This window comes from Prionailurus bengalensis, chromosome B4 (genome assembly GCF_016509475.1).
Source record: "Prionailurus bengalensis isolate Pbe53 chromosome B4, Fcat_Pben_1.1_paternal_pri, whole genome shotgun sequence".
In the NCBI taxonomy this organism is placed as follows: Eukaryota; Metazoa; Chordata; class Mammalia; order Carnivora; family Felidae; genus Prionailurus; species Prionailurus bengalensis.
In genome coordinates this window covers 34,895,560-34,967,026 of record NC_057358.1, presented here as the reverse complement: position 1 = coordinate 34,967,026, position 71,467 = coordinate 34,895,560, and the positions used below count along the sequence as shown (strand labels likewise).

The 71,467-nt window shown below is 44.8% G+C and overlaps 2 protein-coding genes across 3 annotated transcripts in view; both read right to left on the bottom strand.

Annotated features, from left to right (window-relative positions):
* The window catches only part of HDHD5 (haloacid dehalogenase like hydrolase domain containing 5), a 17,910-nt gene extending 195 nt beyond the window's left edge, over positions 1-17,715 (bottom strand). Inside the window, exons 1-8 of the mRNA XM_043564760.1 lie at positions 17,452-17,715; positions 11,353-11,556; positions 10,181-10,293; positions 8,289-8,382; positions 6,923-6,956; positions 4,553-4,727; positions 886-1,074; positions 1-697 (exon numbers count right to left, since the gene is read on the bottom strand). The exon at positions 1-697 is cut by the window's left edge and continues 195 nt beyond it. Of these exons, the coding sequence (XP_043420695.1) occupies positions 364-697; positions 886-1,074; positions 4,553-4,727; positions 6,923-6,956; positions 8,289-8,382; positions 10,181-10,293; positions 11,353-11,556; positions 17,452-17,700 (1,392 nt within the window). The 5' untranslated portion in view covers positions 17,701-17,715 and the 3' untranslated portion in view covers positions 1-363. The remainder of the gene's footprint in view (positions 698-885; positions 1,075-4,552; positions 4,728-6,922; positions 6,957-8,288; positions 8,383-10,180; positions 10,294-11,352; positions 11,557-17,451) is intronic.
* A 15,087-nt stretch (positions 17,716-32,802) lies between these two features.
* ADA2 (adenosine deaminase 2) lies at positions 32,803-68,247 on the bottom strand. 2 transcript variants are annotated; one of them, XR_006294381.1, is made up of 12 exons: positions 68,179-68,247; positions 64,555-64,922; positions 61,759-61,984; positions 60,201-60,411; positions 50,176-50,303; positions 48,376-48,466; positions 46,525-46,633; positions 43,295-43,452; positions 42,549-42,751; positions 42,213-42,308; positions 39,628-39,866; positions 32,803-33,735 (listed from the first exon to the last, which is right to left on the bottom strand). XR_006294381.1 is itself a non-coding variant. In XM_043561490.1 (11 exons), exons 2-11 carry the CDS (start codon positions 64,874-64,876, stop codon positions 39,863-39,865), a joined length of 1,548 nt encoding a protein of 515 aa, XP_043417425.1. In that variant the 5' UTR covers positions 64,877-64,922; positions 68,179-68,247; the 3' UTR covers positions 39,336-39,862. The 2 variants fall into 2 exon arrangements, 1 of the variants encoding a protein (XP_043417425.1); XM_043561490.1 differs by lacking the exon at positions 32,803-33,735 and having other exon boundaries at positions 39,336-39,866.
* Between the last annotated feature and the right edge of the window lie 3,220 nt (positions 68,248-71,467).

Genomic DNA, 71,467 nt, shown 5'->3' with positions numbered 1-71,467 from the left:
ACCACTTCCCCTTTTTTCAGAAGTCCCTACTGAAATGAGAGATGAAACTGAGGCACAGAGGTAAAGGAACTAGCCTGAGGTCAGACTGCCAGGAGAATCAGACAGGAACTGAGCCCAGAAAATCCTGACTGTTCCACCCAAAATGCTACCCAGATACAATTCTGTGGCTATTGCCCAGCAGGAGAAGAAAAACAGTGTCTTCTTCTAAGTGACCAGTTAATAACACCCCGTGGGGCGGCAGAAAGTGTCACAGGAAGCAGCCCTGACTTGATGCCCAGCGATCTGGGCCAGAAGCTAGTCAACAGGACTCCCGTAATGTTCCAGGGCCCCTCCTGCCCCCTTGCCTCCAATGCACAGCCCTCACTATAAAATCCAACCCTCCTTGTGGAAAACCAGCTGCACCGCCTCGTTCACATCATTCACGATGTGGGATGCCTCCATGAGCCCCGGGCTGAAGCTGAAGTCCCGGTGCCCATGGAATGGAGCCTCCTCTGCACCCTGGACAGGCTGGGTAGGCTCTGAACCCTTGGGATTGTACACACCAGTGCACACCAGGATAGAGGCGCAGCTCTGCGTTGCTGAGGGTCGTTGCCTCCACAAGCCACCAGCCCCCTGCTTCTCTGCCCCATCATGCTTCACCATCTGCAGGTACTTGTGGAACAGGTTGGCACCGTAGACATCAGACATAGGATTATCACTGGCAGGGGTAGCCATACCAGAAAAGGAAAGAGAAAAAAAAAACCAGTTCAGTGTTACAAGGTAAAGAGAGCGAAGGACAGCTGTGGAACTGGCGTGCATTTGACACAAGGAAACAAGGGAGTGATCAGGTATGGAGGAAGAGCAGGGGGAGTCTTGAAAGGGATGAGAAGCTGGAGCAGCACTTACCCAATAGCATAGAGTTTCCGAATGGGGGCCACCCAGCCCCGCCTCTCCGCCTGCTGCCTGATCAGGTCCTCTGCATACTGGTAAGTGAGGACGCTGGGTTTGCCCATCAGGCCTTCGTATCGCAGCTCTTTGCCCGTCATTTTTCGGTAAATGGTTTCCAGGCACAGCAAAAAGGTGCCATGGCCAAACCTGTCAGAGAAGAGAGCTCAGCAGTTCAGGCCTCCCCTCACAGGCCCTAAGCAGGACCCTATACCTTTCACTCCAGCACCCTGTTGGTGACAGGTAAGTGAACTTATTTCTAGTAAGAATGACATTACCTATTTTTGTGACCTGCTGTTATCTACTAACATTTGTTGAGCACTAGAGATGGCATATCACACTTACCTCTCAGAATAACCCCATGAGAGAGCAGTCATTCTCCTCATTTACAGTGAGAAGACTGAGGCATAAAGATAAAGTAACTTGCCCAACATGGCAGAGCTAGGATTACAACCCAAGCAGTCAAGACTCCACAAACTGAAGTTTAAATTCAGCTTTAAATTTGTGGAGACTACTGGTTGCCATTCTCCCCTTCTTTCTCAGTGTCAATTTGTAGCTTACCATATTGTGACCCGATGTAAAAAGTACTCCCTTGCCTCCACTGCAGCGAGGTGAGCAGCCATGTGAATAAGCTACAGGCAAAGAGTCAATGAAATCAGAAGTGCTGGGCTAAACGATTAGCAAGTGTAAAATTGGGGAGTATAAAATTGTTCCATCCTTCCCCACTCCTTCCTGCTGCCTGGAATGCTGATATGGCAGCTGGAGTTCAGGCAGCCATTTTGGATTATGCTGTGAAGAGCCAAGGATTGCACAGCAGGAAGACAGAGGGAGCCTGTCCCAGATAGGTGGGACTTCCACACAAGCCCTGGACTGCTTACCGCATACTTCTTTAACATGAGAAAGAAAGAAACTTCTATCTTGTTTAAGACACTTTTGTTTTGGGTTTTCATCCCTGGCTGCTAAACCAAATCTTAACAGATACTGTCTAACATATTAAAGTTGTATTTCACAAATCAAAACCACATTGAGATACCACCTCACACCAGTCAGAGTGACTAAAATAACTCAGGAAACAAGAGATGCTGGCAAGGATGTGGAGAAACAAGAACCCTCTTGCACTGTTGATGGGAATGCAAACTGGTGCAGCCACTAGGGAAAAGTGTAAAGGTTCCTCAAAAAATTAAAAATAGAATTCCCTACGACCTAACAATAGCACTACTAGGAATTTATCCAAAGGATACAGGAGTGCTGGTGCATAGGGGCACATGTTACCCCAATGTTTACAACAACACTTTCAACAATACCCAAAGTATGGAAACAGCCCAAAAGTCCATCAACGGATGAATAAAGAAGATGTGGTATATCCATACAATGGAATACTACTTGGCAATGAGAAAGAATGAAATTTTGCCATTTGCAACCACGTGGATGGAACTAGAGGGTATTATGCTAAGTGAAAGAAGTCAGTCAGAGAAAGACAGATATCATATATTTTCACTCATATGTGGAACTTGAGAAAGTTAACAGAACACCATGGGGGAAGGGAAAGGGAAAAAAAAGTTACAGAGGGAGGCAAACCATAAGAGACTCTTAAATACAGAGAACAAACTGAGCGTTGATGGGGGCTGGGAAAATGGGTGATGGGCATTGAGGAAGGCACTTGTTGGGATGAGCACTGGGTGTTGTATGTAAGCAATGAACCATGGGAATCTACCCCCAAAGCCAAGAGCACACTGTACACTCTGTATGTTAGCTAACTTGACAATAAATTATATATTAAAAAAAAAAAAAGAAAATTTAAAAATAATAATTAAAAAACAAACTTGTATTTCAGTGTCATTTATGTGACAAATTTTATTTTCAATTTTTAAATTACTGAATGAAAATTAATCTTGGGGTGCCTGGGTGGTTTAGTCGGTTAAGTGTCCGACTCTTGGTTTCAGCTCAGGTCATTATCTCACAGTTTACAAGTTCAAGCCCTGCGTCGGGCTCTGTACTGACAGTGCAGAACCTGCTTGGGATTCTCTCTCTCCCTCCCTCTCTGCCCCTCCCTTGCACACGCTCTCTTTCAATAAATAAATAAAAACACTTAACAAAAAAAAAGAAAGAAAATCAATCTCAAATTTAGTTTATAAACTGAAATTTGCCCCTGGCTATTCAGTTCCAGCCTACATAACCAAACCCCTCTCACCTAGTGTCAGCACACACTAACTATAGGAAGAATACTTCAGAAAAAATATCTAACCTCAGCATGCAGAAATATACGTTTTATAAAATATTTATTTTGAGAGAGAAAGAGAAAGCACAAGTGGGGGCAGACAGAGAGAGACAGAAAGAGAATCCTAAGCAGGCTCCATGCTCAGCTCAGAGCCCCGATGCAGGGCTTGATCTCATATTGTGAGATCATGAACTAAGACAAAATCAAGAGTTGGATGCTTAACCGACTGAGCCACACAAGTGCCCCTGCAGAAATATATCTTTTAAAGTAACAAGGGAACACTTGTAACACTCATCTCTTTGGAGTTAATGAGTGACATGACTTCAGTCGCATCAAGTGTTGGGCCTGCTCTCCTCTGTTGATGGATCACTCACAGAGTGCACTGGGAATCAGTAAGTAGCAGAGAAAGAAAACTCTAGACTTTGGGCCTGCAGATTAAGAGCAGCCATAGAGTACACAATAGCCATAGCTGCCCTTCCAGGAAGGCCCTCAAGGGCTAGGAAAAGCGCTGCCTAGACCGTTTTTAGCCTCCAAAAAGGACACGCCAGATGAGGTTTAAACAGCTGAGGAGAGAACATGGGCCTGCTCAATATCAATGTGCCTTTGAGAAAGTCACTTACCCACTGGGTCTCAAGCTCTCTGGCCTACACAATCATCAGAATAATTATTGCATACCCTGCCCTACATCTTAAGGGCAGAAAGAAACAACAAAGAACTCGTGCTACAGGGACAATGCAAGGAGCAGCTGTACTGCTGGCCTCAGAAGTCATCCATCATTTGGGCTCCATAGGCAAACACAGCATGTTCTGGAGGAGCCCAGCTGGCTCAGTCGGTGGAGTGCACAACTCTTGGTCTAGGGGTCATGAGCTCAAGCCTCACGTTGGGGATAGCGATTACTTAAAAAAATAAAAAATCTTAAAAAAGGGGTACTTGGGTTGCTCAGTCGGTTAAGTATACGACTTGATTTTGGCTCAGGTCATGATTTCACAGTTCGTGAGTTCAAGCCCCATATCAGGCTCTGGGCTCACAGTGCAGAGCCTGCTAGGGATTCTCTCTCCCTCTCTTTCTCTCCCTCTGAAAATAAAATATATAAACTTAAAAAAAATAAAAATCTTAAAAAAAATAACATGTTCTGTTAAGATTCTGGAGGGCAAAGATCATGCGTTAAAGATCATCTCAACATATCTTCAATGTTCTGTAAGCTATACTTTTCATTTAATAATTAGAAGTGACCCGTTGAAAATCCTCCCAGAAGATTAAGTTTCTGTGACAAATATGGGTTCTGCTCAGGCAGGGGTCTGACCGCCCAGAGTACTGACCACCCAGATGGTAGGAAACTGTCAGAAGGACCACCCAGGCAACAGATGGCAGTGGCCACCACAGTCAAACCCAGAGACTCTGTGTCCTCACCTGGGCATCCTGGCTTCAGCCATCCAAAGGAGATCCATGTTGCTGGCCAGGACAGGAAGATGGGGATAGGGGGCTGTTGCCAGACCAGTCCCAGGGTTCCCATTGCTGAGAAGGACATCCATGATCAGCTGCAGGCTGGTCTCCCAGCGGATTGGCTCCCCAAGGAGGAGTACCCCTTTAAAGAGTAAAGGCATGGAGGTGAGGGTTGCAGGGCACTCTGCCTGCCCTCTGTGGCTGGCAGGAGGAAGGCCCTTAGAAGGCCAGCTGATGCCAGCTGGCACCACCCAACCACAAGCTCTTCCTCCACAGTATACACCCCTGCAAGGCCACAGTTCCCAGAACCAGCCTTCAAAGAGCCACTCACCCATTCACAAAGGTGAACAAAGCCCAGGACCCAGGAAGGCACTTCCTAAGGGCTCCCACTTTCACTTGTATTCGCCAGTACTTCACAGAAGAGGTGAAAACAAAGAAAACCAGCAGCCAAGTCTCAAGCCTGCTTCCTCCGATGGACTAATGCTCTCCTGACCACCTCACTCACAAGTACCTGGCAAAGGGCTCATCTTCCTCAGCCACTTCTCTCTGAGCCCCAGAAGCCTGTAAACCTAACAGCTAGGACAGGGGGATCCAGAGTGACACAGACCTGCATTCCAAGTCCCTGTTAATTTTCCTTTGTGAATGTGGGCAAGTTATTTACCTTCTCTAAGCCTCGGCCTTCCCAAGTATGTAATAACAATACCTACTATTGTTTAGGATAAAAATGATGTAATAAAGCACTTAACCCATGCTGGACACACAGCACTTAGCAAATGGTAGCTGCCAATATAAGCTACAAGGCCAGTGACTGAACAAAACCGGTGGTCTCAAGGGGGAAGTACTGCCCCCTAGGGAGGTGTTCTAGAAACTGGAGGGTGTATTTTATTTTTTATGTTTATTTATTATTTTTGAGAGAGAGAGAGAGAGAGAGAGAGAGAGAGAGCAAGCGAGTGGGGGAAGAGCAGAGAGAGAGGGAGACGCAGAACCCAAAGCAGGCTCCAGGCTCTGAGCTGTCAGCACAGAGCCCAACACGGGGCTCAAACCCACGAACTGTGAGATCATGACCTGAGCAGAAGTTGGTTTCTTAACTGACTAGGTCACCCAGACACCCCTGGAGGATGTATTTTAATTGTAATGATCATGGCAAGGGATCATGGGAGGGGGCCAAGAATGCTAGATGCTCAGGACACTCCTACTAAACAATCAAAAACTTGCCCCTATTAACATTTGAGTGTTCCATCTGACATTCACAAAGGTGAAAAACCTATTTATAATTAATTGAGCTTAAGCCCTAATTTAATTCTACATGTAAACATAAAGTATTTTTTGGTAGAGTTTTCATACACACTCATTTTCCAAAAATGCAACTATCATGTAAGTCAAGAAAAGACTGCACTTTATCTTTCCAAAACTTTACCAATAGCTGTTCCCTATTTTGGAAAATCACTTCACCAATGACAATGCTGCCCCTAATTTCTGAGTCACAAATAAAACACACCTATATCACACCTATCACACTTATATCAGGCTGCATTTGTAGCTGTAACATTCATGGTGATTCCATGTTTTGTATTATTATTTCACTACTTTATTATGTCTTCTTGAATAATCATTTACATGTTGAAGTACATATTACCTTACTAAAAAATGTTTGTTTTATCTCTCCCTCTTACAATTAGGGCTTTAGGGGCAGCTAGGTGGTTCAGTGAGTTAAGTGTCTGACTTTGGTTCAGGTCATGATCTCATGGTTCGTGGTCTCAAGCCACGCATTGGGCTCTGCACTGATGGTGCGGAGCCTGCTTGGGATTCTCTCTCTCTTCCTCTCTCTGCCCCTCCCCAACTCACGCACTCTCTCTCAAAATACATACATACATACATACATACATACATAAATAGGGCTTATGTTGAACTAGTTAATTTTTAATATACAGTATTATTCAGTACGTATTCAATTAATATACAGTATCAGTGAACTTCACTGCAGAGTAGTAAAGAGGACATTATGGTATTTTTGTTATACAAGGGAGAACTGGGTTTAATGGAGCTGTGAAACGCTGGTTTAGATAACCTCTGGGGGCCTTTCCATGCTAAGATTTTCTACACTTACAATTTTTCTGGAATACTAAGGCAAGTGACACGGGGAAGGAAAGATTAAAAACAAATGTCTCAGAGGTAGTAAGTGGCAGATCTGAGACTAGAACCCAGATGACCTGACATCCAATGCCCCTAGCAACCCTACCAGTCTGTAGGCACAGAGCGGCACTAGGACAGCCTGGAGGGCCAAAAGGAGAAGCACCCAGAGCCACGCCTATCCATCCCAGCAGAGGACCTCATTACCTTCAATGGCAGGGAAGTCGTTCCTTAGAAGGGGCTGCCAAGAGACAAAGAATAGGCCCATTAATGCCACAGTCGCAGTCCACTACCAGACAGCCACACAACCAGTTTCAAGGGGTAGCAGGAGGAAAGACACACTTTAGACAGATCAAAGACCACCCCCAGGCCTAGTCCAAGCCAAGGAGAAGCCAGATAGGACTGAGGAAGAAAATTTACAAAGAAAAGTAAAGAGAGAAAGAGCAGGGCTACCACAGAACAGTCTGAGGGAACCCACATATGAAAGTCTCCCAGGAGGAAGGGCTAGTCAGCTGTCCTTCTTCAGGACAGGAGGTAAGTTATAAGCCAAGCAAGAGTCTAGAATCAGGTAGCTCAAATGAAGGTAAGCCTATGGAGAAAAGGGAGGCCATCAGGGCATGATGGACCATTTCTCTCAACATGAGATGAGGAGGCAGGAGTCTTCAGTTTACCAATCTCCTGGAGTCCGTTCCTTTTCTAGACTATTAGTCCTGGCACTACTACTAACCAGCTATGTGACCTGTGGCAGGTCCCTTCCTCTGCAAGGGGCTCAGTCTCTGAGCTGCTCTAAGATCTGTTCCAACTCTGACATTCGAGTTCTCCACATAATTTGCATGGTCCTAGAAGAAAGCCTTCAAAGGCAATGAAGTGCTCTATTCAATCAGAAAGTTCCAGAGAAAGGACTAAGGCTACATAAACAAAAGTTAAGCTTGTTTGTTTATAACTACATTTTTCCATATTTTGACAGTGGTTTGACTTAAACTGTAGGCCATATGACATAGAGTTCACATGAGGAAGGGGGGCCAAAGGCCATCAAGGGCGGGCAATTATACTCTAAAAGATCAACGAGAGGCTCCGTAACTAGTGATCAGAAGAGATAACAAGTCAAACCAGTGGTTCAAATAAGAGCCAAACCCACAAGGAATATGGACATACTCAGAGTTGCTGGTTACTTTTAAAAGCAAGCTGTTTCTCATAAGGACAACTTTCCACAGCAAGCTTCAGTATAAAGTAGCAGCAATGATTAATTTCACAAAGGTTAATGATTCTCCCAAGCAACACTCAAAAAGCCAGTTGGTAAAATATAAAACTCCTCACTGGAAATGCTAAGGCTTTGAAAGGGATTCTCAGCTAATTACAAACGATGTAGAAAGGAAAGCCCTTAGGAGCCAGTTGCTCTTCTGGGCCATCCTTGTGTATCTGGGGAACAAAATCCTTGGCCAGATATGCCTCTCCAAGATGGATAAGATGAAGTTCTTAGTGGGAGGGGTTGCAAGGCTGGTAAGAAGAACCCATGTGGGGAATAAGAGGACAAAACTAAACACAAGACACCCAGGAGCATGCTCATTATTACCGTGGTCTTTGGCCGCCGCTGGAGATCCACCATGTCAAGCACAGGAAAGGCCATTCGCAGCTCATCCACAGTAACCACATTCTCAAAGCCCAGTCTACAGCAAGATTAGGAAAGCAAAGCTGGACACTTCTGGGAGATGCCTCTAAGGTGAGGGGAACCAACACAGTCCCAACCAAACTAGTCCACCCAATCCCCAGACAGGAGTAAACCAGTGAGAGCCCAGACACAGCCCCGCAAGGCCCATGGCAATCCTGGAGGACAAGCCATGACTGCACAGGCAGAGCATGTATGCACACCATCACTGAATGCATCGGTGGTCACTGGGCACACTCCGGTGCCAGGTCCTATGCTGGGCACTACCAGGGCACAGAAGCACACAAGAATCTCTGGCCTCAAGCTCACTACATGCCCAGGGCCCATTTAAACCAGCACTCGGTGAACAGTGCTGCCACATGTGTTGAGTTCAAAAGAGGAGACTCCTCAACAGGCTGGTAGCTGAACAGAGTCTAGAGAAGTCAGACGTGAGCTAACTCTTGAGGAGAAGCCAGATTCAGATAGTTTGGGGAGGCCACGAAGAGTGGAATGCCAGTGCCAACCAACCTCACCTCTCCAAGACCTGCCTCCATTTTCTTGCCCTCAATTCCCACTTAAAATCTTAACTGGGCATGGTTTCAGATTACTTTCAAAATGAATCTCTCAAAAATGCTTCCATTAGATCACCCTAACAGCAACAACACCTGCAATGACTCTCCTGCCCACATAAGTAAGTTTGCTGGCCTCTTGCCCAAGACACCACTCTTCCTCTTCTCATTCCCCACCCTGTCCCAATCCAATCTCCTGCTTTGGGGATCCATGTCTTCCCTGCTCTCTTCAGCATCCTTACCTCCTTCCCCGCATGGAAAACCATAACCATCTCCCGTGGCACAGCCACATCCCTCCATAAAGCCACCAGTCATTCCCACTCCCAGATCCTCCCTTCCCAACACCTGTGACTCTCAGAACCTGTACTGCACTCCTTGGTCTTCAATCATGTATCATCTTAAACACTCCTGCATCCTTTCTGGGTGTGCTACTCCTACCTCCTCAAGCATGAACCTTTTGAGGAAGACACAGCCCCATGTGCTTCTCTTGGTCTCCCTGCCCCTGCAGAGCACACAGCACAGGGCTGGTACAGAGGAAGTGCTCAACACAGGTTCACAAAATGAGCAAATGAATAAGCTGCTTGAGTACAGGGACCAAGTCTTCTGCCTCTTGAGTGTACACACACCCAAAAGGTTCACTGTAGATATTAGTTGATAAGTTGATTGAGCACCCCAAAGAACAACGCTAGAGCAGTCGTTCCCAAACCTAATTAGTTTTCTCTTTTAACATACAGATTGCTGATTTTTAATCTCAGACCTAGTAAACCAAGAATCTATATATATTTTTTTTAAGTTTATTTATTTTTGAGAGAAAGAAAGCATGAGCAGGGGAGGGGCAGAGAGAGAGAGGGAAGGGAGACGCAGAATCGGAGAAGCAGGCTCCAGGCTCTGAGCTGTCAGCATACAGCCTGATGCGGGGCTTGAACCCATAAACTGTGAGATCATGACCTGAGCCAAAATCAGGCACTTAACCAAGTGAGCCACCCAAGTGCCCCCAAGAACCTGTATTTTAAGCTAGATTCCAATTCAGGAAGATTCCAATTCAGTGGGCTGGCTTTTGGAAACTATCAGGAATCAGGACCGGCCATACCTGGGAGCCATCTTCCCTCCTTCCAGAGCCTACCACATATCCCATAAGCTCTGGCACCATGCAGTCAGAACACCTCACTATGGTCCCCCCTCAGCCATGGAAGGAAAACTCCAGTCCTGTCCTCTCCTCTTCAGCCAGAGCAAGAATCACCAAAAGGATACACTCGGGCATTTTCCACCAGGGGCCCCTGCCCAGACACCAGCATCCGCTTGTTGTGATATTGGGAGAAGAGCTTCATGGGGCTGTGAGAGAGAATGACTTGGTCTGGCTCCACCTGTACAGACAGCCAAAGACAGAGGACAGCAGAGGTGACACAACAGTTGAAAATAATGGGGAGATAGGTGGCTTCTTTCACTTAGAAAGGAAAAAAATCTGTGCAGAAAAAAGGTGGGGGCAGCCTTTTCTGGCACCCGGACACTTCTAGACACTACCCAAACAGGTGTGAAAAGAACCTACTTTGGCTCTTGCCACAAAAAACAAACAAGCAGGAAATGCCATTAGTCGTGGGTTCTGACCACTCACCAAACCTGTTCTCAGTTCCTCCAACTGGAGACCACAGGGTTTATGTGCATGTTCTTTGTCATTGTCACAGAAATATGCCTCTGACTTTGACTTTCTGTTTTCAGTTCTACTTAAAGACTTAACTTTTTAACATTTATATAATACAAACTCCAACAATGCAGCCAATATTCACAATGTTTTTGGAACCCTCTCTGGAAGGCACAGAAGGGAACCAGTTGTACTCTTTTGCTCTGCATTCACCCCCAAGCAATGTTGAACCCAGTCAATCAGCCACTTTATTTATTCTTTTGGTTCCAAAGGGCTGTTTCCAAAAACTAAATCCACCCTTAACAAAGAAGGATGTGTCAATGTTGATATACCAAGTGGAGCTCCAAATGGGCAAAAAGGGACTGCTTTTGGGGGACAGTGTTCATTCAGTTGTGTACAACTTATTTATGAGAAACAAGAGTGCCACCTGGTATACAGAGATTTAGGAAAATGTGACCCTTGCTTTCCAGGGGCTGACAATCCAAAACAGACAATCCTGGTGCCTAGAAAAGAAATGGATATAAAGACAGCAGACTGAAACTATCTAATCCATGGGCAGGATTTTTGTGCTCAACGCATAATGATATATAAAAAAATGCCCATGCTGATGAGGCTCTACTCATGAGTCTAAGCTTGAACTTCAAGTTATTTTCTAGTACTGACCCAACTGGCCATGCCCGAGGGCTATGCAACACTGCCCGAACCCAGGAAAGGCAGCTTAGAGTTGGAAGGGGGGTGCCACCAGAACCACGTCTTTGGGCTTCCATGTCTCCACCTGCCTCACCTTGAACCCCAGCAGGGCTGACAGCTCCTGGGCTTTGCTCTGTTGTAAGATGTTCCCAGCATTCGTGACAAAGACCACGGGCACCCGCAGCTGCCCATGAGAGTTCACCAGCCTACGGAATGCTTCCAGAGCAGCAGGGATCACTCTGTGACCCCGCACCAGCACTCCATCGATGTCCAACAGGAACCCAAAAGTGGGCGCGCTCTGCACAGTGGAAAGAGAATCACCACAGCGTGAGTCAAGAGGCAAAGGGGAAGAAGGAAAAGACCCTTACAAAGTGGTGTGCCTCATTATCCCCAGGTCACCTAGAGCTTTGAATAGAAAATGAGGACATGGAGGGCGCCTGGGTGGCTCAATCGGTTAAGCATCTGACTTCAGCTCAGGTCATAATCTTGTGGTTTGTGAGTTCGAGCCCTGCGTCGGGCTCTGTGCTGACAGCTCACGGAGCTGCTTCAGATTCTGTGTCTCACTCTCTCTGCCCCTTGCCTGCTCATGCTCTGTCTCTATCAAAAATAAATAAACATTAAAAAAAAAAAAAAAGAAAAAGAAAATGAGGACATGGGATTTCTGATAAGGCAAATCCATCTATAAAAATGAATTAGTCCCTTGTCATGTATTTTTAAGGATATAAGTATTTGGTTAAAACTATCTTTACATAATTAACATAAAAGAATTTTTAAGTGGAAAATACAGAAATTCAAAAACATTCCAGCACTTTAACATAACCAATCTCATCTCTTTGTTTTCTCCCATCCAAGTACTAACCAGGCCTGACCCTGCTTAGCTTCTGATTTCAGATGAGATTGGGTGTGTTCAGGGTGGTAAGACCATAGACTCTTCTTTTTCTATTCTTATGCTTATCACATAGCTACAAGAACACTTTATATGTTCGATTTTACATCCTGTTCTTCTTGCTTGACATTCAAATATTTTTATCTGTTACAACAGCCTTCATAATCATCTTTTATAATTTTATTACAACACACACGAAGTTAAAAAAAAAATTCAATTGCTATAGATGATATAAAAAATTTCTCAAGTTTCTTGTCTCCTTCCACTTAGTGTTGTTTCCTATCTTGTATGTTTCCAGGAACTTTTTATAAATCTATAGTAATAACTTCTTATCTGTTAACTAACACAATGGCATTATATTTTATTTTCTTTTCCTTCTGACCTTTTTTTTTAGATACCTTTTGGTATCTCTTATTTATCTTTCCATATCAATATACATAGTTCTATCTCCTAAACATCATTTCTAGCTACATAATTCTCAGTGAATACTCTACTAACATTATATTTCCCCCTATTTTGGATACTTACGTTTTCCTACATTTTTGCTACTATGAATAATGTTATAAAGAACTTCTTCATGATTACTGGTTTTTCCTTAAGCTAGATTCATAAAAGTAGGAGTAATAAGTCAAGAGTGCAGGGGCACCTGGGTGGCCCAGTTGGTTAAGTGTCTGACTCTTGATTTCAGCTCAGGTCATGATCTCGCAGTCTGTGGGATCAAGCCCCACGCTGGGGCATGGAGCCTACTTGGGATCCTCTCTCTCTCTGCCTCTCCCCTGCTTGTGTTCTCTCTCTCAAAATAAATGAATACACTTAAAAAAAAAAAAAGTCAAGAATGCAAACATTTTGGGACTCCTGGGTGGCTCAGTCAATTGAGTGACTGACTTTGGCTCAGGTCATAATCTCACAGTTCATGAGTTCAAGCCCCCACATCAGGCTTCTTGTCAGTACAGAGCTTGCTTCAGATCCTCTGTCCCCATCTCTGTCCCCTCCCCCCTCTAAAAAATAAATAAACATTTAAAAATAAAATAAAATCATCTTAAAAAAAAAAAAGAGTACAAACATTTTAATGATGTGTAACCTATTGACAAACGTTTTCTAAAAACATGTATCAGGGCACCTGGATGGCTCAGTTGGTTAAGCATCCAACTTCAACCCAGGTCATGATCTCTCATGGTTCATGAGTTTGAGCCCCACACTGGGCTCTGCACTGACAGCTTAGAGTCTGGAGCCTGCTTTGGATTCTCTGTCTCCTTCTCTCTCTCTGCCCCTCCCCTGCTTGTGCGCTCACTCACATGCGCTCTCTCATTCTCTCTCAAAAATAAATACTAAAATAAAAATGGGGCACCTGGGTGGCTCAGTCGGTTCAGCATCGGCCTTCAGCTCAAGTCATGATATCACACACAGTTCATGGGTTCAAGTCCCGCATCAGGCTCTCCTTGCTTCGGATCCTCTATGTCCCCCTCTCTCTGCCCCTCCCTTGCTCATTCTCTTTCTCTCTCTCTCTCTCTCTCTCTCTCTCTCTCTCAAAATAAATAAAGCTTAAAGTAAAAAAATAAAAACGTGTCAACTTACACGGCCACTGGTAATGCACTTTATGCTTGCGGATAATAATTTTCATATGTATCAAAGAGTTTGTTAATTATCAAAGGTCCTGTTAATTTAAAAGTTTAAAAATAATGGTATCTCTCTCAATATTTCTTGGAACTTATAAAGTTGAACATTGTCCTTTTTAAGTTTATTTATTTTTTTTTAAGTAATCTCTACACCTAACATGGGGCTACAACACACAACCCTGAGATAAAGAGTCACATGCTCCTCCTACTGAGCCAATCAGGCACTCTGAACGTTGTCCTTTTTTTAAAAAAAATCATTCTTTGGATGCCTGGCTGGCTCAGTTGGTGGAGCATGTGACTCTTGACCTTCGGATCATGACTCCAAGCCCCACATTGAGGAAAGAGATTACTTAAATTAAAAAAAATTGTTTAGGGGCGCCTGGGTGGCGCAGTCAGTTAAGCGTCCGACTTCAGCCAGGTCACGATCTCGCGGTCTGTGAGTTCGAGCCCCGCGTCGAGCTCTGGGCTGATGGCTCGGAGCCTGGAGCCTGTTTCCAATTCTGTGTCTCCCTCTCTCTCTGCCCCTCCCCCGTTCATGCTCTGTCTCTCTCTGTCCCAAAAATAAATAAACGTTGAAAAAAAAAAATTGTTTAGGGGGCGCCTGGGTGGCTCAGTCAGTTAAGTGTCCAACTCTCAATTTCGGCACAGGTCATGATCTCAAAGTCGTGGGATCAAGCCCTGCAGAGGGCTCTGCACTGACAGCGCGGAGCCTGCTTGGGATTCTCCCTCTCCCTCTCGCTCTGCCCCTTCCTCCCTCTCTCTCTCTCTCTCAAAAATAAACATTAAAATAAAAGGATAGGATATTAAGTTATATTAAGGAATTACTAATGTTGTTAGGTATGACAGCATTGTAGTTATGTTTAAATGTCATTTTCTTAGACGTACACACAGAAGAATCTGAGGGTAAAGTGATAAGAAATCAGCAATTCATTTTAAAATCTTACAGCTGGAAAAAACAAAAAATAAAAGCTTAACACTGGAAAAAAAGAGAGGGAGGAACATAAATAAAGCAAGTCATTAACTGCTAAAGTCATTAACTGTCATTAACTGCTAAATCTGGGAGATGGTTATATGGGTTCATATTACTGGTTTTGGATTTTTGAAAACTTACATAGTTAAAAAAAAATAAAATGTCTCATTTGTGCTGATGGCTACAAAATTTAACCATACATAGTTTTAATGCCCATATCCTAAATAGCCACAAAAGTTGCTCTCTTAGAAATAAGAATCCACAGACCCTGCTACCGAAAACCTTTTTCAGGACAATTTAGCAATGTCTTTAAGGCTCCCTCATCTCTAACTATATAAATGAGTAATCATACACCTCCAACCCTTAGATGAATGTATACAGAGAAACCAAGCACTCAGAAACAAGAAAGTGAAGGTAGAATTGTAACAAATGTGCCACATTAACACCCAGATATTAGTAACACAGGAAACTGGGGGAAGGGGGAATATATATAGGATTCCTCTACAGTTTCTGTTCAATTTTTCTGTAAACCTAAAACTTTTCTAAAAAATAGTTTATTAAGTTCTTTAAACGAAGTTATCTATATAGAAAGAGACCTTCTCCTTTCTTTTTTTTTTTTTTTCATTTTTTTTTTCATTTTTCTTTTCATTCTCTTCTGTATCTGTGTTCTGAGTTTTCTTCTGCTATCACTTGTTTTGTTATCTTTTGTTTTTAACTAGTCCTGGGTATTAGGCCAAATCCTAAAGTTCTTATCTGTGGCACTGATAAAATGTATGGTTTAGGTTTGGGTTTTATTTTTAATGTTTATTTTTGAGAGAGAGACAGACAGACAGACAGACAGAGAAAGGGGAGGGGCATGGAATCCTGAATCTGAGCTGTCAGAAAACTCACCGGCCGCAAGATCATGACCTAAGCCGAAGTCAAGACACTTAACCAACTGAGCTACCCAGGTGCCCCAAAATGTGTGGTTTTAAGATTAGTTTGAAGTGAAGGGACTACTAAGATGTTCCTTTGTATTTTTGCTTCTAACCTGGAATTGGTTTGGTATGTTTTCAACAACAGCATTAGAACTGTCTACTTTACTGTCTACTCCAATCACTTCCACATTTAAGAGAACTTACTATCTGCCAGTCATTGTGCAAAGTACCCTACATATACCAGAGAAAATACCCTACAGATATTCTTACAAAAACACTGCATGGTAAGTAATATCCTCAATACATAGATGGAGAAATTGAACCTTAGGAAGCTAAGTAATTTGCCTTAAGTCATTTAGTAAACAGTACAGGCAGGATTCAATTCTAAAGCTAGTACTCTGAAATGCTGACGCTACATGCCTTTCTTCCCTTTTTCTACTCTATCAGAAAGTCACTTGGAAATATCACCTGCAAAGACGCTAGAGTCAATACAATCGTTATAAGACAAAAAGTCCTTTTACCAAAATAGTCTCATTCCATGCTTCCAGCATGGCCACTTTTAGCTCTGTGGCACTAGTCAAGTCACTTAACTTCTTTGAATCTTAGCTGCTCCATATGCAAAAATGAGAACAGTGATAACATAGCTGTTAGGAGCTAGGACTCTGGCACCATACTGCCCTGGATTCCGGATTCTACCACTTACCAGCTGTACACCCTTGGGAAAGTTGCTTAACCTCTCTGTGCTTCAGTCCCTCCATCTGTAAAATGGAATAACAGTACTTACCTCATAGAGTTGTCATAAAAATTGTATATATTAGTAATTGTGAAGTGTGTGGCACAAAGTGCTGTTTTTAAAAATAAGTATTTAAAATTATCAAAGGGTTACCGTGAAAGCACTACATAAATGTATAATATTATCATCATTACACACAGAAATTGTGATTTTAGAAAACGAAGTGATCCTCTTAAAAAAAAAAAAGACAAATGGCCCAGGGGGAAGTGAGGGTGACAGATCTGACTACCTGCCTTATTAGGGTCCTGGCACAGTTGTCCACCAGATGTTTGACCTTACAAAGAAAAGTACTTAAAAACTTGACTCCAAGCTTCAGCTTCCTTACTACAGGGCTATATCTACCTCCAAAGTTGTGGAATTATCACTTAAGCACCGGGACAAATTGGGGACCTTGCACCAGTTCTCTTCCTCTAGCCCCTCAGAGCTTCCCCTACATTCTGCATGTAACAGAGGCTCATTATAAGCACGGCCCACAAGCGAATGGAACCAAAGTAAAAAAGTCGCACAAAACCCACATTTATCTCTGGGCTGTCCGTTTATATAGGCGCGGATCCCAGAGAGGAGTCTATCGCGAGTCCCCGAATCTCTTTCAAATGTAGCTGAAATATCAAAACCGAAAGATTCTCAACCTGAAAAATCACAGAGGAAATGCAAGAATCACACTCTGACCAGGAAAACAGAAACACAGAAATTGCGGAGTAACTTTGGAGACGAAAGCAGCGAACGGCCAAGAAACAATCCTGGTGCGCGTTTTGGGTTTGTTTTGTTCATTCTCTAGCTGGAGTAACTTTTCTTTCAGGCCGAAGGCCCTGACTGAGGGGGAGGCGGGACGCGCCAGGGGCACTCGTGCTCTGGGAAAGAACGAAGCGCACCGAGGTCAGTGGCCTAGTAAAAGCCATTTCCCAGGAGGCCGGGGATGCCGGAGTGGCCCGGCCCCTCCCTCCCTCCCGGCGGCTCCGGCCCCATCCCCAGCCCTGAGGACCTGCTCGGTGGGAACCTGGACTTTCTCACCTGTGCGGAGTCCGCGGCGTAACCTCTTCTGGGGGAGCGGCCCCGGAGCCCCGCCGCCGCGCGCGCTGCCCCCCACCAAAGCCCCGGCACCGCACCGACCGCCGCCAGGCTGCGGAGCACAGCCATCCGGCCGCCCGTCGCGCGCACGTGCAGACAGTCGCCACGGCCCGCGGCCGTCCCCGCCCACGTCCCCGCTGCGCAGCCAATCAGCGGCCGGGGAGCTCTCGGGCCGATCGGTGCCCGAGACATCTCGGGAGTTGTAGTCTCGTGTCCGTGTCTGGAAGCCCGGTGAGGCGCGAGCCAGTTGGGGCTAGAGGTGTGACTGAGTTCTGAGTCAAGCTGGGCACGGAGTTGAGCACGAGCGGGGCGGGGCAGGCCAGGGGCAGCTGCAGGAACAGGGGCCGGGACTCAACCAGGTGCAGAAAGTTCTTGCCCGGCGGGCCGTGGTGGGGGTTCTGTTGGAGCGAAGAGGCGCAGGCCAAGTCTGGCCCTTAGTAGACGGACACTTGGGGTGACAGGCCTATGTACCTGCGGACTTCCTGGAACATGCGTTTCAGACTGAAGTCCCAGCTCCCTCAACCTTCGGTGACTTTATGAGAGAAAAGAAACTGTGTGGAGGGAATCAATCCTTATTTGCAAGGGGGAGGGAGAGGCGAAGTTTTCTTTTGATGTTCAAGTTCCCTGAACACCAATCAAGGAATTCTTGTAGGATACCAATTATTCATTCTTGTAGTCTTTCAGTAAATATTCGCTATGGTCCTCCTTCCTGCCCGGCTGTGTGCTAATTCCTGGGGAGACTATATGCATAAATAATCCTGCAAACTTACACTTTGTAGGGAGGTTGAATCAGGACTAGAATACAAGGGAGAAAATAACTGTACCAAAAGAGGGTCAGATAACTAAGCGAACACCTTTGCTTTTGAGCACGGGTGTTTGTACCATTTGAAATGTGTAAGATGCCCCCTTTTAGACCTTTGCTCTGTCCCCTGGGTATAGTTACACCAAAAATGGCTGAGTCCACAATATATTTAGCATTAGGTAAGAGGAAACAAGGGGGGCGTCAGGGATGGACAGAGACTGTGCTAACTCAGAGATTAGTTGGCAATATCCTCTGATCTTCAACTTTGAAGGCCAAGATCTTAATTTTGTCAGTTCAGGTGCAACTGAGCAGGATCTGGCAGACTGATTCACATTAACTAAACCTATCATAGCCCAACTCATAAACTCTGCCAGGGTATGTGGCTTTCCAAGACTGAAATGTTCCTAATCTCTTACTGCTATCAAACTACCTAGAAACTGCTTTAGCAGGTACAAGATTTCTTGGTGTAATGATTTTAAAATATGTCCACAATTTATTTGACAATCCTCTTCTAAAAAGGTGTTTATTCCCTTCCTATTGAGTATGGGCTGGACTTAATGCATATTTTTTTTAATTTTTTTTAACGTTTATTCATTTTTTGATAGAGACAGAGCATGAGTGGAGGAGGAGAAGAGAGAGGAAGACACAGAATCCGAAGCAGGCTCCAGGCTCTGAACTGACAGCACAGAGCCCTACTCGGGGCTCAAACTCACGAAGTGTGAGATCATGACCTGAGCTGAAGTCGGACACTTAGCTGACTGAGCCACCCAGGTGCCCCGGACTTAATGCATATTTAATAAATAAAATGAAGCATGCATAAATATAAGTAATTAATAAATAAATAAATTTTTAAAATGAAGTAGAAGTAACACTGTGAAGTAACACTGTGATTGCCAAGGCTAGGCCCTAAAAGATACTGTGGCTTTTCTACCTTGTTCTTGTTTGGCTCATTCATTCTAAGGAAGTCAAATACACTTAAAGACACTCAAATACACTTAAAGACACTCAAGCCAACTCTCTGGAAAGGCCCACAGGATAAAAACCTGAAGCCCTCTCACCAATAGTCATGTGAAGAAAGCCATCTTTCAGGCAGGTCCTCCAACCCTCATGGACATCTTGGCCAAAACCTCATGAACAACTGTAAGACAAAACTACCCAGCCAAGTCACTCTTGAATTTCTAACCCTCAAAAACTAGGAGATAATAAGTGTTTGTTGTTTAAGCCAGTAAATTTGGGGGTAATTTATTGCACAGCAAGAGGTAACTAATACACTTGATGATCACAATTATATCATAATCACTGCTATTCCATCTCCAGAGGTTTTGCAACCTGGGTCACTGTGTTCTGTATCTGGATCTGCTTTGCTTTCTATCTTCCCCACCTGTGCACTGAACTCCATGAAACTTGAGCCATCCCTGGCAGGAATCAGAAGTAACCTGGTTTGTTTCAGGAAAGGTGACAGAACACGTATATCTGGGAGGTTCCAATATGGCTATTGTAATTAATACTCTCTGGGTATTTGTGTATGTGCGCGTGTGTTTAAATATTGGTAAGTCTTCCTTATATTCTCTAGGAGTTCATAAGCCAGAAACGATTAAGAAAAATCCTTGAGAGCAAGGTGTCTCTCTGATTCACCTTTGTCTTCCTCATAGGTCATATTGTGGTAACTTGCACTTGATGGGTGCTCAATTAATATTAGTAGGCAAATGAATGAATACCCATACTCCTGCTGTCCCTATAAACTTGCTCACATATATTTGTATGTACACCTGAGTGCATAAGCCTGCTCATATCTATGCACATACTTTGTGTTAGTTAGGACTAGGATTGGCTATAAGTGACAGAAACCTCCAAAGAGTAGGGCTTAAATAAAGTAGAAATTTGTTTCTTTCATAGAAACTAAGTTGGGAAAGGACAGTGAGGCTTGGTATTGTGACTCCATCAACTGATTAGCTACCCAGGCTCCTGTTTTGCTCCTTTACTGTCTTCACTGCACAGCTTCCACTTCATGGTCCAAGATAACTGCTCAAACCCAGATATTATGTTCATATTCCAGGCATCAGGAAAAAAGAGACAAAAAAGGGTATGCCATCTCCCTACAGGTACAATTTCCAGAAGTCTTACATAGGTATACCTCATTCTACTGCACTTCACAGATAATACATTTTATAAAATGTTTATTTATTTATTTTGAGAGAGAAAGAGCATAAACGAGGAAGGGGCAGGGAGAGAGAGAGGGAGAGAGAGGATCCCAAGCTCTGTGCTGACAGCACAGAGCCTGACGCAACACTTGATCCCACGACTGCAAGATCACAACCTGAGCCAATATCAAGAGTCAGACACAACCACCTGAGCCACCCAGGTGCCCCCAGATAATGCATTTTCTGCAGACTGAAGTTTTGTGGCCACCCTGCTTTGAGCAAGTCTATCAGTGCCATTTTTACAACAGTGTTTGCTCACATCATGTCTCTGCGTCACATTTTGGTAATTCTTGCAATGTTTCAAAATTTTTCATATTATTATATTGTTATGGTGATCTGTGATAAGTGATTATGACTTGCTGAAACCTCAGATGATAGTGAGCATTTTTAGCAATAAAGTATTTTTTAAATTATGGTATATCAGGGGTTTTTCTTTAGACATGGTGCTACTGCACACTTAGTAGACTACAGTATAGTATAAACCTAACTTTAAATGCACTGGAAACCAAAAAATTTACTTGACTTGCTTTATTGTGATATTCACTTTGTTTCAGTGGTTTGGAACGGAACTCACAATACCTCCCAGGTGTGCCACATCTGCTTATACCTCACTGGCCAAAACTTAATCACATGGCCACACCTAGTGTCAAAGAAAGTTGGAAAATGTAGCCTTGTACCTGGTTAAAAATAGGGGTGTCCTTTTCCACATAAAAAGAGAATAAAGGGAGGTGCTTCAGTGGCTCAGGACCTGTATGAGCTTTCCTGGCACCAGTGCAGCAGCTGGTCACCAACCTGGTGACCCAGTCTCAGATGAATTATGTGACCCTAATTTGTAGCCAGGTGATATTTACAGAAAAACTTCAGGGGCAGGGCACCTGGGTGGCTCAGTCCGTTGAGTGCCCGACTTCAGCTCAAGCCATGATCTCACGGGTTGTGGGTTCGAGCCCCGTGTCAGGCTCTGTGCTGACAGCTCAGAGCCTGAAGCCTGCTTTGGATTCTATGTCTCCCTCTCTCTCTGCCCCTTTCCCACTCACACTCTGTCTCTTTCTCTCAAAAATAAATAAACATTGAAAAAAATTTAAAAAAAGAAAAAAGAAAAACTTTAGGGGCACCTGTGTGGCTCAGTCAGTTAAGCATTGTACTTCGGCTCAGTAATGATCTCATGCTTTGTAAGTTCAAGCCCCACACTGGGCTCACTGCTGTCAGTACAGAGCCTGTTTCAGATCCTCTGTCCCCCTCTCTCTCTGCCCCTTCCCTGCTTGTGCGCTCTCTCTCAAAAATAAATAAACATTAATATAAATAAACAAATTAAAGAAAAACTTGAAACCCCCCAGGCTAAAGTACTTTATCCTTGAGTGCACTCCTCCAGACCTTTGCCCTCCTTACCCCTGGCTGCAGAGAGGGTGGAGGGGTGACTTTCTGACACTTTGTCCCATCTGTAGAAGAAAATGAAGAACTCACGGAGCCATCAGTCCACACTGATGGGTTCTCCTCACAGCCCCATGCTCCTGCTCAGATGCTCCTTGTCCCCAGCACTGCCAGTGTTTCATGCCTTTGCCATGTGCTCTGTTCCCTTTCCTGTTCTCTCCCTGTCACTCACCGCCTGCTCCAGGGCACTTCAGCCGGAGAAGCTTGTTGACCCAGAGTGTGTGTAAGCTGTCCTGAATACCAAGCCGGGTCGTGCTCCAAGAGCAGGCTGTGAGGAGAGGGCTCCTCAGAGACTCAGGATATAAGCGGGCAGCTCAGCTTGGCACACCAACCTTGTTCCCCCTGCCACACCTGTGCTCTGTCCAACATTTCCATGTGAAATGCAAGCTGATTTCTGAGGTGGGGGTGGCAATTAAATGGAAAGGAGAGGGGTAAACGAAAGAAGGGGGAAACTGGAGAGGAAGAGTAGAGAGAAAAGCAAGAGACAAGACTGATCAAGAAAAATGCTAAAAATCCTACACACAGAAGAGTGAAGGAAGAGGAAAAAAACAACAGAACGGAGAATCCTAAACATCTTGGAAGCATGTGATTCCAAGTGAACCCTTGGGCTGGATTCTCAGTAGCCCCAGGGGTCTACCACCCCCTGCTCAAAGCCTGTGGCCCTTCCTCTGACTTCCTGCTACCTGCCCTTCCTGAGCTCTTTTTGTCTTTTTTTGTTTTTTTAATTTTTAGACTAGTCAAGTAAAGCAGTGGAAGTAGAGAAGGAACAAAGAGATTTGTAACTGGCTGTGATCAATTAATTGTAAAACCACTGTACCCAGACCAGCCCTTCTTAGGCATTTTCAGCTCCTCAGACCTTCCCTGGACTGGATCCCCAGGCTTCCCTGTACTTCTGGGTCAGGGCAGCACCAGGCCGCTCCAAATATAGTTAGTTCATTGTTCATTCCCTCCTTTGAGGAGCCCTAAGGGGAACATTTACCCACTGCAGCTCAGCCCTCACACTCTTCTGCCACTGGCCCTCAGGGAGCCTCTGAGGAGAACCCACAGGGCCGCATCCTGCAAGCTCCATCCTGACTGACTAGCACACAGGTGTTCCATTCCTGTGAGCTCCAAGCCCTCACAAGGAGGGCTAGGGATTCAGGGTGAATGGGGCCGGGAGGAGTCTGACTGCCCTCCAAAGCCCAGGCTCTTGAGTGCTGAACAAATGGAGGAGCTGCCCCTCTCCAAGCCCCGACTCGGTGTGATCCTCACCTGGTTGCTGCCCCTGCATCTCCAGCCCTGCACAAGTCACAGAATGCCTAGACTGGCTGCTCTTCACTGAAATGCAAAGACCTAGGGGCACTGTCTATGAAACAGCCCTATGGGAAGAATCACACCTATGTCTTATCAACACTCAAAGTGTCTGGGGTTCCTGGCTGGCTCAGTCAGTGAAGCACATGACTCTTGATCTCGAGGTAGTGAATTCGAGTCCTACATTGGGTATAGAGATAACTTAAAAAAAATTCTAAGTCCAATTGTCAATTTACAGGAAATATGCAGGCCAGAGGAACATGTTAAAGAATACTCTTGGGCTCATTTCCTTCCATGGACACCACTTGGTAACACCCACATCAGTATAAATAGCCCAGAAAACAACCAAAGTACGCCAGAGCTAAATATAAAGAAGCCATATCGAAGAGGGTAAGAAGGGTGGAAATGTGGTCAGGAGCTAATTGGACCCAGGGACTGTCTGCATTTGAGAGGGACACAACAGGCACAGAGAAGAGAGAGTGGCAGATCCCCAACTGGGCACCACAGGCATGGGGAGACCTGCACAAGGAAGATGAATCTCCAAAACATTTGGCTTTCAAAACTAGAGGGGCCCAACAATCAGGAGGGCTTAACACCTGAACTTTAAAAATGAGTTGGCTCAGCTCTGGGAGAGCCAAGAGGGTAGAGTCTCCACCCTTAAGAGACAGCATAACGAACAGCCCCATTGAGATACAGCATAGAATCAGTAGTTTGAAAAATGCCTGGAGTATATGGGAAGTTATATTTACTAATCTCAGAGTGTGTGATGGAGGAGCAGGGATCACTGGGAGACCTTTCCAAGAACAAAAGAGCTAGCCGGAACCATTTCTTTCCCCCACCTCAGCCAAGAGGCACAGACACCCACAGGAACTGGTGCAGTGGCAACATTCTCCACTTAACTTGCTAACTGTATGCCCTGCCCCTGTGCTCTTCTGCAGACCCACTCCTCCAACCTGGCCTCGGCAGGAATTTTCCCCAGTGGCTACAGGTTCCCCCTGGCAGATGGTTGGCTAGGACCTTGCTGGCACCATGTGGCCCATCCCTGCATTCTCCTATGGAACTGTCTCCTCCAACATGCCCTTGGTAAGAGTCCATCCAAACCTGTACCACAAGCCTGGCAGTGTGTGAGCAGCCCCAAAAGGAGCCAGCACCACCCTCAAAATGACTACTACCCCAGGAAGAGGGGAAGAAAATGACACACACCAGTTTAACTGCAGCCCCAGCAGTGGAATGGGGGAAAACATCTGGTCTGACTGCAGGCCATGTCCACCATGGAAAGTTTCTCAGAGGACAACACAGGGAGAACACCCAGAAGCTCTGGAAAACACCTAGTGTGACTCAACTCAAACCCGAAGTGGTCCCAGACTGGCCCACTAACAACACAGGGACTAAACCCTACTCACAACAGGCAATGCAGTTGACTAGACTGATGGCAAAAGTGGCTTAGCCACAACAGCAGGGCACACACAACACACATAGGAGAATATACCCACAACACAGCCCTAAAGCACCAGGTTCTAGTGAATGGGGGACACTGCACTGCAGAGCACTATAGGACCTCTTCTTCACAAGGCCACTACTTTCAAGAGTAGGAGACATAGCTGACTTTCCTAACACATAGAAATGACAGAGTTACAAGGGGCGCCTGGGTGGCGCAGTCGGTTAAGCGTCCGACTTCAGCCAGGTCACGATCTTGCGGTCCGTGAGTTCAAGCCCCACGTGAGGCTCTGGGCTGATGGCTCAGAGCCTGGAGCCTGTTTCCAATTCTGTGTCTCCCTCTCTCTCTGCCCCTCCCCCGTTCATGCTCTGTCTCTCTCTGTCGCAAAAATAAATAAATGTTGAAAAAAAAAATTAAAAAAAAAAAAAAAAAGAAATGACAGAGTTACACAAAATGAGGAAACAGAGTAATATGCCCCAAAGGAAAGAACAGGACAAAATCACAGCAACAGAACAAAACGAAACAGAGGTAAGTAATATGCCTGATAGAGAATTTAAAGTAATGGTCATAAAGACTCACTAGACTTGAGGAAAGAACTTCAGTGAGACCTTTAACAAAGAGATAGAAAACATAAATAACCAATCAGAGATGAAGAACTCAATAACTGAAATTAAAAATACACTAGAGGGAATAAACAGTAGACCAGAGGAAGCAGAAGAAAGCATCAGAAACACAAGAAAGAGGTGCTGGTGAGGAGTGGAGGAAAAGGAACCCCTGTGCACTGCCGGTGGGAATGCAAACCGGTACAACCTCTGTGGAAACCAGTATGAGGGTGCCTCGAAAAATTAAAAATATAATTACCATATGATCCATTAATTCCACTACTTAGTATTTACCCAAAGAATATGCAAACACTAGTTTGAAAAGATATGTGCACCCATGTTTATTTCAGCATTATTTACAATAGCCAAGTTATGGAAGCAGCCCAAGTGTCCATCGATAGATAAACAGATAAAGAAGTGGTGCAGGGATGCCTGGGTGGCTTAATAGGTTGAGCTTCCAGCTCTTGATTTCAGTTCAGGTCATGATCCCAGGGTTGTGGGATTGAGCCCCACATCAGGCTCTGAGCTGATATAGTGGAGCCTGCTTGGGATTCTCTCTGTCCCTCCCCTCTCTCTCTGTCCCTCCCCTGCTCACATGTGCTCTCTAAATAAATAAATAAATAAATAAACAAACAAACAAATAAATAAATAAAGAGGGGTGCCTGGTTTTCTCAGTCAGTTGAGCATCTGACTTCGGCTCAGGTCATGATCTCACCATTCATGAGTTTGAGCCCCGCCTTAAGCTCTCTGCTGACAGCATGGACCCTGCTTCAGATCCTCTGTCTCCCTCTCTCTGTCCTTCCCTCTCTCTCTCTATCTCTTTCTTTCAAAAATAAATAAACATTGGGGAAAAAAGAATGAAATCTTGCCACTTTCAACACCAATGGAGCTAGAGAGTATGATATTAAATGAAATAATACCAAGACAAATACCATATGATTTCACTCATATGTGGAATTTAAGGAGCAAAACAAGTGAACAAAGAAAAAAGAGACAAAAAACAGACTCTTAATTTTTTTTTCATGTATTTTAGAGAGAGAGAGAGAGTGCTTGCAAGTGGGGGAGAGGGAGAGAAAAAGAATCTCAAGCATGCTCAGTGTGAAGCTGGTCATGGGTCTTGACCCCATGATGCTGGGATCATGACCTGAGCCAAAACCAAGAGTTGGATGCTCAACCATCTGAGCCACCCAGGTGCCCCTAGACTCTTAACTATAGAGAACAAACTGGTGGTTACCAGAGGGGAGGTAGGTAGGGGAATGGGTGAAACAAGTGAAGGGGATTAGGAACACACTTTATCATCATGAGCACTGAATAATGTATAGAATTATTGAATCGCTATACTGTAAACCTGAAACTAATATAACACTGTGTGTTAATTATATTGGAATTAAAAAAAAAGAAAAGAATACTGTAGGAATGCAATGAGCAAGTTCCAGACTGGGAATGTTCTACAGGTCAAACCTAGTTTTTTCTCCAAATAAATTTCAAGAAACAAAAAAAATAAGGAGGGGGGGGTAGGGATCACAGGCAGACATATCCAGAGGTGTGGCTGAACTGACCTTCAGTCATCACCAAGAAATCAGAACCATTATCTACCTCCCTGCAGAACCTGGACAGCAACAGCGAGCAGCTAGTGATGGAGCATTCATAAATGGAAGACAGGGTTGCAGTCCCACGGGAATGGAAAGAAAGAACCATGTGCACAACCATCCTAGCCCTCCCCTAGCTTTGCTTTGCTTGCGAGCTCTGATGCCAGGGTCTGAAGTGTAGAGTCAGGATTTCTCAACCTTGGCACTACTGACATTTTGAGCAGGATAAGTCTTGTGGGTGGCCATGTTGTCCACTGTAGGATGCTTAGCAGCATTTCTGTCAATAGCACCCCATCCCACCCTGCCTCCCAAGCTGGAACAACCAAAAATGTTACCACACATGGCCAAAATGTGGGGGCACCATTGCCCCTGTTGAGAACCACTGGGGTAGACATTCCTCTAACCCTCTGAGTTAGACAGAGTAGCAGGAGTACCAGAATTCCCATTTCCTGAATGCTGGGCTTCACAATTCTGAAGAGGACCCATGAGCAGAAGCTGAGTTTCTCATACTCAACCTCTGGTTCCCTCTTTTTAATCCCACACCCCTTCCTAGCAGTGGAGATGCTTAGATTCTCTATGTAATCATATCTCATTGCCAATTGGCATCACCCTGATTTGTATATAGGGAAGATGTGTTCATTTCTTTAAACTTTTTTTTTAAGAATCTTTATGCCATTTCTTTAAACTTTTTCTTTTTTTAAGAAGGTGCCCAAGGTGAGACTCAAACTCATGACCCTGAGATCAAGAATCACATACTCTACCTATTGAGCCAGCCAGGTGCCCCTCTGTTCATTTTTTTATAACCTGGGAGTAGGGAAACCTCATGAACCAAAATTCAGAGGCAATTTTTTCAAAGGATTGATACATTCAGTTACATACCATTAAAAATCTTTTGCATGGCAAACAAAACAAAACAACCCTATCTGTTAAGTCAAAAGACAAATGAAAAGGTGGGGAAAAAATGATTTCACTTGATATCACAGCTCAAGATTGAATATCCCTACTATATAATACTCCTGAAAAGCAAAAGGAAAATACCAAAAACCAAGCCCTACAGAAACATGGGCAAAATATAGACAAACAAGTTACAGAAGAAGAAATGAAAACGGACTTTAAACATATGAAAAGTTCATTTCATTCATAAGAGAAATTCAATCTAATATTTTACTGAGATACCATTTCTTATTATCAGATTGTAAAAAATCAAGAAGTTTGATAACATACTCTGTTGGCAATACCATGTGGAAACAGGCATTCTCATTTACTGCTGGATTCTACAACCCCTAGGGAGGGAAATTTCTCAATATCTAACAAACTTACATATGCATTTTCTCCTTGACCCATCAATCCCATTTTGAGACTCTTTCCCAAACTTGTAGAAATATAAATTAATTTATTCATGACTTTTTCATTGTGGCATTACTTGCAATTAAGAAAAAAGAAAAAAGAAACAACTTAAGTATCCACCATGGGGGATTGGTTGAATATACCACAGGACATCTCCACAATGGAGCACTGTGTAGTCAAACCAAGAAATGAGTGACATCACTATGCAGATTATGGATTAATCCTGAGTATATAGTATAAAGTTAAAAAAAAGTCAAGTATACATATTAGGCTACACTTCGTATAAGAATTGGGGGACACACAAATACATACATATGTATGTATGTATGTATGTATGTATATACATATATATAGTATATTTATTTTTATTTCCAAATATATGTGGCTTATAGTTTTGGGGAAATACAATTAACTCAAAAAGTTAGTAAGCGTCCAGTTCATTCCACTGAGAGTAACACCATGGCAAAGATCATGCCTAGTTATACTTTTTAAGCCTGAAGACTCTGGTCTTCTACCGGTTGGATTTTGAGCTTTGACAGTCCCTTCTATGTCAAGTTAATGGCAGCCTCCATGAGGCTGGAGGAAATGTAGGCCTTGAGCAGAAAGGGCTTGGGCAGAGGACTGAAAATCTCAGTCCTCTCTGTCCATGTCTGCTGCAGTCTCTCTACTTTTGAATGAGGAGGCACTTGTCTTATCCTGCTGAGGCTGGAAGCAGTTTGAGATATGGAAGCAGCTGGCCTGTTCAACCTGACATCACCAACTTAGATACTGGTCTCCTGAAGAAAGCACCTTCCTGAGCAAAGCTGTATTCTCATTCCCATCTGTCTCTGCTTACCAAGTGTCCACCCTTGTCTAGAGTTGACCTTCCTGAAAGTGGCAAGAAGAAGCCAGCAAATACCAATATTGTGAATTTTTCTTTCCTCTCTGTATAATGTTATGTATAGCCTTGACTGGTGCATGATCTGTCTTCCAGGGAAAACAGACAACAGGTTGAATAGATCTATATTGAGTCATGCTACTAGCTTTCTACTAGCCAGTGATTTATAACGCCTCTACTGTTTCTCTGCTTCCACAGAACAAAAGCCCCATATTTTAGGTTATTTTACATGCTGCACTCAACTTCCAGGTACTATATTTGGTATAATTAGGATTGAGTTTAGCTATGAGAAACATAAAATCCGAAGTGGCAATAGCTTCAACATAAGAAACATTTCTTTGTCTCTCATGTAAATAAAGGCTGGAAGTAGTCAATCCAAGGCTGGCAGAGTGATACACAGGTGTTAGAATCCAGACTTCTTCCATTGGTTTTTCAGCATACACCTCAACATCTAGCTTTAATCTCATGGCTTAATATGGCTGCCTGGGCTCTAATCATCACATCAACATTTCAGCTAGCGAGAAGGTAGAAGAGATAGAAGACAGTTGGTCCCTTTAAGGACTCCTCCCACAAGTTATATACACACTTCTACTCACAGACCATTGACCAGAACTTAGTCACATGGCCACATACAGCTGCAAAGGAGGCTGGGAATGGTAATCTTCATTTCAGGCAGCCATGTGTCCAACTGAAAATCATAAGTCTCTATTTCTAAGGATACAGGGGTAACATATACCATGAGACAACATCAGTCTTTGCCATATTACTCCTGAAGCAGAGCATAAGAGAAGGAGTTGGTCCTCATCTCAGATCACCAGGCTGTATGGTTACCCAACTTGTCCTCACCAGGTTTCCTTCCAAGATTAACTCAGGGTTTGATTTTTTTTTCCCAAAAGGATGATATCTCCTTCCCCCATGCACTGTTCCTATTGGCCTTCCTATAGAACATGGTTTCTTCCTACAGTGTTAATTCTTCCTTAAGAGCAAAGGAGAACAGAATGTCAAAGCCAGAAAGGTCTCTAAGAAACACACAGCTCCAGAATGGGAGAAAATATTTGCAAATGGCATATAACATAAAGGGTTAGTATCAAAAATCTATAAAGAACTTACTAAACTCAACACCCCAAAAAACAATCAAGTGAAGAAATGGGCAGAAGACATGAATAGACACTTATCCAAAGAAGACATCCAGATGGCCAACAGACACATGAAAAGATGCTCAACATCACTCATCATCAGGGAAATACAAATCAAAACCACAATGAGATACCACCTCATGCTGGTCAGAGTGGCTAAAATTAACAACTCAGGAAACAACAGATGCTGGCAAGGATGTGGAGAAATGGGAACCCTCTTGCACTGTTGGTGGAAATGCAAACTGGTGCAACTGCTCTGGAAAACAGTGTGGAGATTCCTCAAAAAGCTAAAAATAAAGCTACCCTACAACTCAGCAATAGCACTACTAGGAATTTATCCAAATAATACAGGAGTGTTGATTCATAGGGGCACATGTACCCCAGTGTTTATAGCAGTGCTATCAACAATAGCCAAAGAATGGAAATAGCCCAAATGTCCATCGAATGATGAATGGATAAAGAAGATGTGGTATATATACACAATGAAATACTAGTCAGTGATGAAAAAGAATGAAATCTCGCCATTTGCAGCAACCTGGATGGAACTGAAGGGTATTATCCTAAGCAAAATAAGTCAGTCAGAGAAAGACAGATATCATAAGATTTCACTCATATGTGGAATTTGAGAAACTTAACAGAAAGACAATGGGGAGAGGGAAGGGAAAATAAGGTATAGAGAGGGAGGCAAGCCATAAGAGACTCTTAAATACAGAGAACAAACTGAGGGTTGATGGGGGTGGGGGAAATGGGTGATGGGATAGAGGAGGGCACTTGTTGGGATAACCACTGGGTGTTGTATGTAAGTGATGAATCACGAGAATATATTCCTGAAACGTAGACTACACTGTATGTTAGCTAACTTGACAATAATTTAAAAAAAAAAAAATAAAGAAAACACTCAGCCCAGCACCTGTAGTGACAAAAATGAGCTCTTTGACTTTAGAGGCCGTGAGCAGGTTTGACAAGGGTCAATGCACACACACACTCACATGAGCTAGAGCTCAGACCTCCAGGCCCAGCACTCTGTTCTCTCTCCTGTATTGGTCTTTTCAAATGACTCCTATGTCCAGGCAGGTCTGCGCAATCACCTAGATGGGAATCAATCCAGAGCAGAGTGCACAGCCCAGTCCACTTCCCTCTTTGGGAAGAGGTTCTGTTCTCCATCACTCTATTCTGCTTTTTTTTTTTTTAAACATTTATTCACTTTTGAGACACAGAGAGAGACAGAGCATGAGTGGGGAAGGGGCAGACAGAGGGAGACACAGAATCTGAAACAGGGTCCAGGCTCTGAGCTGTCAGCACAGAGCCCAATGTGGGGCTCAAACCCACAAACTGCGAGATCATGACTTGAGCTGAAGTCAGACGCTCAACCGACTGAGCTACCCGGGCACCCCTATTCTCCTTTGTTGCACTTGGCCTTAGATGAGTTATTCAGGGCTAAAGAAGAGCAGGGCTTTTCTGAAAGACGTCTGGGAACTTAGATGAGCTCCAAGCATCAGGACATGGTTGAAGCAAGTGAAGGAGGAGGTTCGGGAAAAGGCCTTTTCCGGGTACCTAGATGGCTCAGTCGGTTAAGCATCCAACTTCGGCTCACATAATGATCTTGCACCCGAGTCAGGCGTAGCACCTGCCTGGGATTCTCATTGTCTCCTTTCTCTTTGCCCCTCCCCCACCTGTGCTTTCTCTCTAAATAAATAAATAAATAAGCCTTTACCAGAGCTCACCAACTAAGGCATTGATCCCTTGGCCTTCCACCCCTTTCCAGAGCAGACAGTGATGCAAGAGCCCCGTATGTACTACAGAAAATTGTGTCTGATAGAAAAGAAAACTGAAGGGTGCCTGGTGGCTCAGTCGGTTGAGCATCTGACTCTTGATTTCAGCTCAGGTCATGATCTCATGGTTTCAGGGTTCTAGCCCCATGCCGGGCTCTGTGCTGACAGCACAGAACCTGCTTAGGTTTCTCTCTCTGCCTCTCACTTGCTTGCATTCTGTCTCTCTCAAAATAAATAAATAAACTTAAAAAAAAGAAAAGAAAACTGATGCCTCATTTTTCCTTAAAAATCTCATTTGCATATTTTTCTTTGTTCCATTTCTACTTCTAACCTGCCTGGCCCAGGCCTATGACCTATAAACCAAGACCCTGCTTCCCACCAACCAGTGCAGGGATGATGATTTAGCACCTTCTCTAGGCCTCACCTGAGCTGCTGTCATGAAAGAATGGCAGTGGGGTGGGGGGGGGGGGGGGGGGGGCGGGGGGAGACACAAGTCTATGAACCCAGGGAAATGCTCACAAGGCTCTTGTTACTTGGCCTTTTCTTCATTCACTGAACAAAGTAGGTACTTATTCTATTGCAGCAGTATTTATAATAAGAGATATTTGAAAGCAATCCAGATGCAACTTGTAGGGGCTTTGTTAATTGAACTATGGCATGTTCCCACAATGAAACACTGAGTTAGAAAAAGGAAGTATTCCCTGACCCAAAATGGAAAAATCCCCAGGGCATATTGTTAAATACAAAGAGCAAAGCCGAGAACAGTGTGCATAATATGCTGCCTTTTGTATCAGAAAAGAGGAAACAGAATATTCATATTTGCATTTGTTTATTTTGCATAAAGAAGCATGAGAAACTAATACGTATGGTGGGAAAAATGGGTGTGGTGGGAAGGAGGATGGGGTGAAGTTGGGACAGGCTTAAGACTTTCCAATCTATCCTTTTCACATTTTTTAAAATTTTGAAATGATATTGCATACGTATTCAAAATTTTTTATTTTAAATATAATAAAATTTAAAAATTATTATGGCACTATTCCCTCATCTTGTACTATGTACTCTAAATTTGTACAGAGCAACAGAGTAGGACGTCCCAAAGTCAAGAACAGGCCTTTCTACCTGGGAGGGGAGCTGAGGCAGCAAAAGCAAAGCATATGAGTGAGGTAGTGGCAGGTAATAAGGCAGAAGCAGGGAGGGGGGTAGGGCGGGGAGATGGTGCTGGAATGAGATCCTGAGGACTATTTACTGTGGGTAGGAAATGGACCAAAATAGTAACAGTAGTGGAAGTATGGGTGATTTTTGTTTCATCTATACTTTTTAAAGTTTACAAATTTGCTACCATAAGCATGTTTTACAATCAGAAAGTATTATTACTGTAACTTATTATATGGTTACTCCCAGCAGTGACAGGAGGCGACAGCAGAGGATAAGGGAACCAAACGGTGCTCGTAGATCTTGGAGGCATTTGTGGTACCGCAAGTGGCCACCAGGGGTCAGCAGCATGCCGCAGTCCCCCCGCCGCCAGCCACAGGTGACGGGACGAGGCTCCCGCCGGGAAAGGTCTTTCCTGCTATCCTCAGTCTCACACTAATCGCCATTTGCTTTCCACATGCTTCTGTCTCGGGCCATTTCCCACTAAATGGCAGTCACGAGGGTCTCCGAGGGCCACAGCTGTCTGCAAGCTGGGGAGCGGTGGAGGTGGGGGCTGGTGGAGATTCTCTGGACCTGCGTTCTGCCTGGAGACCCTAGACAAAGAGAAGGCCCTTAGGCGGAGGCCCTGAGCTCCAAGAATCAATCCATTTCTGCTGGTGGGGGACAGGAAACTAAGCCAGTTTCCGGGACTGGAACTCCGCCAAAGGAGAGCCAGGGGTCACAGGAGGGGTTAGCCTGTCCCAGGAGGAAAATCGCTGCTCCCAGTAGGTCTAATGGTTCTGTCCTCATTAAGCAAGGGTACGGGTGGAGGGGTTGTCTGAGGGTGGGTTAAGGGGCTGAGGCTGCCCAAACTCCACCGTCTGAACCAGAGAACTGACCTAGGCTCACCAGGAGTTTATGGAAACCTGTTACTGACAGGTGCTTCAGACAAGAAGAGAACAGCCCTATGTTGTATGAGCCCAGACCTAAGACTCTGGAAACCTGCTGTCACCTACCCTGTGACCTTGAGGGAGCTGTTTACCCTCCTTGAGCCTTAATTGAGGCCTCTGTAACACAAAGAGTTAGATAAGATGATCTTTAGGCCTCTCCCAGCTCTGATATTCTATGAATCTAAAAATTCCAGTCTTCCTACCCTTTCCCACCCCAGAAGGGGCTTAGCCCCAGGAAGGTCTGGCTGGACCAAGACAGATCTCATCCCCCTAACATGTGGTTTAAGGACAGTCCCCAGGCAAGTTCCCTTTGGAAGATTAGATCCAGGACACCCTGAAGGTAGAGGAGGAAAAGGTTCTTGGCTACAAGCTGGGACAAAATGAGACTCAGCAGCTCTGCCCTGGAGACAGTAATACCTGTGAGCATTGAGTGTTATGGATATTTCTCTGGCAAAGCCAGTTCAAAATTTCTCCCGGTCCCCACCTTGCTCCCAGACAGCCAGCAGCTCCCACACCTCTATTTACACCCTTCCTGGACAGAGATGAAAAGACCAAGAAAGTTAAGTTATTTTTTGAATAACAGCTATGCAAAGTAACATATGTTATGTATGTGAAAATAATATTTATAATCTAGCATGCTAACTTAATGCTGGTCTATAGATGCAGTTATATATATCCAATCCTCTAGTGATCAATTCTTGTGAGAGGCAAGGATCACATCAGTCACTCAAACTCCTGACCTTGGGAAAAGGGACATTCTGGGATTCTAGACTGGGTGACTGGGGCAGGTTACAGAATCCTATTCTGGTGAGCTTTAAAAATTAAGCAGGCCTGATTATTCCTGATTATTTGGGGCAGCTCTTCCACAAGGGGTGATGGTTTAGATAACTTTCAGGATCCCTTCTAGGCTGAGAGCCTATAATGTTTTTCTCAGTTTTGCAAGTCTTTTCAACTCAACATACCTTCCCTTGTTTTCCTTATTCCAAATGAAGAGCTGACCTAGAGAAAGACCCCAGATCCAGATTTTGTGGGACCCTGGGGCTTATACATATTTGAAGGACCTTCTTAAAAAAAAAGAATCTTATTATTATTTTTTAAATGTTTATTTATTTTTGAGAGAGAGAGACAGAGCATAAGTGGGGGAGGGGCAGAGAGAGAGAGAGAGACAGAATCTGAAGCAGGCTCCAGGTCCCAGCTGTCAGCACAGAGTCTGATGTGGGGCTCGAACTCACCAACCATGAAATCATGACCTGAGCCAAAATCAAATGCTTAACTGACTGAGCCACCCAGACGCCCCCCAAGACAAAGAATTTTGAATCACTAATACACAATTTCTCTTAGAAAAGATCCACGAAGTGCAAGCCCCTGAAAGGAGAGCTTCAGTAACACCACAGTGAATCCGTTCATTTAATGATCACTTAATGATCTCTTCATGCTCTAAAATGTCCCTGTGTTTGTCTCCTTCCAAATCTTTTTCTCTTTCCTTCCCTTCCCTATTGTGTATAGCTTCCCCTCCCTTTCCTTGAGGCATCTGGGACCAGAGGTATCAGCAGAGCCAGCTGCAGATGAGGTGGCAGTGGGGGGTAAAGATAGACAACACAGACAGGGAATCAGTAACTATAAAGACACATTGAGGATGGGGGAACCAGATTTCTCACTGTTGGGGAACAGAGTTAGACATGGGAAGGGCTGAGGCCAGAATAAACTCATGGTATTGAATGGAATTGGAGGTATAGGTACATGTTCATGGTTTGTCTGTGTTTTTTTTTTAAAGTAAACTCTAGACCCAACATAGGGCTGGAATGCACAACCCCGAGATTGAGTCACATGCTTCCACCAACTGAGCCACCGAGGCACCCTGCAAATTCAGGGTGTTTAAATGCACACAGATAAATTTGGAAATAGATATAAATGTATATGTATAAATATGTGTGTGTGTGTGTGTTTTATTTGAGAGGAAGAGAGTATGAGTGGGGGAGAGGGGCAGAGGGAGAGAGAGAAAGAGAGAGAGAGAATCTTAAACAGGCTCTGTGCTGAGCATGGAACCTGATGGGGGGCCCAATCCCATGACTCTGGGATCATGACCTAATCTGAAATCAAGAGTCAGATGCTACCTACTGATCCACCCAGGTGCCTCTACGCATGTGAGTTTTAATATATACAGTTAATGAAAAAAAATTCAACTGAGTAAATGTGAAGATCTAATTGGCTTTATTAAGCAATTCACAGGATCAGGCAGCCTCCCATCTAGCAGTAGAGGGGACCTCTGAGGAGCTGTACAAAATGGAAGGTTTTTATAAGAAAGACAGTGGGGCAAGAAGTTATTAACAAAAGTGAAGACTGTTCCAGGCAAGGTCACCTTCCCTTAGGGTGAAGGGCAGGGGCTGTTATTAGGTAGATTACCTCATCTTTGAGGGATGGAGAGGGCCCATGTAGCAGATTATCTCATTGGTGCTGATCAGAAAATTCCTGACTGACCAGTTAAGACTTCTATTTCTGGCACAAGTTGAAACTGCAGTGAAGTTAGGTATTAAGCCCCAATATGGTGACTTGGCCTAAGTGACACCATTTTGGGAGTGTGATTTTCTTTGTCATAATATAAATTATAGTTATGTATGCATATATATGAATCATATTTATGTGTGCATACACACATGCACCAGTAACAATGAGCACATCTAATGCTCAAATCAAGGCTTCTAAGTATTCTCTACTAAAAGGAATCATAGTTGTTTGGAGAAGAGCTCATATCCAGCACGAGACAAGGAAAGTGCAAAATGAACCTAAAATACTTAATTGTATCAAAAAGTAAGGAAATTCTAAAAAAAAAATCATAAGAATTTATTAGAGTCACAGGAGCCAGCTTAACAGAGTTCCTTCCCAAGGTCAACCCTGGAACAGTGTAAGCATCTTAAAAGAAATGATGATAGTGTTAGATTATGGTCCACTGAATAGAATAAGGATCCATGAATCCTAGTGATAGATAGATAGATCGATAGATAGATAGATAGATAGATAGAGATAGATAGATAGAGGAAGTTCTTCCTTATAGTAGAATGGCAACTAATAAATATGGAAGAAGTCAATATTTGGTGATTGTATTTTCTAAAATATTTTCTAACAGTATCTCTAATCCTACATGTTCTTTTTACATTGTGACTTTGATAGTCTTCTGTCAAAGAGTGGGGTCTCTGTCCCCTCCTCTTGAAACTGGGAAGGCTTAGACTGGAGAGATATCACCAATCAAGGATGGCAGAAGTGATACCATGTAACTTCCAAGGTCATATTAGAAAAGACAATAGAGGGGTGCCTGGGTGGCTCAGTTGGTTAAGCGTCCGACTTCGGCTCAGGTCAAGATCTCACTGTCCATGAGTTCAAGCCTCGCATTGGGCTCTGTGATGACAGCTCAGAGACTGAAGCCTGTTTCAGATTATGTGTCTCCCTCTCTTTCTCTCTGCCCCTCCCCCACTCACACTCTGTCTCTGAGAAATGAATAAACCTTAAAAAAAATTTTTTTTTAAAAAAGAAAGAAAGAAAAGACAATAACAGGGGTGCCTGGGTGGCTCAGTTGGATAAGTGTCTGACTTCGGTTCAGGTCATGATCTCGCAATTCGTGGGTTCAAGCCCTGCATCAGGCTGTATGCTGACAGCTCAGAGCCTGGAGCCTGCTTCAGATTCTGTCTCCCTCTCCCTCTACCCCTCCCCCACTTGTGCTCTGTCTCTCTCTCTCTCTCTCTCTCTCAAAAAATGAATAAACATTAAAAAAAATTTTAAAAAGAGAAAAAAGAAAAGACAATAGCATTTCTCTTTTACTACATGAACACTTACTCTTGAAGCCTTTGGCCTCCTCACACACATGAGCCACCCACACTGGCTGATGTGGACACTCCATGGCTGAGCCCTGAGATTGTATAGAAACAAGATGTCTGGCCAGCCCCCAGCTGCTCCAGCTCCACTACCATTTTGACTGCAACCTCATGAGAGACCCCGAAACTAGAACTGCTTAGCTGGTCCCTTTCCAAATCCCTGACCCACAAAACCTGTAGGAGCTAACAAATTTATATTATTTCTTAAGCCATTAAGTTTCGAAATAATTTGTTACACAGCAATAATTAAGTGGAACAGTGATGATTGGAGTAGAAGATTCAGATGATAATCTTCAGTGACTGCAAAAACTAATGGGTTAAAGATTTGATGAGGAATAAGATGTTTACATAGAGTTAAAGTGTTTCCTCAGTAAATATTTATTAATCACAAAGTAGAAAGTTTTACAGTGTCAAATCCTGGCAGACATTTCCTTAACAAAGTGATTAAAGTGAACATCATCATAATGGGACAGATTGACATTGTATGCCTCGGTATACAGATAAATGTTTAACTACTGGCTGGGGGGGCTGGATGCGCACTGATTTGTATTTGCTGATTTCTGTAATGTAAAAATTCCTCCAATGACCCAGCTGCCTGGCTGACTCTTAACCTCAGTATCATGAGTTTGAGCTCCACGTTGGGCCTGGAACTTACTTTAAAATATATTTATACATATTACAAAAACTCCCATCATGACCAATTTCAGACCACCATTGGTTTCACAACAGGCTGAAATTTTAACAATTGGCTGTTGCTTGCTGGTGCAGACCACCTCCAGGGGACACAATCCATGTGTCCCCTGATATGATGCACTGAGAAGGACAAAGATACTTCTGAGGTATTCCTCATAAGAATGTGTAACTGGAATCTCTTCACAAGGAAACATTACATAGGCCTGAAATGAGAGACACTACAAAGTAACCAGTCTGTACTCTTCAAATCAAGGTCACAAGGTGCCTGAGTGTGTGGCTTAGTCAGTTGAGCATCTGGCTCTTAATTTCAGCTCCAGTCATGATCTCCTGGTTTGTGGGATTAAGCTCTGAGGTGGGCTCTCTGTTGACAGCAAGGAATTCTCACTCTCTCTGCCCCTCCTCTGCTCCTGCACGCATGCACAAGCTCTCTCTCTCTCTCTCTCTCTCTCTCTTTCTCTTTCAAAATAAATAAATAAAAACTTTTTTTAAAATGTCAACATCACAAAAGACAAGGAAATACTGAAGAACTGTTCCAGACTGAAAAAGACAAGAGATAACTAAATGTAACATGTGATCCTGGGTCAGGTTCTGGGCAGAGAGAAGAAACATGCCTGGAAGGGCCAGGGAGAGATGGTAGTATCTTATCAATGTTAATATCCTGCTTTGGATGGTTAAACTGTGGTTACATAGGAGAATGACACTGTCTTCAGCAAATGTAGACTGGAGTGTTTATAAGTAATGGGCCATACTGTCTGCATCTTAAGTCTCAATTGGTTAGAAAAAATAGGATCTATCATGCAGACATTGAAAGAGATACAGATACATAGAGAGAATGATACAGCAAATGTTATCAAATGTCAATAATTGGGAAACCTAGACAGAGTATGTTAGAGTTCTTTGTACTATTCTTACAACTTTTCTGAAGGTTTCACATTATTTCAAGATAATAAGAAAAATGCTCCAGGGTTTTCTCTGAGTCTGGATCCCAAATTCTCACCTGTTGGGAAATAAGATGATTCACATCTCCAACAACATTCCCTCAGTTTGAATTTCCAGAAGTCTCCCTGCCCTTCCTGGGAGCTGTGCCAACTGACAAAAAGCTCCAGGACCCAGGAGGAGGGGGCTGGACCAAGGCATTCATCATAAGCCAGATGATGGGGACTTGTACAATAAGCTTGGCAAGTCAGGGACTCTTGGTGCCCTGGACATTAGGTTTTTCCAGCCCAGACAATTCACCTGGCAAAGAAGAAAAAAGGATTTAACCTCACTCTAAGAAATAAATAAATATAGACTACATGAATTCAAATTACAAAAATACGTTTCATTAACAGAAGACTTTACTTCAGATTTCCTTTAAATAAATAGTAAGCCCCAGGTACAGCATGATTTCATTTACAAAAATTCAATTAATATGCAAGTTTTTCCAAAAAACATATGTCAGTGTACCTTCTGGGAAGTCCTACAGGAGGAATACGTGAAATCAGATTTAACTACCCTTAGAAGAAATATTACTCAGTTCCAGGGGGGCTACAACCTATTTCCCACATTTTCATAACTCAGGGTCTGGTTCTGTTGATGTTTCTAGTTCTTTGCTAGGACTCAGCCTATTGAACCAAGCATGAAGACAAGACTTGTAGCTGGTTTAATTTGCCAAATCAGTGATCACACCAAGTCTAGGCCAGAGACCTTATGCTCCTGGGAGACCCCTGTTGTCATGGCAACTTGCTACAAAAGCCCATTCAGCTAAGTTCCCATTTTCACCATTTATTAAATGTGAGTCAGTTGAGCTGGGACCTATGTGCTATCTACTGGGATTGGTTAAGGCAATAAATCAAAGACTGTCAGAATTAGACAGGATCTTAAAGGTCATCTTGTTCCATCTGGGTACCAGTCTGTGGTTGAGGACCCCTAATCAACAAGACTTTTCCCAGTGTCATGAACCAAAGAGTGATAAACTACTAATGGAGGGATGGTTGGCTGCTGCCTATGAACTCAGATCAGGTGATGGCTGATGGATAAGAAGATATTTGAATCCATCTGTGACTTTTAAGGAATTTTTTGATCCTTCTTCACATCCTTTAGTCAAGTGAAGACAGGGATGGCTTCATGCCTTCCTTCTCCTGAAGACTAGGCTATGAGCCAGAATTTGATCACATGAGGTCTTTTCTTTGGGGAGACTCTGCTCTGTTCCCTCCTGCTTCAGCAACTGGCTCAATGCATACAGTTATATCCAGTCATTCAACACATCTTTTATTGAATACTAACTAGGTTTGGGGCATGGAGCTAGGCTCTGTGTTCACAATGTACATGAAACAATCATTAGCTCCTGCTCACATGGAGCTTACAGTCTGGTGGGAGGGAGACTATCAACACAGAAATAAATATATAATTACAAATTATGCTAAGAGTCATGAAGGAAAAAAGCAAGGTGCCATGAGAGATATTAATAGGTTAGGGGTCTAGGAAACATTTCTGAGACAATGACATGAAATGTGAAACCTTAAGGGTGAACAGGAATCAGACAAAAGTGGAAAGAAAGAATATCCCAGTCAGAAAGAATGAGAAAAGACTCTGATGCAGCATAGGGTTTGGGATATTTGAGGAACAAAGGACCAGTGAGGCCAACGTCTGGTACACTGGGGGAGACTGGGGTAGGATGATGCTGAAAGGAATCCAGGTTAAACAGGATGCCACATGCCCTGTTGAAACATTTGGATTTTTCTAAAAGCACTGAGTTGTAAGCAGTGTAACCTGATTTAATTTAATTTTTAAAAAGCCATTGCTCTGTGAAAAATGAAATGAAGTCAAAGAGAAGAAAGAGAGCTCAATTAAGAGACCGTTAGACAAGAAATGATAGTGGTTTGAACTCAGCCAATAGCAACACAGGTAGAGAGGCATGGAGGATTCAAGATACATTTTGATGCAGGGAACAGGGGAGAGAGCAGTATCAACAATTTCACTGAAAATTTCTGCTCTCAACACCTGGGTAGAATGGATGGAGATGACATTTGCCAAGATGGGAAAGACCAGGAAAAGGTTAAAAGGGAGAGATTGAGAATTGCACATAGTAGGTTTCTGAGATTCTTGTGAAGGATCCAAGTAAATAAATAAATTTGGGGATCATCGGCAAATAAATAGTATTTAAAAGCAAAGGAATGAATGAGACTACAAGGAAAACACTATAGAGTAAGAGAAAACAAAGAGGAGAAGAAGCAGAGGCATGAATAGAAGAGAGGCAAAACTAAGTCCTGAGGAAATCCGACACAGAAATCTGATAGAGAAGAGCAACTGGCAAAGGGACCCTAGAAGCAATGGCCAGAGAGAAAGGAGGAAACCAAGAGCGTTGGTGTCATTGGGGTTGAGAGAAAAGAATATTTCAAAACGATGAGTCTGGTAGAATGTTTAAGTGTTCCTGAAAGGATAATCAGTGTCGAGGCCATTGATGACCTTCATGATGTCAATTTTGATAAAGGAATGGAGGTAGAAACTATACTGGTGTGGGTTCAAGAATGATTGACAGAAGGTGAAAACAGCTTACAGAGGGAAGCAGAGGAATAGGGTAATAAGTGACTGTCTTCTCACTTTGGCCTCCCGGCCAGGTCAGCTACAAACTTATTCCATCTCTCCTCCCAGGTTTTCATGGCAGCTTTTTTATCAATATCCATCAAGGTGCTGAATCTGCGGAGAAAAGGCACTTAGGTCAGCCCCAGGAGAAAGGGTTGGGAAACAGATGAGGGGATCTCAGATGCTTGCAGAACACATTTCTCCCCAGTCCGAGAGCAATAACAAAACAGAGGTGTTGTGGAGAAAACCCAAAGAAACCTTCTAAGCTTCTGCCATAAACCTCTACTAGAGATAAACACAAGTTGTGAGGTGGAAGAGGGAGTTGGGGATCTGGGAAGTACACAGGACCCTCACCTGATAGAGTTCATGGCCAGTTGTTTGAGTGTCCTCAGATCAGCTGCCATTCCCCCAATACCCATGAAGGCCTCATAGAAATCATAGGACAAGCCTTTGGCACCAAAGACTGCCGGGTCATCAGAACTGATCACCATGGGGTACCCAGTGGCCATCAGAACAGCAGCAGGATGGTTTCTCAAGTCAGACACCAGTTTCAGAACCTGCCCAACAGGAAGCAAAGAAGAAAGACAAACTCTGACCCAAAAACATTGGGATGACTTCTGGGTACAATACAAGGAATAGAGCCAGTCCTCATACTCTTCCCAATTTTCTCCAAGATTCTTCACCTTCACAAACATTTGGTCTCTCTCTTGGTCTGGCTCAGGCAGCTCTCTGGAACACAGCAGGAGAGGCAGGTGCACAAAGAACCCCAAGCAGCTGTGAAAGCAAAAGTATTCTATGGCCCCTCCTACTTCACTGGCCTTCCTCAATGTCCCTTTAGCTTTGTTTTTAGCCTTGCCCCAAATTCCACCCCACTGGGGACCCTCAACTGCTGCCTCAGTTGCCTCAACTGCTGCCATTATGAATGGATTAGGCAAAGGGCCATTCCTAAATAACTTATTAAGGGGAGAGAGACAGCAGAGGAATATAGAAAACAAGTGAGTTCAGGAGCTAGAAATCATACAGGAAAGTTTGGGAATCAGAACAGAGGTTGAGGTTGGAAAGAAAGATTGTATTGGGTTGGTGCCATGGATCATGCATACCTGGTTGGAGATGGGACAGACTTCTATGGGGATGTCCTTCTTCCAGGAGTCAGCCCAGACTGCTGGGTGTTTGGTCAAAGCAAATCCATGGCCAATCCTGGTAGAGTTCAGTATTAGAGCAACCAGAAGGTTTCTATCTATGGAAGTACCCTGCCAGTCTGTGGATAAAGGGGAAGTCTCCAGTCAGATGGATCTGGCCCATAGACTATCCTCAGATAAAGGCTTCAGATCCCCAAGCAAGTAAAAGAACGTTCACACACACACACACACACACACACACACACACAGTTTCGTATAACAATGCTAAAGAGAGGTAAAAGAGAGGAGGTATGGCAAACCTTTATTTTATGTATGTATGTAACAGATGAGGAAGTTGAAACTTACATAGGCTTTGTAAATTGAAGGAGCATACTCAAGTAGCAAGACTCTGTTTTTTTTAATTTTTTTTTTCAACATTTATTTATTTTTAGGACAGAGAGAGACAGAGCATGAACGGGGGAGGGGCAGAGAGAGAGGGAGACACAGAATCGGAAACAGGCTCCAGGCTCTGAGCCATCAGCCCAGAGACTGACACGGGGCTCGAACTCACGGACCGCGAGATCGTGACCTGGCTGAAGTCGGACACTTAATCGACTGCGCCACCCAGGCGCCCCAAGATTCAGTTTTAAACCTTGGTCTATCTGAATCCACAGCCTATATTCTTTCTTTCCATTTTTTATTTGTTTCCAGAGCTATTTTCTGGGAATTTTGTTCCTGATTTTTTACAACAATGTGTTGCAAACTCTTTCAATATAATTAAAAACAAATTTTAAGTTTATTTATTTTGAGGGGGGGGGAGGGGCAGAGAGAAGGGGAAAGAGAGAATCCCAAGCAGGCTCCATGAGATCATGACCTGAGCCAAAACCAAGAGTTGGACGCTTAACCCACTGAGTCACCCAGGTGCCCCTATAGTTACTTGTATGTACTTATTTAATTTATATCTATAACAATATCAATTGCAAGACAATTGCCAGATCACAATGACCAGTACTGACAAAGTAGTGGCAGATAGCATTGGCTGCCTACTTACCAGCCATCCCCATTGTACATTCCTTTCTAGCAGGGCTTTCTTTGGAGGGTGAAAATGACAGGTCCTGACTCTCCCAGCTTCCCTTGCAACTAGGATAGTCTTAATGCTGACCTGGAAGGTTATTGGTGGGGAGATCTTGGGCTTCCTCCCTGATAAAAGAAGATACCCTAGAGGAAACATCTTGTCTAACCTGAATGTGACTTCATGGACAACCAAGGTAAACCCTGAACTTGATGAAAACAGCAGAGGTTGCTTATTATGTGAAATAACAGATGACCTTGTTGTAAAACCTATTGAATGTGTGTATTCCACTCCTGGCAGCCAAAAGCATCCTAACTGACCCACATATAAAATATGAAAACTCCACTGTTCTGTTAGGAATAAAGTCCAAGAATTCCCATTACTTTTTAGGGCATGTGTTTTAGGTGGATTTTCACTGGTTTCCTATCTAGAACTTTTTTTCAAAGATTTCTTCCTTTTAAAAAATAAGAACATTAGGGACACCTGGGTGGCTCAGTCAGTTAAGCATCCAATTCTTGATTTTGGCTCAGGTCATGATCTCACGGTTGGTAGGTTCTGTGCTGACAGCACAGAGCCTGCTTGGGATTCTCCCTCTCCTTCTCTCTCTCTCTCTCTCTCTCTCTCTCTGCCCCTTCCCTCCTCACATGTACATTCTGTCTCTCTCTCTCAAAATAATAAATAAACTTAAAAAAATAAAATAAATAAAAATAAGAACATTATTCTCAGGTATCAAATACCCAGCTCCTGGCAAAATCCTCTCCTAGGGCCATTCGTCTTGGAATTTGGTTAGATCCTATTACAGTGTTTCATACTGTTGAAATGATTTCACACAGGTAAGTATGATTTTCCCAACTAGACCACAAGCTCTTCAAGGTTAACATCCCCCTACTCCCTTGCCCCATCCCCCACAAACAATTCTTCAAATTTCCTAGAACAGTTTTGATCTAAATTGGGTCTAAATTGATTGAAATGTCAGGAAATAAGAGAGTAAGGCACACATACCCTTCCTCTGAGAGATGGTGTGATAAACCAAGGTTTAAGCCTGGTTGTGAAATCCAAGCCCCCACACTGCTCTCCACTTATCTCCTTGGTCTTCTAAGGGTGACAGGTGCTTACAGTACTCAGGGACACCAGGTGGGGTGTAGCAGCAAGATTTCCTCCTGATCTAAGCCCCCCAAATCTTCATTTTAACCTGAAATTGCAGCCATGATCTGGGACTCCTTTTGCTTAGGACTTACATATTTTAAGGACTGGAATATGGGAAGCTCTGAGAGACGACCTATGAACCTGTGGAGTGAGCTTTAGGGAGCAAAGGCATGGCTGGGCTAATGGCATTTCATAAACAATACTAGTCAAGCTGTCTGGGCTGGGTGGGGTCTCCTCTTCAGCACTGATGAGTGTGGACAGAGCCTCCTAGTTGCCTCGTTGTAGTCCCTTTTCTGCCACTTACCCTTGTGTGACTTTGGACAGGTGAATTAACCTCTTAAGCACAACTTGATTATAAAATGGAGATCATCAGAAAGAATTCAAAATCAAATTCCACCAATGACTAGCTCTTTACCCTTGGGCCAAGTACTCTATGTTTGGAGCCTTGGGCTCTTCATCTATAAAATGGGGATAGAGATTGGTTAGTTGGTTAAGTGTCCAACTCTTGGTTTCAGTTCAGGTCATGATCTCACAGTTCGTGGGTTTGAGCCCAGCATTGGGCTCTGTGCTGACAGTGTGGAGCCTGTGTGGGATTCTCTCTCTATCCCTCTCTCTGTCCCTTCCCTGCTCACCCACACACACTCTCTCTCTCTCTCAAAATAAATAAATAAAACATTTAAAAAATAAAAAATAAAATAAATAAAGTACAGTTTAAAATATAAAAAATAAATAATATTGGGATAAAAACACCTTCCTGGCAGGACTGGGGTGAGAATTAGAAATAATATATGTAAAATGCCAGATACTGTTATATTATCATTGTTATTCCTTCTCCAGGGGGAATACATATTTCTCCATATGAAATGGACAAGTGCCATAAAATGACTATCAACAATACCAATACTGCCCCAGAATCCCATCAGTTCTCTTGAGTGATGATAAGGAGCTTTCCTATCCATCCCATCTCTGTCCTGCTCGTCTCCACATGGCTCACCTGTCTCTCCAGCATGGAAAAAGTAAGGCAGTTTAACGCCATGCAAGGTGGGAATCATCAAAGCCTCCCTGTAGTCATACAAGGAGTGGCCAGTGTCCTCATGCCCCACCTGCAGGACAGAGAGGAGGGGACATGGAGCTGTCTGCTTGGTCCATGCCTCAATTTGCTGATGGTACCCTCAATAGCCTGTGAATACTCTTCCTTATAACCTGACGTTACTACTTGAGGCCATTGTCACATAGCCTTTTAAAAATGACCAGCAGCAAAATTGGAAAAGAAAAGAAAGTGTATTATTACCCCTAAATAATTCCCCCCGCTTAGTCAGTCAGAGGCTCTATCTCGTATCCTCCCACCCCTTTCCACCTTGTGTTCTGACACCACTTTCCAAGTCCCTGTGCTCAGCCCTGAGCTCCTTGCTGTGGGCAGAGAGTGAGGGAGAAAGCAAGAGCAACAGAGAGACACAGAAAAAACAAGACATTGAGATACTGACAGACCCACAGAAAATGGAGAGAGAGTGCAAGAGAACAAGAGCCCTGGACCAGGAGTCAGGAAGGCTCCAGACTCAGCTCAGTCACCCATTACCTGTGGGTCCTTGGACATGTCAGTTTCCTGGCAGGGTCCCTCTGTGACTCAGTGCCTCAGCTGTAACTACAACAAAACTATGCTTTTCAAACTAAACCACACATATCCCCAGGGCTTGTAGCTGCATGCCAAGAGTAAGGGTGCCTTAGGATAAAATGGGTACCTCCTTCAGAATGCCTATTTTAATTTGTTGGGGGGCAATGGAACATTTTTATAATAAGCCAAATACAGGTATTCAATGTAGTGGAATGGAGTGCAGGCTTGAAAGGGAGTTGGAACTTGCAAGTAGACTCCTTTGAACAACTATCTACCCCCCTTCCTATCCCAATTTCCCTCTAGAACTTGTCCATTACAGTCCTTGAATGAACTGTTCTGGAAGTTCTATACTAGAGGCTCTTCTTCTCAGCCCCCTTTGTCAGGGCTGCACACAGAGGGGAAAGGTGAGATGGGAGGAACTTCTGCCCCTTTCTGGAGAGGCTAGATCCTTGAGCACCCCCCAGAGATCCCAGGAAGGCATCCCAGTGCAAACAAAATGATTCCTTGAAATCCACTCCTTTGAGCTCTGGATGTTCTGAAAGCAAAAGCTTAAGCCCAGTTTCAGGTAAAATGTACAGATATACTCCCTCCCTATAAGAGGGAGTCAGGAGTGCCTTTTAGCCAGTTTATTCAAACTAATTTAGCTTCCTTAATGAGACTGATGAGTTGCCACCTAGGAAGTGTGCCCTGGCTATCAGAACTCGGCTATGGCTTTGATTTGGGAGGGGGCAGGGGGTTGGCGGTGGTCAAGGCAGTGACACCACTATGGACGTGCAGCTTCAAAAATAGCTGAGGAAGCAAATGGATGAAGGGACAGAGGACACCTTTCCCATCCTTGACAGTTTTGCCCAGGGCTAGACCCATCTCTGCTTCCAGACCACCCTCTATGTGCTATAGTTTTAAGAGGCAGGTGTAGGTAGGCCACATGTGCTGGAAAGAGGATGGAGGGCAGGGAAATGAAAATAAGCCCGCCATTACTACCCAACCTCATTGAGTTCCTTCCTTATTCTGGAACTCCCCTTTTCAGGCTTTTGGCCCTGTCTGCTCTCCTTTCTCTTGTGACTATCATCCTCCTGCAGGCCCCTACACAAGGTCAGTGCTAAACCCTGGCCAGGCCTGTGGTTGACAGCCTGAGCCTCTGAAGAAGGTTTCAGTGCATGCTGCCAGGGCCTTCACAAAGAGCTGCCTGCTGGGCCCTGCTCTCAGACAGCTTTGTTGTGTAGGGTCTGTTACCAGGTCAAACCCTGCCACCATCCTGGGGAACATGGTTCGGAGCGTCATGGCTGTTTGGATGGATTTCATGATGAAGGACACATTTTTGACTCTGTGGGAGAGACAGAGAAAAGCATAGGAGACAATGTGACTTGGCATTGGCGGACCTATGTACCCCGGGGGGACCCCATATCCCGGAGCAGCTCCCCCAGTGCCTGGGGCTGGTCTAGTCCAGATTACTCAGTAACCACTTCTCAGACCCTCAGCACATGAGCCTATCCTGCCCATGCTGTTGTGATCCCTTCCAGGGGATACATCTGAGAGATATTTCACCCAAATCCACCCTTTTGAGGAGTCCGGCTGGTTCTAGAGGAAACTTTGGTGTCTGAACAACAAGTGAGGAAAGGAGACCCACGGGATAGGTTTCATTTGTCCACATTTGTATGAAGCAAAGAGGTCTTGTCCGAAACTTGCTCTGCATCCCCGAGACGAAGGCTCCTGGAATGGGTGCAGTACAGAGGCCAGCTCTCTGTTCACTGGACACCTGTGAAATGCTACAATTCCCAATTGTATGAATGCCCAATTCCCTGTCGAGTCAGCTGGACCTGGCAACTGTATGTCCTCTCCCTCCAGCTGAATCAGCAAGGCCCTGGGCACTCCAGAAACCATGTAAGCAAACTGTCTTACTTCTGTCTGTACCCTCTCTGTTCAAGCCCAGGATAGGGGTGAAGCAAGCAGCACAACAGAAGCACCAAAAGAAAAGTCTGGCACAACTCTGTGACAGGACAAAGGTCTCTGCACAGCAGCTGGCTCACTTGTTCCTCAGTTCTATGGGCCTACATTTCTCCTGCCCCCTCCCTATGCCTGCCCATTCCCTCTCCTGCAGAGCCTCCCCCTCCTGCAGATCCTCTAAGGGATCACAGGAGGATTTACCACCTGCAACCCAGCCCTCACACCCTCCTGCCACTGGCCCCCAGAGAGCCTCTGAGGGGAACCAGTGGGGCCCCAGCCCACAAGCTCCACCCTGGCCAACTAGCACACAGGTGCAGGCCTCTGTTCTCACAAACGGTGAAGGGGATTCAGGGGAAATGGAACGGGGAGGGGTTTGACTGCCATCCAGAGCCCAACCTCTAGGGCTGAGCTGCCCCTCCCCAAGAACTGACTCAGTGTGATCCCCATCTGTTTGCCACCCCTGCATCTCCAGCCCCGCAGGTGGGTCACAGTCCTTACACAGGCCTGCCTTTGACAGAGAGCCTTCCTTGGATAAAACTAAGAACGGAAACTAAGCTCTAAAGCTTTCTGTGCTTGCTTGGGGAAAGAGTGGGTCCTTGTTCTCACTGCCAGGTCACACATCCACACACAGACTCTGAGATAGCTGTCACTCAGGGCTGGGTCACCAATCAAGGCCAACTACACAGCCAGGGACAGCACATGGTTGACATGAAGCAGAACCCCACCAGCCAACTGAAACAAAGAAATAGACCAGTTATCTGAACATACTGGCAAAAACATGCCCATAACTGAATCACCCAGGCCAACATGAGGTCAAGGCCTAGAATTATTTGGAAAATTGCCACACTTCTTCATTTCAGTCTGGTTGTGAAGATTCGAACTAGAAGTGACTTCAGAGATAGATTTTTGCTCTCATGCAGGAACATGCATGCCAAAGCCATGGCTCTTTGGCATGGAGGGTGGGTCTCAGTAGCCGGCCTCCCAGCCTCCCTCTTTCTCCCTTTCTCCTCCCCTTCCCTTCCAAGTCTAGTAGCTCTACCTGCATCCTGTTCTCCCAAATCCTGCAGCTTCAGCAGTGTTCTCTCTCACCTGTGATCCGAATAAATGATTTTGATTCCAATAAACCCAGGATGCTTTTCTGCAAACATACAAGCCACTTCTCTGTAAGTCTTCACTGACCACTCTTGGCTATGGACAGTCCCGTTCAGTTCATACACCTGAGAGGGAAGCATGGTCCTGGTCAGACATCAGAGGTGAGCAAAACTTCATTCCCATTGCCAATAATATCTAAATCTCTACAATTTCCTTGTCCAGTGCCTTCAACAGCTTCTGACACTTATCAGAAGTCCTAGTCATGTCTGGAATAATGCTCTTGAATACCACAAAGCTGGGGTGTCTGCCTGTCTCATTCATTGCTGGGTCCTTGCATCTGTAACAGTGCCTGGCACATGGTAGGTGCTCAAAAGGTATTTGTGTAAAGAATGAAGAACAGGTCAGCTGGGGAGAGGACAGCCAAAAAGAGGAGACCAAGGACCTACTTTATCTTCCCATTCTCCCACTCTTAGGTGGGATGTCCCCTCAGGTGGCAGAGTGAGAAGAGCCAGGATTGGACCGTGGGTAAGACAAAGTAGAAAGACACAGTGGAGAGGACAGGGGTATAAAGAAGTCCCCTCCAAAGTGCCCACTTGGCAGGTTGGGCCACACCAAGCCCATGGTGACAGGCTGGAGGGGGTTGGAGCAATGACATGGCCCCTGCCGCTCCCTCTGCCCTCTCCTGTCACTGGGTCAGCTCTCACCCCTGCACAAATTGGCAGGTCAGGATTCAGGACAGGATGCGGGGGTTTCCAAAGAGGTTGTGGGGCAAAGGAGGATGGGAAGAAATAATATGCAGAAGGTATTTCCACGAACATCAATTAAAAACGCGCAGTGTACAAGGAACGAGGCTAGGCATTGGAAGGGGTAAACAAATGTGAGTGAGACAAGATGCCTGCCCTTAAGGAGTTTCTAATTTAGTGCAGACAGACTCTATTCCTTTTTTTAATACAAAGAGGAAGAATTAAGTGCTAAATAGAGGTTTATGGGATCTCAGAGGAAAAAGGTCTCCTTTTAATTGGATAGGATCAGAGAAGTTTTTCAGGGGACATGGTGGTGAGGTCGGACTTGGAAAGGCAAGGGGGATTTGATATGCAAGAAACTGAGAAGCCTGCTCTGCAAGCAAGCCAAGCAGCGGCCCCGCTGGTGAAAGCATTGCTAGTGTCCTGGTGTAGGAAGCAATGGTTCCACACAGAGCGAGAGCCCACCAGGGTGCAGGGAGCAGAGGCTGAGAGGCAGAGTGGGAGCCTCGAACTATCTCACCACCTAATGGAGAGGAATCCTTTCTCCTCACTGGGGTCAATTCTTGTATCCTGGCATCCCAGGAGCTGGGTGCTCTCCAGGACCCTTTTCTCCTTTCCCACAGGTCCCTTGACTCACAGCACCCTTGCCAGCCTGGGGCACCTCCACTTTCCCTCTTAGCTGCACCTTGCAGGTGCCACCTTCTGTTGCAGGACAGCCTCCTCTTCTCCCCAAACACACAGAGCAGCTTTTTTGTTCTTTCATCTCTGGATTGGGGGTGGGGGGTTGGGGAGGTGTCCGTTCTGCTGCCTGGGTTGGGGGAAGTGGGGTGAACAGGCAGCTGTTTCCAGCCCCTTCTCTTGGCCCCTTTGGCCTTGGCTCTTTGGTTTCCTCTGCTGATGCCCCAGGGAAACCTGGCCTCTCACACAATCTCTGGGCTCAACTATTGGAAGGTGTATCTTCCCTGATTGCATGGTCTAGGAATGGACAACAGTGCTTACTGAATGTTAAGGCTGCCAGAACTTTCCAGAGGAGAGAATTTTAGGTACTGCTAGCTCAGTATCTAGTATAACCTATTATTATTATTATTTACTGAAGGGGATCAGACCATGCCACCCTAAAATATGCCACTTTTGCATAATAATTAAAACAATTTTTAACGTTTATTTTTGAGAGAGAGAGACAGTGTGAGCAGGGGAGGGGCAGAGAGAGAGGGAAACACAGAATCCAAAGCAGTCTCCAGGCTCTGAGCTGTCAGCACAGAGCCTGATGTGGGGCTTGAATTCAAGAACTGTGAGATCATGACCTGAGAAGAACTTGGATGTTTAACGGACTGAGCCACCCAGGCGCCCCAGCATAAGAATTATTTTGAGTGGAAGGCAATTAAGCAGCAAACACAGAGATCTTTGCTCTCCTCCTATCTGCCTAAAAGGACATAAACTTCTGTTGGTGCAAGTTCCCCCTTTCATCTCCCACACCAGGAAAACGACCCTTATCATTGGAGACAGAAGGGCAGTTCTGAGATGGGTCTGCACAAACCTAACATAACTCTTATCTTCTATTAGTCTCCCCCATATATTTACTATCCCACAATTTACTGCCCCAGAAACCCAAACCTATTGCCTTGTCATTTCTCCACAAATTATCGCCACTTGTTAAAACAGTGTATAAGTACCTGTTCTACCCACTTCTTTGGGTCTTCACTTTTTTCTACAAAGGTCTCCATGCACATAAAAATTAAATATTAACATCAAATAAAATGTGTATGCCTTTTCTCCTGTTAATATGGCTTTTGCCAGTTTAACTTGCAGGCCCCAAAAACAGAACCTTAAGAGAGTAAAGAAAAAGTTATTTTTGTTCTTTCCTACTTCATCAGATATTTTTTATTGAAATTTTTTTTAAATGTTTATTCATTTTTTGAGAGAGAGAGAGTGCACAAGTGGGGAAGAGGCAGAGAAAGAGGGAGACACAGAATCCAAAGCAGGCTCCAGGCTCTGAGCTGTCAGCACAGAACCTGATGTGGGGCTCAAACTCACGAACTGCAAGATCATTACCTGAGCCAAAGTCAGACGCTCAAAGGCTCAACCAATGGAGCAACCCAGGCGCCCCTTCACCAGAGATTTCTAAAAAGAGAATTCTTCCTGTCACTGCTCAAGGCTTCAACAGACTTCCAGGCACTCTGTTAGAATCTTCAAATCTTTGATGCTGAAAGAGCTTATATGCTGTACCCCAGCAGTTCCCAAAGTGTGGTCAGGGAGCCCCTGTGGGTCTCCTAGACTTTTACAGGCAATCTGCAAAATCAAAAACTCTCCTCATAAAAATTTTAAGATTTCAACTTAAGATTTGTCTTTTACATTCTCATTCTCTCCTGAATATGCAGAATTTTCCAGAGGTTGCATCATGTGTGACAATATTAGTCTGACAAATAATGGATTGTGTGCTTATGTAGGCTTGTGTTTTGGAAAGTTCTCAGTTTTAATTTCTAATGAAGGCTATATTATACAAGATATAGTAGATAATATCCACATAAACAAAAACTTTTTGGGATCCTCCAAAATTTTTGAGTGTAAAAGTTTGAGAACAATTGCATTAACCCATCCCAGAACTGATACCTGAAGCTGTCTTGGCCTTACGCAGCTGATTTGCAGAAGGGAAGAACATAATTCTTCACTGTGCCTTGACTGCTGTGTCATTACTGAATCATGTGCCCACACAGCCCATCTGGATTGCAGGCCACTGAGGGCAGGATCCAGGTCATCTGGGTCTTCCCACCTCCCCTCCTTTAGCACCAGAGAAGGAGCTCCATAAATAAGCATTAACTGAGGAAGAGCACTGTCCACTTGGAGTTTCAAAACTACTCAGCCCCAGGCAGCATGTTTTGGAGAATGGATAAATAGATGGATGTTGGAGGGGTGGTAGTGCCAGCAGAACAGAAGGGAGACAAAAGAACCTTTTAGAAAAATCAACAAATGACAATTCTGTCTACAAGAAGATCTTTGGCATACTAAACAAGGATGTACAGATATGCAAATGATACAACCAGAGGCTTGGTGGGGGTTTGCCTATGGCAGCAGTTCCAAGCCATCAATTCTATCATTGCAGTACTTATTGCTGGAGAATCTGGGACCCCTGCCTTGCAGGGTTCCAATCCCACTGCTAGTTCCCATAGCATGGAAAGCCACAAAGATGGAATCTGGCTCCTGGGGCAGCAGATACAGATGCCCCTGGTCTCTTGGTGCCTCAGTAAATCACCACCAGGGCCGCCTGTGCCTTGTGTTCTTGGGCTTCTGGCCTCCAGCCAAGAATCTGCAGGCTTTGTGGCAGCACCTAGGACAGGATCTGAATGTTCAAGAGTACCCCTATTTCAAGGAGCAAGAGACCCTTTTCAGGGGGAGACCTGCAACTCCTCCCGGCCTCACAGCTAGACTGATTAGAACATTGCTGTGAAGCATGGTACTGGAGGAAATGTCACAGCTGGTTAGGGGATTCTGGGCAGCCTTCTGGGTTTAGGCTCACAGTGGAGATACAATCTGTCCCAGCCAATCATACCTCATAGGATCGTTGCAAGGATCAGATGAGTTAATATTTGTAAAGCACTTAGAAATGATAACAACTCAGAAAAAATAAAAAGAATAAAAAAGGAGGAGAGCACCTGGGTGGCTCACTTGGCTAAGCGTCCAACTCTTGATTTGGGCTCAGGCAATGATCTCATGGTTCGTGGGTTGGAGCCCCACGAACACTGGGCACAATGGGCTCCACACTGACAGCACAGATCCTGGTTGGGATGCTGTCTCTCTCTCTCGAAAGAAAGAAAGAAAGAAAGAAGAAAGAAAGAAAGAAAGAAAGAAAGAAAGAAAGAAAGAAAGAAAAGAATTTATAACTATTGGGTGCCTGGCTGTCTCAGTTAGAAGAGCATGCTCTTGATATTGGGACTCTTGATATTGGGATCATGAGTTTGAGCCCCTCATTGGGTGTAGAGACTACTTAAATAAATACATAAAAACTTAAAAAAAAAGGGAAATGATAACTATTAATAACAATATTATTAGCATCAATCTTATTATCATCACCAGATGTAGAAAAACAACCCAAAATCTGCAGTTATCCTAGAAAGATGAGTTACTAGAGCACCATTCATTTACCAGCCATTTACTCAGTTACTATGTGCCAAGCATATGCCCACACTTTTATGTCATCATCTCATTTAATCCTCAAAACTACAACAGTAGGTAGTTCTCATTTTACAGATGAGGATTTTGAGGCTCAGAAAGCTTAAGAAACTGAGTCATACTCCACAGTGGGAGTGAGGGCTGGAGGTCTGCTGAGTTTCAGAATCTTGCTGACCCTGAGTGTCTCCAGTCATCACAGCAGCCCATCTTTCCCTTTCTGTGATAGTGACAGTTAGGGGGGCTCAATGTCTCAGCTCTAGCTGCACTTTAGAACCACCTAGGGAGAGGGAAATGCTTGGGTCTCACCCCAGACTAATTAAATCAGAATCTCTGGGGTAGAACCTCTGGTGTGGTTTGTTTGTTTGTTTGTTTGTTTGTTTTTAACCTCCTCAGGTGATTCTAATGTATAATGTACAGCTGGGGTTAAGATCTACCATTTTGTGGATTTGAAGTAAACAGCATGAACACAGCATAGTAGGATAAATGCTATTATAAAGGAGAGCAGTTAAGAGGGTCCCTCCAGTCTCGATCGTCATTATTCTTGCAGTTATACCAGTAACACGAAACAGGGGTCACTTCAGCAACAAGCCAGGTGGAATTTTCAGTGGAGGCTCTGCCAAAAATCCAGGAAAAACCTTGGCCCGGGGGGGGGGTGGGGGGGGTGGGGGGGGAGGGTGGGATGGGTAGAAGTGCCAGTAATGTTTGTTATACAAGTGACAGCATCCAAGAAAACATCTGGGAACAACCATCGTGGGTTCTCTGCCACTGCCTGTCTCTCTCCCAAGACCCCCTGTCAATAAGTACCAGCAGGGCAATCTCCTGTTGATAATCCTCTGGGGTCTTATAAGAGCTCCACTCTGAGGACTGGCCAGGACCCAGTCTGGGCCTCAGATTCTGGCCGTGGGGGAAGGGACTGGAGCCCAGGAGATAAGACCCGCCTAGCAACTGTTGCTAAAGGCAAGTAGCCTTTGTTATCAAGCATTAGTAACACAATAGGAGGCTGAGCAGCCAGGATAGTCCATCAACATCATCCCAGGCCCTGAATTAGCCCCACTAGCAAGAAGGGGGAGGTTGTGCGGCTCAGTAAAAGAATTCCAGTGCAGACGGTTTTTAGTTGTTAATGTGTTGATGGCTCCCCCTACTCTGGCTAATGGGGGGCATTAAGGCATAGACTCTCTATTGCAAGAGGCCTTTGTTCCAGGGTCAGAGCAGAACAAATGGTCACATCCCATCCCCCTCAGCCTCTCCAGTATCCCAAATCCCAGCAGCCTTCCACCTTCTAGGATGGTGGGGGGTGGGCAGAGTGGGAAGAGAGGTTAGGAGCGAGGCAGGGTCCCCAAGTTAAATGTCCTGGAGCCCACTCAGCATGGTAAGGAGAAAATACCCCCGCAGAAAAGGGGGAGCAATGGAGCAGGAAACTGCTCCCTCCAATTGCTCAGCATCTTCCCCTAAATGCTTCTCCATCGGGCTCAAGATGAAAGTCACAGCCCTCAAACCGACCAAGACCCAAACCCTCCACAGTTTCCCCCCTCCCTCCTTTTCCCTCCACCCCCTAAGGAGCCCAGGGCTCCACCAGGATTTGACGGGCTACCTCCCCCATGCCCCACGCTGAGAAAGCTGTTGGAATGGCCCAACAGGAAGCAACCCCCGCCCCTGGCCCCCAGCAGGGGCCAGCAGCACTCTGGGTGAATCATCAGCTCAGCCAATCCTAGGGACTCTCTTTTCCCTACAGAAGGATGAGACTTACAGCAGAATGCCTTCTCTGGGGCTCCTTTTGAGATGAAGCCTGGCTGCCTTAGTGCTCAAGTCCAGCACCCTGGCATCTATCCAGTCACCCAATCAAGTCACCAACGTGATCTTGGTCAAACTCTGGCTTTTCCAAGCCTCAGTTTCCACATCTGTAAAATGCAACCTTGCTATGCACCTCAAGTGCTTTGTAAAGGTCAAGGCAAAGAAGGCCTTTTCTCAAAGTGTGGTCTGGGTCAGACCATCTGCATTAGAATCACCAGGAGGAGAGGAAGAGGCTAGTTGATTTTGTAGCTTCCTGGTCCTACCTAAGAGCACAGAATTAGAACCCTGGGAGGTCAGGGTCCAAACACGAATTTTAAAGAGCACCTCTGAATTATTCATATGAACAGCCAAGTTTAAGGACCACAACCAACAAGCGTGATTATCACTCTTGGTGCCTCTTGGCAATATAAAATGTGGGGCCAGTCTGAAATATCTCACGATCTGACATAAATAACGAGGCAACAACTGCTTAGTACTGAATACCCACATGACCAGGAGACAAAGAGGGGACATACAGACTGACACAGTCCTGGGAAGGGGGTGAAGGAGGGATTGGCCAACCTACGAACCAGCCTAAGTGGGACCCAGACAGGAGGAGGGGCTTAGATGGGGGGCAGGTGGGGAGTGCATGCTTGGAGACAGAACGATTTCCTAGTCAAAAAACATGGGAATAAATTGTTCCAGGAAGCACAGTTTCTTTCACCTTACCTAGGCCAGGTCCAGGGCCAGCTCATCTCTTACAGAAATTCTTCTCTTAAGAGGTTGTTGGACACTCTCTCTTCCTGGAAAAGGATCATTTGTGTACTCTGCTCCCAAAACCAATGGAAGCTCTACTGAGGGACAAAGGTCAGCCCCATTCCCACTTCCCAAGAACTGTGCTTAAAGCTTTAATTATCAAACAAACGTCAGATCCTGGGGGAGATAGGCACCCTTACTTGAGAGCCAGCTCACCAGGACCCTCCAGGGCCTGGCCTTGAGCTAACCTCAAGGAGGGTATTAACATAACTAAGGGAAAAGGTGGGTCAGTTGGGAGAGTTGAGCTTTGAGGAAGCTTTGTCTCAGAAGAAGGGAAAGGGAGCCCTGACCCACAAACTGGAATTACTGGTTCTTGGGACACGTAAATCCTTCATTAGAAAGTCCTTAAACACTTTAAATCAAACTAGGGGTAGTAAAGTCAGTTTAGGAATCCCACAGAGAAGTTTTAAAAAATTTTAGAATGCAAAAATATCACAATCTGTACATTATATTGTTTCCTAGAAAGTTTCATAGATACATGTGAAAACACTGTCTTCAGGATGCCCGGGCGGCTCAGTCAGTCTCTCAGTCAGACTGTGAGAACCGTCTCACAGTTCATGGGTTCGAGCCCCGTGTTGGGCTCTGTGCTGACAGCTCAGAGCCTAGAGCCTGCTTTGGATTCTGTGTCTCCCTCTCTCTCTGCACCTCCCCTGCTCATGTGTGTTCTCTATCTTTCGCTCTCTCTCAAAAAAAAACAAACAAAAAAAAACATTAAAAAAGAAAAAGAAAACACTGTCTTCAATAAAGTCAACTTATTCGAGCACTTTCCACCCTCCCCCCCCCCCCCCCCCCCCCGGGAATTCATTGGATTTTTCTCAAGGTTAAGAACACTGTCATGGACTCCCGTAAATTCTCAGAGCTCAGTGACCAGGCTTATGAGGGCTCTGGTTCAACAACACATTTCTGGCTATAATTTGGCTTTAGGAAAGGCTACAATTTGCCTTCAAGGAGAGAACTTACCAATCAAGAAGCTCTAAGTGTCTGGTCTGATTGATTTTTCTCCAAAAAACAGCATTCTGCCTTTCTTGTTTATACATCTGTCTCTTATGAACTTGCTCAATGTGTGTCAGTCCTCTGGAGCTCTATCACTTCTGACTGTACAAACAATACAATTTCTGAACCTATAAAGACCATGGAATATGGTAACAAAGCCAAAATAATGCCATCCTGAGGGCCTTGCCACAAACTTGAAGGTCAGTCACCAGGTGTTGACGCGCTCAATAAATATTTCAGTGAATGAGCAGACTAGTTAGGATACAATATAGGGGAGAGCTCTATACAAAGGTTACTTTCCCCAAGCGTCTTAGAATCTTTAACCATCTCCAACATTTGTGAGGATTCAGAAATCCTTCCCATTCCCACAATACCCAAATCCTTCCCACAAATAGTCCTCAGGGAAGTTCTCTCTAACAGATATCCCAGAGGAATGGTCTGGGAGCATCTGATCGCCTGGGGGTGCTCTCCTGAGTGAGGCCTCCCCTATTGTGGAAGCCATCCTAGTTGTCTCCTACTTTTAGAACAGCTCCTTCTGAGTCCACTTCATGAACTTTCCATCTGATGTCTGTGTGCAGGGCCCCCTTCCAGGCCCACTCCTCCTCTCATCTCGCAGCTTCTGCGGGAACCTCATCCCTTTCACAGTTTTAAAGATTACCTTTCTGCAGACAAATGTCAAACATGTATTTCCAGGCTAGAACCCTCTCTCCTCTGGGTTCCAAAGTCATATATTCAGCAACTTCCTGGACATCTTCATAGGGATGTCTCATAGCACCTCCATTCTACAGGTTTAAAACCATTTCTCCCTTCCCATCCAGCCCCTCCTCTTATATCCTCAATGTCACCATCAATGTCACCACCAGACAACCCAAGTCGAATACCAGCCAGTTGCAGTAGAGTCCTCACCACCAGAGTTAGTCAGTAAAACCTCTAGATTCCTCCTCCAGCACACGAGCTCTTCCTCGTCGTTGCTACTGTGCCTGTGGCCTTGTCATCTCATACCTGTGGTCTCCCTACTTTCCCAGCCTCCATCCCCACCTCTTTCACTGGGTGACCCTCGCACAGCAATCTGTTCTCCCCAGGCTACCAGGGTGATCCAATTGCCAGACCCAATAGCTGTCCCAGTACCAAAAGCATGATCCTGAGGGACTCTGGGAAGCTAAATTTTGATATGAAAGGAGACAGGGCAAGAAAGGTCCAGGCATGAGGCACTGTTCAGAGCCCAAGGGCAGGAAACGTTGAGCAACTGGGAGGCACTGTGTATCCGGGAGAAGGGGAGAAGGGGAGAAGTGGAGATCATGAGAGAAGATGGGGTAAAAGGGCAGTGAGGGTGAAGGTCCTAATTTTGTGGGAGCCAGCCAAGTACAGTTCAGGTTTCCTTGCTCATGGTCATCCCTGGAAGGACACATGTCCCCTTTGAGATGAAGGCAGCATCCAGTCCCTATCCCAATACTGGAATAGGGAGCCTGTGAAGACCTACAAGGTAACATCTGAAAGTCAAGCCAGAGCAGAGGAGAGGAGAGGTGGGCTCACCGGGAACAGCATGGCTCTGAGCTCCAGGTAGAGTACATTGTCCTGGTAGAACTCCTCCAGTGCCTGGAAGACATAGTCTCTGAACACTGGTGCATAGTGGACAAGGCCAGAGATTGTGAAGAAGATACTATTAAACTTGGACCAGACAGCATCTTGGTTTGCATAAGCCACCTCAGGGTTCTCGGTCATCAGAGTGAAAGTCTGAAGAAGTCTGCATAAGACACAAAGAGGGTAAATTGAAGAAGTGTGTTTCAAGCCACCACCTTCAGGCATCTGCAGGAGTCCTGCCCACCTCACTTCTCCCACCCAGAAGCAAACCCAGATGCATCACAGTGAGCAGTGATGAGAGGCCAAGAAAAGCACCCCAGGATTTCTGATGGAGGCCCCCATCCCTGAGACCTGCTTTATGCTCCTCAGGGCACAGCTCAGGTAGGATGTTCCCACTAACCAGGCTGTCTTGCTCCCCTGTGCATGTTTGGCCAGTCTGACCCCATTGCACCCTAGACTAAGCCTCTTCGGAGGGTGTTATGCACTGAATTGTGTCCCCCTAAAACCCATATGTTGAAATCCTCACCCTCAATGTGACTGTATGTGGAGATAGGTCCTTTATGGTGGTAACTAAGGTTAAGTGAGGTCATTACGGTGGGGCCCAAATAGAATAGGGCTGGTACGAGAGATGCCAGGAGTGTGCACACAGAGGAAAGGCCATGTGAGGACACACTGAGAAGGCGGCTGTCTGGAAGCCAAGGACAAAGGCCTCAGGAGAGACCAAACTTGCCAATATCTTGATCTTATACTTCTAGCTTCCAGACCAGTGAGAAAATAAATTTCCATCGTTTAAGCTACCTACTGTATAGTATTCTGTTGATCGAAATAACTCTGACTCAGGTTTACATCCCTGAGTAGCCATTTACTAGCTGTGTGGTCTTGGGCAACTTCCTTAACCATACTGAACTTCACATTTCTTACTCATAAAGGGAAATAATCTCAAAAAAGCACTCTGTAGATGGTTCTATGATTAAAAAACAGTTATTACTTATAATATTACTTTACAAATTTGTTAGGAAGTTGCTTCATCATGTTTTCAAGCTGTTTCACCCACCAAAGGACCATCATTATTCCAGGAGCTGGGAACTTTTCCTCTTGCTGGAAATTAAGCATCTAGACAAATCTCATTTGATGCAACAATAGTGTCACTTTTAATACCTTTTGCAGATCAGATTGAATTTTAAATGAACCAGAAAATTACTATTTGAATGCTTTTGTGAAGCAAAGTATCCTGTAAAGTTAAAAGAAAAGGCCTCCTGATATATATATATATATATATATATATATATATATATGATGAGTTCAATGCAAGGCTTGAACTCATGACCTTGAGATCAACACCTGAGCTGAGATCAAGAGTCGAACTAGAAGCTTAACTGACTGAGCCATCCAGGTGCCCTGATTTTTTTTAAGGACAGATTTTCATAAATGGGGTTGTACTAAGACATACCTGTACACCACCCACTACCTATGATGAGCATGTGACACATTCTTTCTGAACCACACTCACCTGTTGTCAAACTCAGTGACATTCTGTAGCTCCTTTCGATATTTCTCCAGCAAAACCCACTCCGAACACTCTGCTGGTTTAGGAGTGGGGGGCGCTGGATAAGCAAATTTGAACTTCAAGTACCCGCTTGGGGTGACACAGAAATGGCAGTGGGGCCTGTACGTGACATTTTTCACCAGCCAGTTCATACTCAGGATGCTGAAGTCATGGACGTGTAAGGCAGCCCCTGGAAAGGGAAGGAGGGCAGGGGTAGAAGTGAAGCAAAAGAGGTGAAATCCAGATTCCAGGGCTCAGGGGCTGTGAGGACAGTGCAGATGGACAAGAAGTGAGAATCACAAGGTTGCCTATCTGGCAGAGTTCCCCACAACTGCACATCATGTACCTTTCCCACTCCAGCGCAAAGACTTCCCAGGCCTATGTCTGCCATTATCTCCCCAGGATGGCCACTGCCTGCTTTGCTCTGGTTTAAGAAGGGAGCATCCCTCACTAGTCAGAAGCCATGATGACCTCATTCAAGAGAGGGAGCCCAGGGGAGCCTGGGTGGCTCAGTGGGTTAAGCGTCAGACTTGGGCTCAAGTCATGATCTCACAGTTTGTGGGTTCGAGCCCCACGTTGGGTTCTGTGCTACAGTTCAGAGCCTGGAGTCTGCTTCGGATTCTGTGTCTCCCTCTCTCTCTCTCTCTCTGCCCCTACCCCACTCACACTCTGGCTCTCTCTCTCTCAAAAATAAATAAACATTAAAAAGAGAGAGAGAGAGAGAAGCAGCCCAGGGGCACCTGTGTGGCTCAGTTGGTTAAGTGTCTGATTTTGGCTCAGGTCATGATCTCAGTTTGTGAGGTTGAGCCCTGCATCAGCAATTCTGTCAGCGCAGAGTCTGCTTGGGACTCTGTCTCTCTCTCTTTCTGCCTCTCCCCCACACATGAGCTTGAGCTGTGTGTGTCTCTCTCTCAAAGTAAATAAATAAACTTTAAAAAGCGGGGGGGAGGGATGAGCTTCAGCCCTTGCTCCCACCCTGGTCCTGTTTGCACAACTGTCTTCAGTCTTCTCAGCCTGCTCCCAGCGCCCACGCATTGGCTTTGCATTCCCTGCTTCCAGCCAGTATCTAGGCAGCTTCTGGCCTGCAGGCTTGCCATTGATGCCCTATGCTTCTTTCAGACCTGACACCAATCTAGACTACAGCACTCCTCAAGTCACAGTATACACTGTCCCTCTGCTCTTCCTGCTCTTAGCACCTGGCCTTGACACGGGCCACTTAGGTGTCACAGCTATGTGAGCTTTGGCATGTCACCTCTCTAAACCTTATGTCCTCCATCAGGTGGGGATGTGACTTTACCAACTGCACAGTTGTTTCTTTGTTTTTTTAGTTTCCATATTTAACATTAAAATAAAAGAGGTATAGGGGCTCCTGGGTGACTCAGTCGGTTCAGCGTCAGACTTCGGCTCAGGTCATGATCTCAAGGCTCCTGAGTTTGAGCCCCGCGTCGGGCTCTACGCTGACAGGTGTGTCTTCCGCTCTCTCTGCCCTTCCCCTGCTTGTCCTCTGCCTCTCTCTTTCTCTCTCTCTCAAAAATAAACATTTTTAGGGGTGCCTGGGTGGCACAGTTGGTTGAGCGTCCGACTTCAGCCAGGTCACGATCTCGCGGTCTGGGAGTTCGAGCCCCGCGTCAGGCTCTGGGCTGATGGCTCAGAGCCTGGAGCCTGTTTCCAATTCTGTGTCTCCCTCTCTCTCTGCCCCTCCCCTGTTCATGCTCTGTCTCTCTCTGTCCCAAAAATAAATAAACGTTGAAAAAAAATTTTTTTAAAAATAAAAAATAAACATTTTTAAAAACCCAAAATGTTATAAAATAAGAGGTATAGAAAAGTCCTTGTAAGCTGCAAACTGCTATTTACATGTGCCGGATGGTAATTATTTTACTTCTCATAGAAATGTATATATACTATAGACATACACTACTAGAAATGTGTTTATTCAAGAGAAACATTCACATCATACTCTGGTACCTCAGCCTGAGACGGGGCAGAAGAAGCAGATGTGGGAAAAGCTGTGAAGAAAGCAGTAGTTCCTATGGGCCTAGATACCCGCTTATGGGTGGACACATCAGCTTTGTCAGGAAAGACAGTAATGCCCGGCACCCACTCCCTGCTGCCTGTCTGAGGCAGAGTCCCCTTGGAAGCAGGGCTCTGTGTTTCCAGGGTGAAGTGGCAGCCCCCTCAGACCGCCCCCTTCCTAGTCTGTGAAGCAAGAACAAAGGTGCAGAGTAGCCAAGTGGGGTTCTTGCTGCTCCATTTATTTATTTATTTATATTAAATTTTTTAAAATGTTTATTTAGTTTTGAGAGAGAGAGAGCACAAGAGGGGGCAGGAAGCGGGGGGGGGGGGGGGGGGGGGGGGGGGGGGGGGGGGGGGGGGAGGGGGGAGGAAGACACAGAGAGGGGAGGGGCAGAGAGAAAGGGAGACACAGAATCCAAAGCAGCCTCCAGGCTCTGTCAGCACAGAGCCCAATATGGGGCTTGAACTCATGAGCTGTGAGATCATGACCTTAGCCAAAGTCAGACGCTTAATCAACTGAGCCACCTAGGCACCCCTACTATTATTTTTTTAAGTAGGCTCCACACCCAATGTGGGGCTTGAACTCCTGACCCTCAGAACAAGAGTCACATGCTCTACCAACTGAGCCAACCAGGCACCCCTCACTGCTCCATTTAGAACAATAACAGCTCCAATAACAACACTAGCTCCAAGTTTAGTTCTCCCTACCTTCCCAGCACCCCCAAACCACCATCTCCAAACCTCTACCTTTTGGCATCTTCTTCAGGATATTAAACACCTCACTTTTCTCAATGAGAGTCTTGGCCCGGAAAAAGTGCATGCTGGGAGGGAACTTCTGGGTCCTCATCGCCTGTGTCACCTCAGCCTTTTTGAGGGCCATGAGCCTCTCATTGGCTAGCTCCTCCTGTTCGGTCAGCACCAGCTGCCCCCCCAGCTGCATCATCTTCTCTCTCATCAACAGCTGGTTCCATGCTTCATCTATGGATATGGCTGAGCAGAAAAAATGCATCGCCATGGCCAAAAGCAGGGAGAGCAGGGCTGGCCACCCAGATGGGCCATCCACAGGCATTGGGATGCCTGGAAGAGGAAATTGCCCAGATGGAAACCTGACAGGACTAAAGAAGGGAGTAGGTCAGCAAAAATGTGCAGATTTAAACGTCAAATTCTGATTTTCCTTCTACCACTCTGTTTTCAGATTACTAGGAGGCAGCATACAGAAGGGTTCTTCTCTGAGACCCCAGAGGAAAGACTTCCAAGTACAGACATGAAGGGATTTCCCAAATAATAAGTCACCATAAGGCCTTTAAAAAAGTGGACTTTTTCAGTCAGCAAGCCCTGCTCACATGTAGAGGAAGACATTGCAATCAGATTTTTAGTGTTTCACTTTTTTTTGAAATGTTTATTTATTTATTTTGAGAGCCAAAGAATGAACCGTGAGATCATGACCTGAGCTGAAATCAAGAGTCGTTGCTTCCACCAACTGAGCCACTCAGGCACCCTGAGTGTTTCACTTTTAAATATCACCAGAGAGTAAGAGATCACAAGACATATAAAAAAGCCTCTAACGTGATAAAGAAAGTTAAAAACAAACAAAACAAACAAACAAATAAACAAAACCACACATGTACAGAGAAGGAAGACAAGAGAAGGAAATAAAAGAAAAATTCAAAAGAACCATACTTAATATCCTAAGAAGGATATGAAAAGATATTGTGTCCATAAAACAGTTACCGAGAATTATTCTTATTATTTTAATGTTTATTTATTTATTTTGAGAGAGTGTTTGAAAGGGGGAGGGACAGAGAGAGAGGGAGAGGGACAGAGAGAGAAGGAGACAAAGGATCAGAAGGCGGGCTCTGTGCTCACAGCAGAGAACCCAATACAGAGCCTGAACTCAGGAACTGTGAGATCATGACCTGAGCCGAAGTTGGACCCAACAGACAGAAACACCCAGGTGCCCCAGCCACAGGGAATTATAAAAAATAAGCAGCATGAGGGGTACCTGGCTGGCTCAGTTGATGGAGCATGCAACTCTTGGTCTCAGAGTCATGAGTTTGAGCCCCATGCTAGGTGTAGATTCCTTAAAAAAAAAAAAAAAAAGGGACACCTGGGTGGCTCAGTTGGTTAAGTGACCAGTTCTTGGTTTTGGTTCAGGTCATGATCTGACGGTTCATGAACTTGAGCCCCAAGTCAGGCTTTGTGCTGACAGTGCAGAGCCTGCTTGGGAACCTCCCTCCCTCCCTCTCTCTCTCTCTCTCTTTTTCTCTCTGCCCCTCCCCCCACTTGATCCCCCTCTCTCTCAAAATAAATAAATAAACTTAAAAAAAAATAAGAATAAATTTCAAAATAGGGGCACCTGGGTGGCTCAGTTGGTTGATTTCAGCTCAGGTCATGATCCCAGGGTTGTTGGATGGAGCCCTGTGTCATTAAGATTCTGTCTCTCTCTCTCTCTCTCTCTCTCCCTCTGCCCCTCTCCCCCTCTTCCTGACTCTCTCTCTCTCTCTCTCTCTCTCTCTCTCAAATAAAATAAATTAAATAAACAGAATGAGAAGAGCTTTTAGAAATTAAAAATACAAGAGCTGAAATCTTAAAATTTACTAGCAATATTATAAGATGGAATTGAAGACCATCTTTTAGAAATTAAGATGAAATAAGAGAGAAACAAATGAGATGATTATTGGCTCAGGAAATCCAACACCCAAATAACAGACATATCAGAAGGAAAAAAAAAAAGAAAAAGAAAAAAAATAGATTGGAGAAAAAAGTAAATAAGTAATACAAGAAATTAGACCAGAATGTAAGACCTGCATCTCTGGATTGATGAGACTCTCTGGGATCCTATCACAGCACAATTACTCAATAGTCACACCATGAGATATCATCTTGATATTTCAGAACATTAGCATTCAAAGATTCTAAAAGCTTCCTAAAAGCTGCTAGTCCAGGTTGGCAGTGAGCAAGGATTGAACAGCGGAAGGAAAGAAACTCACCTTTAGTGGTCTCCTCCTTCCAGACACTGTTAGCACTTTACCTGCTTATTTATTTGAATTACATTTATGAAATGTGGGGCACCTGGCTGGTTCAGGTAGAGGAGCATGAAACTCCTGATCTCAGGGTCATGAGTTTGAGCCCCATGTTGGGTATAAAGATTACTGAAATAAATAGATATTTTTTTAAAAAAAGGAATTGTTTCTTCATACTTCATAGTAGGATATGGTATCCTGGAAAGAATCAAGACTATAAATTGGAAGACCTCAGGATCAGTCCCAAATTAGGATGTCTTTAACCATGAGACCTTGGACAAACTGTTTAGTGTCTATGGGTCTCAGTTTTCTCATCTGTGAAAAGGGCAAATTATACTAGATCAGTGGTCCTCAAAGTGTGATACATGTATCATTAGTGATACATGATATCACTGTTTAGGTTGAATAAAAAAATTTAAAAACAAGTTAATTTAAAGAAAGATATGAAATAAATAGAAATGCAGGGATATGATGAAAATGGAAAGCTTGCTAATCATTGAAATACATTATCTCCAAGGTCCTTTCCAGGGCTAACATTCAATTATTCAATGGTACATCAGATACCAACAGGGGATTTTAAGAAGGAACTGGACACTATTTACTCCAGTACCACAGCTATGGTAGGGTAGCTACCCGAATCAGAGAGATGGACTTTTGAGGAACCCCCTCAACTTCATGAAGTCTTTGACTCTGTCTTGAGGCTACAGTGTTTGCCAACAGCTGAAACCTCTAGGACAAGAGGAGAGTGACATTTGTGTCACCATCCCACCCATCTCATGCTGTGTCTTCCAATCGACAGCCCCAGCCCCTTTCCCTCTCTCCTTACTAACACATAACAGAGGCCACTAAGTTCCTAAATCTCCAACTCTGTCCTCTCCAAGGACACCAGAAGTAGCTGTGTGCCCCACATCTAGCAACTTCTCCTGGCCTGACAGATAAAAGTTTATTTAACACTGGTCCAGGACCAGCCTGCTCAAGCATAAGGAGAAATAATCCCTGTGATAATTACTGCTATGCTTACTTCATCTCTCTCATCATGAAAAGTTTCTTTTACTTTTAAAAGAGGGTGCATGAAAACTCTATAAAAATAGTTTGTTCCCAGAGTAAGAACGAGGAAACGGACCATGTGCATCTGTGACTCTGAGTGAATGTCCTTGGGCCCACAACCATTTTCAAAAGCCTGTTGTAGAGAAAGGCTATGCACTTCCTCTGCACCGAAAGTCACAAACTCACCTAAGGTAGGGGGCAGGGAGGCTGCTGCCAGGGAAACAAAGCCCGAGTGCCCAGCTTCCCAGCTACCTACTGGAACCTCATGAGCTGGACCCCCACCCCAGGGGATCCCAGTTACCTCAGAGCAGCTCCAGAAACTGCAGACTGTTTGCTGAGTCCCCCGACAGCTGTGTCAGAAGCACCAGAAAAACTCACCATCCTCTTTTCACTTCCTGTTGGGGCAGGTTTCACTTCCTCTCAGCCTCATGTTGCTCGGGTCTCCAAAGAGAGGCAAGGAAGATAGTCTGGCAGAGCTGAGGCAACAAGTAGGCCTGCATGTATGGGTTTACGTTTGTGTGCGTGTGTGAGCATTTATGCACTTGTGGGGTGATTTATGTGTGTGTTTATATGTGTTCAGGTGCATTTTGTGGCAGGTTTTTGTGTGCATCTTTGTGTGTGTGCATGTGTGTGCATGTGGGTTTATGCATGTGGGGATTATGTATATGTTTGTGGGGGCAGTTGTATGCATCTTTGTATGTGTCTATGTGTTTATGTGAGTTTATATGCACGTGTGGGCTTATGTATGTTTTGGGGGAAGATATATGGGTGTTTGTGCGTGAGATGTCATTGTAGGGTCCAGAACATAGCTTAGACAACAAGCGCCACAAAGAGGTACTCCAAAATCTGCTCATAAACTTTGGGCAGTATACCCCTCCTTAAAATGTGACTGTCAATTGTGGGACAACCCACTAAACAGCGGGTAAAAAAGTAGATATAATAGAAAGTATGTTTTAGGGGGAAAATCAGGGATCTGGAAGCACAGTAGTTGAGGAAATAAGGAGGGGTGAGGCAGGAGCTAGGGCGTAAGGAGGAGCGGCCAGAGGCAAGAGGGATAATGGCTCCTGAGGGAGAGCTGACAAAACTGAGCCTGGCCATTCGTAGCTGTATGGCCTTGGCCTTGTTATTTAAGCTCTCTATACTTCAGGGGTGCCTGGGTGGCTCACTGAGCAACCAACTTGGGCTCAGGTCATGATCTTGGGTTTGTGAGTTTGAGCCCCACGTAGGGCTCTCTGCACTCAACACAGAACCTTCTTCAGATCCTCTGTCTCCGTCATTCTCTGTCTGCCCTTCCTGCTGGTACGCTCTCTGTCTCTCTGTCTCTCTCTCAAAAAAAAAAAAAAAAAAAAAAAAGACTCTCTATGCTTCAGTTTCCTGATCTGAAAGTGGAAGTCATAAAAGCAATGACTACGTGGGTGCACTGTGAGAATTAAATGAAGAATGTGTGCAAAGTGCCTGGAGCATAGTAAGTTCTCAAGAAACAGTAGCCATTACTATTACGGGAAATAACTATCGTGATAGATCATCCAGGTCAAGGTAAATAAGACATGTGAGACTGTACCAGTGACTTCTACAGCACGTGCCTGCCATGTGCCCCTCTCCTTCCCAGCCCTGTCTCGGGCCGTCTGCCTCCAAAGACACCCACAAATCCTCCAGCACTTCCACTTCTGCATCTCCTGAACAACTGTAACTTCAGGGGCCCCTGACATCATCTTCTCCAAACAGTAAAAAGGTCATCTGTTTCATAAACAGCAAGAAATTCGCGAGTGAAAACACAGAGGAACTAAGAATTCCCTCATCACAAGTTCAACATTAACTTGTTCAAAAGTCAGTGAAATCAAAAGAAACAAACAGGTAGTAAAGACAGACAAAATTGACTAAAGTACAAGGGTAAGAGGGCAAATTGCCAAATTGTGAACATAAATCACTGGAATATTTTTTAGGATACCAGATCAGAGTTAAAGACAAAGCTTTTCTTGGTGCATCTGGGCAACTCAGTCGGTTAAGCATCCAACTTCAGTTCAAGTCATGATCTTGTAGTTCATGGGTTCGAGCCCTGTGTTGGGCTCTCAGGTGTCAGCACAGAGCCTGCTTCAGATTCTCTGTCCCCCCCCCTTCTGTCCCTCCCCCACTTGTGCTATCTCTCTCTCTCTCAAAAAAAAAAAAAAAAATTAAAAAGATAAAACTTTTCTTTCCAAAAGCTTTGGTTAAGAGTAAGAGCTAATGTTCACATCCCAAAGGCTCTGGAGACTCCAGTTCACAACTGGGCCAGGAAGTGCAGTAAGCCAGGGGAGGGAGGGCTGTGGGTCTTGAGGCTGGAGTTATTGCATCAGGCTGAAGCTGATTGGGCCAGGGGAGTGGGGACCCAGATCTTGAGACAGAAACAGGGAGGAGAGGGGCGAGTGCATACCCGGACACAGGATCAGAAACAACAAACCCAAGCAGGGTCAGACCCGGGAGACTGACCAGCAGGATCTGCACACCTCTCTGCCTTCTGGGGCCATCAGACACGCTGCGTGTGGCTGTAAGCACTGTTTAGCAGAGCAGGTGTGGCATCTGATGACAGCAAGCCCCAGTGTACAATGGTGAGAACATGCTGGAAGAATATTCTGCCACATGAGGAGACCATAAAATATGGAACAGGGCTCTGCTTTTTACGTTTTATTGAAGACAACCATCAGAAACAGAACTGGCTTTGTGTTCAGAATCTGAAAATCTTCAGGGCAGAAAAAGGGAACCAAAGCATCTTTTAGTGACTACAAAGCTTAACCTAAATGAAATGAAGTCTGAAAGGACAGGTGGGTTATGACCCTAAACTGGAGACAGGAGAGGATTTCAGAATTGAAGATGGTGTTTGACTACATAAATATCTGAGAACTATTTTCATTAAAACATTTCCCTCTCCTGTCAATACCATGAATCACATGCCATTGAGACGTGTAACACATGGCAAAGCATAGGAGAGTTACTTATGGTTGAAGGTGTGAAGTGCTGGATCCACCACTTTTTTTTTTTTTTTAATTTATGTTTGAGAGAGAGAGAGAGAAAGAGAGAAAGAGACCTTGAGCAGGGGAGGGGCAGAAAGAGATGGGGGGCAGAGGATCCAAAGTGGGCTCTGCAAGCACTGTCAGCACAGTGGCCAATGCAGGGCTCCAACTCACAAACCTTGAGACATGACCCGAGCCAAAGTCAGAAGCTTACCAACTGAGCCACCCAGACACCCCTGGATATGCCACTTTTATACAAGATAAATAAGGTTTTCTGACCCCCAGAGTTAAAAAAAAAAAAAAAAGGAAATAATAGCTAAAACTTCTTGAGAATTATATATATTGCCTATTTTAATCCTTTAGTTGTCTTATAAGGTAGGGACTATCGTTAGCCCCCTCGACAAGAGAGTACACTGAAGTATTTGGAGAGAGGTAGGTCACTTGCCCAAGGTCACACAGCTGGTAATGAGTGGAGTGTGGACTTGCACTCAGGCAGTTTCCATCTACTGCCTTACCTGCTGGCAAGGAAACAGGTCTTCAAGGTGGCAGGGAGCCACTGCTGTGGGAAAGTGGCCCTTGAGACAGAAAGGCAGATCCGGGTAG

Coding starts and splice junctions, on each gene's coding strand:
- ADA2 (XM_043561490.1), bottom strand. CDS start 64,876: ATGCCTGTGGATGGCCCATCTGGGTGGCCAGCCCTGCTCTCCCTGCTT. Junction 61,985..64,554: donor CCTGAAGAAGATGCCAAAAG/GTAGAGGTTTGG, acceptor TTCCCTTTCCAG/GGGCTGCCTTACACGTCCAT. Junction 60,412..61,758: donor GTCACTGAGTTTGACAACAG/GTGAGTGTGGTT, acceptor TGTCTTATGCAG/ACTTCTTCAGACTTTCACTC.